Below are 72,089 nucleotides of genomic sequence, written 5' to 3' on the forward strand. Positions count from 1 at the left end.
TTTTCCTTCTTTTGCTCTGATACTCTTTCTTTTGTTTTTACTTACTTTTTGTTGATGACAAAAGGGGGAGAAGTTGTATAGTATTTTTAAGGCTCTGAGCCCCATTAAATTAACTTGATTAAGTTAACTTTTTGATGAGCTTTGCTCTGAACCATTTTTTTTTTGTGCTCTTAAATTTTTTTTAATACTTCTGATAGTTCATTATCTTATGCGTATTTTATTGAAATTTAATTAATGAGTATAGAACTCAGGGGGAGCTTACAAACCTCACCTTAAAGATCTATTAGACTCAGGGGGAGCTTTCAAACCTCTATCCCAGTAGTCAACTCATTAATTAGATCAACAACAATTGAACATTTTAAATACTATTGTTTGTCATCATCAAAAAGGGGGAGATTGTTGGAACAAAATGTGTTTCACAATGAACCTTAATGAGTTTTGATGATAACAAGGTATTAAAAATTGTCAATTGGTTATTGCTAATAATTGTTCAAGTGTACAGGACCAAAGGCTAGTCAAGTAATTTCAATAGGTCTTGGAAGAACAATGGAGAGCAAAGGAATTCTATGCATCTGAAGAAAACTGCATCTGAAGCTATAGTGCTTCTGAAGCTAGAGTGCCTCTGAAGTGATGACGTCATCAGAAGCAGAAGCTCGTCAGAAGCAGAAGGTCATCAGAAGCAAGGTTTTCATCAGAAGCGATATCAACACCAGAAGCTACAATTGATTTGTAAATTCAAACTGAAGATCCAAAGTAGCTGTTTCTCATTTCAACCTCGTCTAAGAAGAACGAAGAATTGAAAGGGAGGTATCAACGGTCATTTGGATAGCACTGAGTATTTGTCCTTCGTTAACAGAGTTGACAAAGTACAAGTGTACAACCACTACGTCCACTACTCTGTTTTTGTCCACGCTACAAGACAAGACAACAGCTATGCCTGCAGAATTTGTGCCTTCAAGATGGGAATGAATTTGAAGCTAATTCTTCAAAGGACTACACCCAAATCAGGCAAAGGATTACTGGTGAATGATCAAAGGAACTCAACGACTCTTTAGACGTGCAAATCATCTCAACGTCTCTTTCACACCTCTATATAAAGGAGTGAAGACTTGAAGATTGTAGATAGAGATACACAAGTTAAAAAGCGCCAAAACTCTGTCAATTTGATTCTATAAAGCACACTGAATTTCTGCACTGATTTGATACATCTTAGAAATTCAAAAGTCTAGAGTCTTTATCGTATTGTATTGTGAACACCACTGATTGTATATCAAGTGTTCAAGTCAAACTTATTTCATTGTATTTTTGTTTGATCAGAAGACTCTTGCCTGCGTGCTTGAGCATTAGAAGACTCTTGCTTAGTGCTTGAGCATTGGAAGACTCTTGCGTGTGTGCTTGAGCATTTTTGAGTAGTCTCATACTTAGAGAGTATTGAACATTTTGTAATCTTCGTGATTATAGTGAAATCTCCTTGGAAGTGCAAGGGGGACTGGACTACTTCCGATTTGTGGAAGGAACCAGGATAACTGCTTGTGTCTTTGTCTTTCTTTTCTCTGCTTTGATCTTTTCCGCTGCATATCTGATTCTGATCATTTCATCAGAAGCATTCTCAAACTGCTTCTGAAGTTTTATCAGAAGAAGTATTTTTAGAGAGAAAAAGAAAACACAATTCAACCCCCCCTTCTTGTGTTTTTCTCACCTTCAATATACAAATTTAATTGAAGTGAGGGTATATAAGAGATAATTTTCTAATGGAAGTGCTTGTCAAAAAAAAAAAAAATTCTAATGGAAGTGGTAGAAAACAGACCATAGCATGGCCTCTTTTCTCTTGGATAATTTAAAAGTAACGGAACGGAACAGAACTGAATGGAACGAAATAAATATTCTATTTCATTGTTTGGATACCTCATGATAAATAGAACTAATTTTCTATTCTATTATTTAAAAAGTGAATGGAATGAAATGAATTATAATATTTTTATTCTATTTGTACCCTTTATTTTAAAAAATCATTGCCAACTCTTTAATTTTCCTTCCCTTCAAAAAAAAAAAAAAACTCTTTAATTTTCCTTGTATGCTCTTTTAATATACTGCTTACCTACTTATGTTGTTTTGAACGGAATGGAAAAGAAATTTTTTTCATACAATAATAATTTTCTGTTGAGAAATAAAGTAAAAAGTACAATATCAAAGATAAATACGAAGAAGAAGATGAAAGAACTTTGTATTATTCTCTTTATAAGTGTGTCTTTACAATACAATATAAGCCCTATTTATAGTACACAAGATGAGTAAGCGAGTGATCAAGGCAATTAAGGTCCACTAACTATTCACTTACTAATGAGAGTTATAGGAAGGTGGAAAATGGAAGTTATAGGAAGGTGAAAGACTTAAGGATACATCCACAAAGTCATTATTTCATAACACTTCTCCTTGGATGTCCATCAGGATATGCCTCACTAAAACCTTACTAGAAAAAAACCCAATAAAAAAAAAATCCTACTCAAGGAAAAAGAATAAAATATCCTTTTGTATCATAATCCGCCTCATTAAAAGCTTTACTAAGCAAATCCAATGGGATAAAACCAAAGAACATGAGCCATACTTCTGCTGTCTCACACCTCCACCTCCGATGTATCCCACATAGTTAAAATACTGCCTGAAGCACCAATAGATGGCCTATAAGAAAAGTCGTAATTTGTAGAACCTCCATGTGGGACCCCACATGGAGGCACAGACAAACATGTCAATATTTTCCAATTTAGTCTCTTGAAGACACAAAATCCAAGGACGTTGAGTCTGAATCAACTTCAAAACATCCTTCCGCTTCTGCCAACCACCCAAACCACGAATATTATAAGAAATGTAATTGTTTCCTTCAACAAAAAAAAAAAAGACATTGCAATTGCATAATATATGCAGGACTGGGTTTGAACTTCGGATATCCAACAAGGGTGAATTTCTAACAATTAGGTTACTTGACAAAAAAAATATTGATTGTTTTTTAAATATTACGTATTACAATTTTTTTTTTGACAAAAGATCACCAATATTTTTTTTGGAGCAAAATATCACGAATAATTACTTTTAATAAAAATCTTGTCAAAAAAAAAATTACTTTTAATAAAAATAAAAGTTAATATAAAAAAAATCTTAGCCTATATATGTTATAATATATTAAAACAAAAAACAAATCGTTTGTCGCAATATTAATTTGAAAAGAAATCAGGATATGAGAAATCATATAAGCAAAAGATATATTGACTGGTCCCCAACTTAGCCTAATTGATAGGGACGTTGCATAATAACTCACTTCTAGGGCTGGAGTCAGAAAATATTCTTGAGGGGATCGGGAAGAAATAACGAGGCAACAAATATATTTTGTCAAGTAGTCTAATGACTAAAGCTCACATAATTTAATTGTGGAGAAGTTGAGTATCCGGGGTTCGAACCCCAACCCTACATATAAAATGCGATATTCCTACCAATTGAGTTAAGCTCACGGGGATAACGAGGCATCAAATATAATAATGCATAATTTGCTCTCTCATACCTTGCTCGTTCCACACTTATGTAGAATAATATGAAAGACCAATGTAATAGTTTCATCAAAGCAAACAAATGTTTTGGGCCCTTAGATATCGAAGTCTTAGTGCATTATTGGTGTTACATTTGGTTTTCCGAAATCTTGGTAAACCATTGTGATTTCGACAACTCAATGTGATATTAAACATGCAATCTGTAGCGATGATGTAAGGCCTGTCATTTTGTTTTGTGAAATATTATGAGAATATGCCTATAATGTTTAGATTTGAGAAGAGGAGTGTTATTTGAACAATCATTTGGTTGATAACTTTTGGGACAACTATAATTTACAAAGAAAAAGTTGGTATTTGCACGAAGACCAAAACAATAGAGAGATAAAGTAAAAAGTAATGTGAGTATGAGAGAGAAAGTTGTCACAAAAGTTATCATAAAATGGATGTTCAAATATCATTTCTCTTTAAGAATTAAGTTAAACTATAATTTTATTTATGTTTTTTTTAATTGACAAAATTATTTTATTTAAGTTGAAAGCTATATTTTAAATTTAAATAAAGTGAAACACCATACAAGTGATATTTTTTCTACACTAAAAGCTAGACTTCTAGCTATCGATATATAGAAGTAAGATGTGCAAGGAAGAATAGAAGAACATCTTTAGTGCTCATGACCAGGTCTATCATTCCTCTCTTTGTAAAATTGTGAGAATAATGTATTCAATTCAATTATATATACTAACGTTACTTTAAAATATGTGATCATCCATTGGATACATCCTTTATATTTTGAGAATTTTCTTTTATTGACATCTAAGACAAATACTTTATGAACACAATAGGTTGGGGTGGCAAACACCCACTACACCATTTATCCTTTTTAACAACAATCGAAAAATGTTGCCAGAACTAAGGAAAACGTCCCCTAAAGGTATAAGGGACGTTTTCCGGGCGTCTCCTATACGAGCGTCGCCTATAGTCTATGGGGACGTTTTTTCATGTTCTTTGGGCACAGTTTTTGAAAACGTCTCCTACACCTTAGGAATAGGGGACGATTGTTTTGGGATTCTGAGGGGACGTTTTTAAATGTCCCCATAGGTTGCTTCAATTAATAATCGTCCCCTAAAATTTGATTCTTTAAGAAATCATAAAAACGTCCCCATAGCTTACAGGCAACATTTTTATAGTGTCCTTGTAAAATTTTAAAATTTTCCAATTATTTTAGAAATGTAACCATAGCTTAAAGGCAATATTAGAATTGTCAATTATAACTCAAACAAATCGAATTTAACAATACAACCACAAAAGAAGTAATATAATAACATAATTCAAACATTAATTCAAGACATAATAGTAATCAAAATGTCAAACATTACTTGATAAGTTTAATGCTTCGCAGTATAAGCCTAGCAAAATAACAAAACTAAAGTTCGGACAAGTTTAGTGGGTTATCTATAATCCAAAATGTGGCTTAACTACAATCCAAAAGAAAACACCATCCAACTCGATCATTCAAGTTTATCTTGTAATTCATCAGCCAAATCGTCCACTTCAAATTCATCACCGATGTCATTCTCTTGAATTTCATCATCTAGGTCATCCTCTTGAAATTCATCATCTATATCATCCTCCTCAAATTCATCATCTATATCATCCTCCTGAAATTCATCACTTAAGTTGTCCTCAAGAAATTCGTCCTCAAGAAATTCATCATCTACGTCTTCCTCCTCATCTATGTCATCCTGTACAGCATCTTCATTGATAACTTGCTGCATAAGAACAAAATACATCAACCATAGAAAACTTGTTTTACTATTTTCCCTTCCTTATTCTATCATTACAAGCTCATTTTTAAGTTTCTGCAACTTATGCCATGTTATGCAACAGAGAAAGAAACACAAAATGCAGAAAAATAAATCACAAGTTTGCACAAACACCACAAATTGCATAAACAAAATTTATGCATAAAATTCTGCAACACAATCAAAATCCGACTTTGGACATGCATTTTAAACAATTCAGCCAAACAACATAATCATAAGTTCGCACAGCTCTAATTTAGACCCAACATACGCAAGTTAACAATTTCAGACACTTGCCTACATTCCAAGTGATGTCATTACTAACAACTTTTTGCATATATTAACAAGGAAAATATAACTAGTTTAATTCAATTACAATAACATAATCAACAATATTTCTATATATGGTTACCTTTTCGGGACATGGAGTATGAATTGAAGTAGAGGAATGCATTTGTGCTCCACTATCCTTTGGGGAGCTGTTAGCATCTCCATGAGATAATCCTAGCAAATGTTCTATTGAGGCCATATTTAATTGAGGATTGCATTGTTGTATGACGGTCTTAAACGCATTTTGCAATCTATCAATCTGATCTTGAAATTCATGCCTCAAAATAGATACCTCTTGACTATGTGCTTGTTTCAAAGCATTAATCTCAACCTTTCGCTTTAAGGAAGTTTTAGTTACTGTTCTCCCATAACAACGTAACCTTCCGGGACGCTCCTTTCCCATAACAGCTTTAAAAGCTTCAGTATCACTTCCTTTCTTTTCAACCATTTCTTGAAGTTGGGGACTAGCATAAAAAAATTCAAGAAAACATTAACTAATATTATAAACAATGTTTGCCAACAATATTAAGTAAACACAATTTAACGTAACTGTAATTTTTTACATACAAATACTTTTCCAGTTTCTTCATCCAATTGTTTTCCTCTACTTCCTTTTCGAGTTTCAAAAAACATTTCTGATTGAGTGGGCTCTCTTTTTTCCTTTTCACGCTGCACGAATCAAAATAAAACATCCCATGAATTAAAATGGCTCTCGTAGAAACCAGACATGAATTAAAAAAATGCTCAAAGAAACCAATCATCCAAGGAATACTTTAGTTGAGCGCGAAATTTACCAGTTTTTCACGAGTCAGAGAGAAGTTTTGGGGACCCATTCGATGCAGCCACTTCAGCTGAGCTCTATTTCTAGCGTTACTTTCAGCCAATGCCTGCATTTAAGTTTTACAGAATTATTATAATAAATCTTACTTGATTATGACATACATAGAAAGGTGCAAAATTATGCACATGCATTAAAAAAAATATTAATCTTACTTGTATAGGCTCCTTACTCCAGAATTCACAAAGCGCCCTAAAATGAGCTATTGGCACCTTTGGAGGACGATGTTTAAGTCTTTCGGTCATGTTGGGATACTTTAGAAAATGATGTTGCTTAATCTTGTACTTGTATCTTCTCCATGCATCTCTAACAGTAGTCTCAACCCAATCTCGTGCTTCAACCGACAAGATAAACTTCCGCTAAAAAAAAGTATAAGAGAACACAAGATCAATAAATTAAAGACTATAATAATTATACATTCAAATTCATAGATACACCCACATACATTAGCATATCTCCATACACGGTTTTTATTTTTTTCCGGCATTCCTGACCAGTTGGTATATTTTAGAGGACAAAATGTTGAGTTCCTAGCCAATGTTCCCAGGAAGAGGCTCAAGTCAGATACTACTTTTTTAGTGGGACCGATAGGCTGATCAACATCATTATAGGTCACTTCTACTCGCTCTTCAAAAGTTCTTGCATGAATCTTTTTGCACAAAGTTCTCCCACGAGTTTTTCTTTGAGATATTCCTACAATTTTATAAAGTAATTAACATGACAAAACAATATCACATGTTGGTTACCAATATATAAAGAATACATGAAATCATTATTATGAAATACAAAACTAATTACCTTGTTCTTCTTCTCTATTTGTGTTTTCCTCTTCTTCATTGACTACCGGTTCTCTCGAATCTTCCACTCTATTTTTGCCAGACAGTGGCTGATTTTTACTAGAGCTAGGGTGAAAGTTGCTTCCCGGTTTTTCTCCATTGTTTGACTTGGTTGCTTCCATCTCTTTTGACTTGTGAAGTTCCACATAATCATGAATCAACATTGATGGGCATGTAGGCACCCTCTTTGCCTTTTTAGAGCATTCAGTTTTTGACATCATTGTGTCCAAAGATATATTAGGTTTATCAGGTTTCGCTATTTTGGAAGGAATAAGTAACTTCCTTGCAACTGTTTTATCCACCTTTTGAATTTTCTCTCTATTGTTGTCTAGTAGATTCTCATGAGTTCTTTTTTTCAGCATTCCTAGTTTCAATGTAATTTCTCATCAAAAGAATGTCATATAAAGAATAAGAAAATTTAAAGTAATGCAAAGATATCAATTACCTTGAGCAAAATTCTTCTTAGCTTGTGGTTGCAAAATCCTAGGCCTCTCTGTTTGCTTTGTAGCAACCTCTAGAACTCTATTTTTTGCATGTAGTTTCTCATTCAGTCCATTGATTGTAGCTTTCCCATTAGTTCTTCTCTTTTGTGTTTCTAAATTTAGTCTAAAGATATTAGAAATAATTTAAGGGAAAAATACATTTAACTCCCTTTAGATTTCACTAAAAGACACTCAGAAAAAATGCAGCATATATACAATAGTCCGCAAAACTCAGCAGAAATGTGGTTCACGACAGTCAGCAACTGCCGACCAAACCATAAAACACATAAAAAAACACAACATATGTTGAGGTATGACAAGCATAAAGAAGAAGTATAGAGGAGTAGACATTTCAGAGGAAAATCACCAGAAGTAATATACATAACTCAAATAACAAAACTTACGTTGTACAACTTCTTTGTCACCATGTTCATAATCTTTCATTGCTTGAGGTTGTGAGAGTTTGACTTTCTTAATTTTCTTTGTGATTGCATCTTTGTCCAAATCGCCACCAACCTTTTGAACTCTTTCTTGCTGAGTTCCTTTGCTTTTTGGTGTTTCTAAATTTAGTCAAAATTCATCAAAAGATATTAGCAATAATTTAAAATAATATACATAACTCAAATGACAAAACTTACGTTGTACAACTTCTTTGTTACGATGTGCACCATCTTTCATTGCTTGAGGTTGCGAGAGTTTGGCTTTCTTCAATTTCTTTGTCATTGCATCTTTCTCCAAATTACCGTCAACCTTTTGAACTTGTTCTTGCTGAGTTCCTTTTTTTGGTGTTTCTAAATTTTGTGAAAATTCATAAAAAAAAATATTAGGAACAAATATATATGAAGGAAATCCAAAACATAGATGTTACATATGTAATTTTATAAAATCATAATCATGAGACAAGAAAAGATTTACCGTCTACAACTTCTATAATCCCTTGAGGCATTTCTCTATTGTTTCCCTGCAGCCTCTCATGCAACTTTTCAATTTTTTCTTGCTTAATTTGATGTTGAAACATCTTTTTCAACTCAACGCTTGATCTAGCTTGAAAAGGTAAATCAAATCCTTCAGCAGGACTTTGAGTAGTAGGCCTACGCGAACCACCAGCTTTCACACTTCTTACATTCTCCATTATGTCCAACAATGATGAACTACAACCATTTAAAAAAAATTGATGAACTACAAAGGGGGAAAATTACATAATTATACAATACAATCAATGTTCAAAGAGGATTTTTTCTTTTGAGTTGTCAAATATATTAGGCAAAACAACCCGCACAAGACGTAACAGTTGCGCTGCTTGAAACAAAACAAAATTACAATGGGTTGGGCTACATATAAGCAGAAGCCACTAGGAAACAAATACAACACAAAAGGAACAATGATATTAGGCCAACTAAACCAAACAACACCAAGACCACACCAACCCAGTTTAAATGTCCTAAAAAAAAGCTCCCAAAAATTAGTCCAGCTACCACTAACCCCACCACTTAAAAGACACTGTAAACACTGCCTAATCAGTACTAGAATCATCAGAATCATCAGTGGTTTCATCGTCACTTTCAAGACTCGTGTCACTGTGATCACTTTCAATTGCTTTTTGCTTGTGGAGTTCTGACAAAGGCATTTCAAAGATATCATCTGGTACATCTTTTCTAACAAAATCCACTTCAAAATCATCCTTTAAAATATCAAGATTTGTTGGAATATCATATTCTTGGCCATCTGAACTCAAACATTCTCCCATGTCAAATGATTCCCTTGGAAGTGCTGTCAAAACATAGTGTTTGTTCTTGTTAAAAGGATCTTCAATATAGAAGCACTGCTGAACTTGAGATGCCAACACAAATGGATCATTTTTGTAGCATTTTTTGTTAAAGTAAACACATGGGGATCCATATTTATCCTTTTCAGCCACAAACCAATCACATTTGAACAACACATATTTTTCATGATCATAATAATCTAACTCTATGATATCTTTTATTGCCCCATAGTAAGTCACACAAATATTTTTGGGATTTTCATCCTTTGCATTTCTAAGAACTTGAGTCACCGCTTCTAATGTCACACCACTATTTTGTGTTTTAAGCCTCGCTTCACGTTGTGTTGTATGAAATCTGTATCCATTAATAACATAACCAGAATACCTTTTAACAACCTCATTTGGCCCCCTAGACAACACCTTTAACCATTCGGTTACTTCCTCATCCATGACACGTGTTTCAAACCATTGAATAAAATCTTCTCTTTGATTGATAGCTTTGCTGGACTTTCTTTTGTTTTTAGGAATATGAACATTAACCTCATGCTCTCTACAAAATAAATAACTAATTTTTCAATACAACAGAAAAATAAAACTTATTGTGACAATGAAATGATGCAGGAAGTAGATGATTGTACCTAATATATTCCTGCACTTCATCACAATTGAATAAAATGTAGCCATGGGCCTGGTTTAGATCCTTATGATCAAAACAAACTAGTTTCTTTCCCCCAATTGGATGACCTATGCTTGGAGTATCATCGCTATTTCGTGTCATTCTATTCATCCCTGTGTCAACAGCACTAGACAAATATCTTGAACAAAATGTTAGACCTTCTTTAGCCACGTATGCTTCAGCGATAGAACCCTCTGGATACCTCCTATTCCGAACAAAAGACTTTAAATCACCCAAATATCTCTCCATGTAATACATCCATCGAAACTGAACTGGCCCACCTAATCTGACCTCATTTGCAAGGTGAATTGGTAAGTGAACCATTATGTCAAAGAAACTTGGAGGGAAAATACGCTCGAATTGACAAAGTGTTTCAGCAATTTCTACTTCCAAGCGTTCCAAAGTTTTCACATCTATAACCTTTTGGCATAAACAACGAAAAAATGAACAAAGCTGAAGCAAAGGAATAACAACTTGATTAGGGCCTATCCCTCTTATTGCTACTTGCAACAAGTAATGCAATATAATATGAGCATCATGACTCTTGTACCCAGAAACTTTTCCTTCATTAACTTGAACACATCGAGAAATATTAGAAGCAAGGCCATCAGGAAGTTTTACTGTCTTTAAAACACCACAAAAAACAGATTTCTCATGCTTTGTTAGGGAGAAACATGCTTTAGGGATTTGAGTTTTCTTACCATCACTCGTTGCTTTCAAGTGGAGCTTTTTTCTAATCCCCATGTGTTGCAAGTCCAAACGAGCTTTTGCATGGTCCTTTTTCTTCCCTTCAATCTCCAAGAGAGTCCCGATTATATTATCACAAATGTTCTTTTCTATATGCATAACATCTAAATTATGGCGCAAAGAATTGTCCTTCCAATATGGTAATTGCCAAAAGATAGACTTTTTCTTCCAAGGACCAAGCCTTTTTTTCTTTTTTTTCTTCCCCAATGGACCAAGCCTTTTTTTCTTTTTTTCCTTTTCCAACATGTCAGGGATCTTTTTTAAGTCTTTTAAAATCTTTTTTGAATCTAACAAAGAAGGTGCAGACCTATATTCTGGCTTTCCATCAAAAGAAGTTGAATTTGATCTCCATACATGATTTGAATCCAAAAAGACTCGATGACCCATATAACACATCTTTCGACTATGTTTTAAGTATCTTGAAGAAGTTTTATGATTACAAGCGGGGCAAGCCAACTTCCCTTTTGTACTCCAACCAGATAGCATAGCATATGCAGGGTAGTCATTCACAGTCCACATAAGAGCTGCATGCATTTGAAATGTTTCATTTTTGGAAATATCATACGTTTCTACACCGACATTCCACAATATCTTCAGCTCCTCAATAAGTGGTTGTAAATACACATCAATTGCATTTCCGGGTGACTTTGGTCCAGGAATAATTAACGACATTAAACAATTTTCAGCCTTTAAGCACAAATTTGGCGGATAATTATATATTGTTAATACAACAGGCCATGTACTATGTGAAAGACTCATAGTCCTAAATGGATTAAACCCATCACTTGCCAACCCAAGCCTGATGTTACGGGTTTCACGAGCAAAATCTGAATGTTTTGCATCAAAGTCTTTCCATGCTTTGGCATCGGCCGGATGCCTTAACTTCCCATCCCTTGAACGCTTATCTGAGTGCCACCTTAATGTGTCGGCTGTCTTTGAACACATAAAGAGTCTTTTCAATCTTGGAATCAAAGGAAAATGTCTTAGAACTTTGGCGGGAACCTTGTGAGCTTTTTTAATTTCGTCAGGCTCATTAGCAACTTCAGGATATTCTATCCACCTTGATGCGCCACAAATATGACATGAGTCATCTTTCTCGTGCTCTTTCCAAAACAACATGCAATTTTTGGGACATGCATCAATCTTTTTATAGTCTAAGCCCAAATCTTTTATCATAGATTTTGTTTTATTGAAAGAGACAGGGATGTTCAAATCTGGCATAGCCTCTTTCAACAATTCTAAGAGAGCAGTGAACGATGCATTGCTCCATCCATGGAGGCATTTCAACAAGTAGATTCGAATAGTGAATGATAACGAGGAAAAACTTTCACAACCAGGGTATAACTCTTGATTTGCATCATCAACTAGTTTATAAAATTTCTTTGCATCTTCATTTAGCCCTTCATGTACTCTACCTCCATCAGCGACATCTTTAAACGTCTCAAAAAGTAACCCATTAATATCATCATGAGATGATGTTTCGTCATGACTATCACCATCAAGATCCATAAGACTTTCATCTTCACCGTGATAAATCCATTCCACGTATCCTTTTACAAATCCTTTGCTACATAAATGGTCGAACACTACATCTCTGGTTTCCCAACTATCATTGCAACATACAGCACAGGGGCACAAAATCTCTTCTTCTTCAACCATTCCTTTGGTGAATGCAATATCCAAAAAGTAATTAACACCATCCTTGTAACTTTGACTATGTGGAGGCAACGCCACCCAATCCTTCTTTATCATGTTTGGTTTACTAAAATGAAATAAAAGTTTACTATAAGCCTATTATTAGTTTATTATTGTAAGCCTATAAGGGAATAACTACAATAAGGCATTATAAACCTAATAAATGCATCATAAAAGTATTTTAACTAAACATAAGATTATATATTATATACATTTTAGAGTTTTGTAAGTCGACAATTAAAAGGATAAATTCAAGCTGCTGAGGAATATTACCCTTTTAACTTTTAACTAAAATACAAGTTGCTGAGGCAAAATCAAATTGAAGCAAACATTTCCATTTTTAGTAAAATAATATCTTAAGCATGTATGAAACATATACAGCAGCAAAGAAGTTAAAAAACTTGAAAATAATACCTGAACACACCAACGCAAGAAGCAGCAATACAGCAACACAGAGAAGCAAGAACGCAACAACCCCGAAAATGCCGTAAACGTAGAACAGTGCTGCAATAAACCAAAGACGCGTCAGCACCAATATTGCCAATACAACAACAATATTTTACTTAAATTAGAACCTATTAAGCACGGATACGGATACCGACACCGGACACAAACACGCTACTAATTTAACAAAATCATATAATTATGTGTAATTATATAGGTCAGTGTCGTGTCGGTTTCGAACACAACGCGTGTCTGACAACGGGTCACACCTAATCCAAACATGGTTCATAAACTGAGTTTCAATATAATGAAGAATGATTTAAATTGACATACTGTTTATGCATAATATGAAACAACACAATCCCACTACAAATCTACAATGAATTATTCAAACATTACACATGTAATCAACTAAAGAACATGTAATCAACTAAACTCATGGCAATTACATTCAATTTCAATTTCAATTAAAGAACAAAGGATGGAATTGGAAACCAGTGGCAATCAACTAAGTTACTAAAGATGGAAAACTCATGGCAATCAATAAAGAACATGTAGAAAATTCATACACGACACAAAAACAGTGAACTCATACACGACACAGAAATAGTAATTTTGTTTGTAAAATCAAATTACACATTACGCGATGAAAAATGATGATCGAAACTGTAGAACGCAGTGCTCGTTCACATGTTAGCATCGAAATCAAGCAGTAACACGTAATTGAAGTAAAAACCATCTCGGAGATTGATTTAGGGTTTAGGGTTTCGAAGTGAGTGATTTTCACTGAGAATCAAAATAAAATAAAAAAACAAAAACAGTGCAGAGCGATTTCGAAAGCATGAAAGAAGAATTGAAAGCGACTAGGACTGAGAGAAAACCTACCAGAGAAAGAGAGAGTTGAGTAGAATAGAGTCGCCAAAGTTGAATGTTTGAAGCTATTTGAATTTGTATTGAATCAGACCCAATTGAAACCGGTGATGGATGGAGGGAGAGTGGTCGCGGTCGCGGTCGCAGCTCGCCGGCGTTGGCTTGGTTCCGGTCGATTGGCTTGTGGTGGGAGAAGAAAGAGAACGTGTGTTCTCAAATGAAAGAGAAAGGGAAAGATGAAACGTTAATATCAATGTTTTTCCCTTTTCAGCTTTGTTACAAAAAAAAAACGTTAATATCAATGTTAATCAAGTAATCCTTTTAATTGTCACAATGTTATATTATTATTATTATATTATTATTATTATTTATTATGTTTTTTTGTCTAAAAAAAAGTTAGTCACTTTGGTCCCTGAATAGGAAAGAAATTATCACTTTAGTCTATGAATGCAGATAAATTGCAAAATAGTTTATGAATGTATACTATGTTAGTCAACTTAGTATCTGAATGCAGACTTCGTTAATCAATTTAGTCCCTGAATTTAGACTCAGTTAGTCACATTAATCCTTGAAATTGACTAACAGAGTCTACGTTCAAGCACTGTTTTGCAATTTCTCTGCATTCAAGGACTTAAGTGACTACTCTTTTCTCATTCAGGAACTAAAGTGACTAATCCCAAAACAAGTATGTTTTTTTTTTATTTTACAAAATAAAGATTTATTATTATTATAATTATTACTATGTGTTAATTACAAAATAAAAAACTATATTTTTTTTTACGTAAAGATATATTATTATTATGTGTTAAATAATTTTTTTTGTTTTTTTTTTACATGATGTGTTAGCAATATTTTTTTTTTATTTTTTGATTTTTTTTTAAGAATGATTGGATGGAAAATTTGTATTTTGGTGAACAAGTTTAGAGGGAAAGATTGCCACCAAAAATTTGATGTTGTTGAAATTTTTATGAAATAATAGAGTAATGCTCCAAAAATGTCCCCAAAAGTATTTAAGGGGACAATTCATGATTGTTATCAAAGAAATAATAGAGTGACGCTCCAAAAACGTCCCCAGAAGTATCTAAGGGGACGATTTCCAAGGGTTGCAAATTTTTATCTAGAGAAGATCATAAAACGTCCCCTTAGGGACTTTTAGGGGACAATTTCTGCACGTCCCCTAAAAAAGTGTTGCCAGAGACAACAAATGGTGTAGTGACCATATGTAAATATAGGATGCCATAGTATTCATATATGATGGGGTGGCGGCTGCCCCATTTATCACATGCTTGGATTCGTCTATGCCCACTTCATCTTGTAAAGATGAATTTTCACTTGACAAACAAATGAATATATTGACTTTTTTTAACATAACGTGTCACAATTTTCTCTTTAACAAAATATCACGAATATTTTTTGGAACAAAGTATCACATTTAAGCTATTTATCTCTCTCCTTCAAAAAAAAAAAAAAAAGAAGCCATTTATCTCTCTGATTCAACTACTATTGTTGACCTCATCCAAAAGGATTTGAATATTCATTACAAATATGAAAATTTAATCATGGCTATTAAACACCTTCTTCGTAGAGATTGGATGGTTAGTTTACGCCATACTTTTCGTAAGCGTAACATTGTAGTAGCTGATTTTCTACTTAAAAAGGATGCTCTTAATAGTAGTAACCTTGTTATTTTGAATGAAACCCCTCCTGACATGGTCTCTATCCTCTTAGCAAATATCATGGGTGTTGAGTTTGTTCAACTCTAGTATGAATCTTTTTTAATTTATAATTTTATTTTTCTTTTTGTTTTTCCCCTTCTTTACCAAAAAAATACTAGAAACACTGCAACGTAACAAATACAACAAACTAGGAGTATATTACTCCGGAGTATATCATACCTATAATAACAACTAGTTTAAATTGATAATTAAAACTAACCTAAGCGAATAACGCTGAAACGTTACCGAACTAGGAGTAGTATATACATATCTATTACGTATTACTTCACCATCACATTTCTCGTCAAACTATCCTTCTCTCACAAACAAACCCTAGCAATGACTTTCTCTCAAACAAAAACAAAAAAAACCCTAGCAATGACTTTGTCTCCAACTTCTACTCACGAAGACACCCTTTTAATGTCTTCTACTGACAAAGAAACCCTAGAAAATCATCCGGCCTTCATTGGCTGCAGCCGTCTCATCATTTTGGTCCCTTTTGTTCTGATTCTTACATACATTATTCTATCAATGGACGTTGTTCCCGATTCTCCATCCTTCGATGTCGAATCCGAGGGTTCACTCAACTCACTAACTGTCAACGGCACCCAACTCACAGCCGAGTTTAACATTTCGGTCTCCGGATATAACTTCAAATCGTATTCCCGTGTGTATTACGATGATGTCTCTGCGGAGATCTTTTACAGAGGTGAAGGTGTCGTTCTAACCAAATCATCTCTTCCATCTTTCACCACCGATGGAAAGAGTGAGAGTGTGATTCATTTGACGCTTTCCGTGAATAAGTCTGATGATTTCGGTGGCGCTGCGACTGGTATTGCTCGGAGCCGCAAAGATGGAACGGTGGAATTTGGGCTAATTGTGAAGTCTTTGTTTAAGTACAAAAACAGGTGGGCTCAGTCCGACTGGAGGCCTATGAAGGTTGTTTGCAACCCACTCAAGTTTGCAGTTTCTCCAAATGACAACAACACAACAAACCCTGGGATTTTATTGGAAGGTTTAAGATGCAGCAGCACTTAGTGAACTATATCAAACTATATTGATATGTTATTTACTTATTATATGACTGGGATTTTTTTTTCTACTTTTGGATCAAAAGTGTGTTTTTATTGATGTATGATTTATTCTATCAGAACTGTGATTTGTTTATGTTTATTTATTCGAAATTGTTTCACCATCAGGGGATCCCTATTTCTTGGTTAATACATCATGCATTCATGGTATTATTAGGTTAGGGTTGTTCAACCTCTTTCCAAACATTCTGATTTTTTTTTTTTAGTAATTTTACTTAACAGTTGGAAGAGAAAGAGAAGAACTCTATCCAGTATCCAACATAACCACACGACAACCAATTGAACAGTACATGCAGCAAAAGGGAAGTAATTAAAATATGGCACCAGCTAATTGCAACAACAATTCACGATTGGAATTGGAGTAACACAGGTGCGGCAAGCAGAACTTATATCAATAAACTGCAATTTGGAATGAATATGGCTACTACTTAATTCAAAACTATAAATAAATAAGGTTATGAAATTGTACGGTAGCTATAAAGGTAAATTTAAAGCCTTAGACGACAATAAAAATTATTAACAAAAAAAATCAGAATGTTTGGAAACAGTTAGGTTAATTGAAATTAAAAACTAGGATACATGATTAATTTTTATTAGATGTGTTAAAAAAAGAATGTTAGTAGGTGTGACCCTAACATTTCTCAACAATTTATACCCACGTTAAAGCATTTATATTCATTTGTTGGTAAGGTTGGAATTTGTGTGCAATTGTTGTATTAAACGAGGCTGAATTTATGTGGAATCCACTATTATGTTGATGTAAATTTAAATTTCAAATTGATCATAAAAACTAACTAAGAGAATAACCCTCAAACATAACAAAAGGAAGATATTAATATTACTCTAAAAGCATCTACAATGGAGACCCTGAAATTGAAGGTTTTAAACGGATCTCACTTGTACACATCACTTTTTTATTATTTTATAATAACAGTACCTAATAGGTACTCAGTCACTCCAACAAATATCTTCTAACGAAAAGTATAAATGGGTCCCATCACCAACTCTTAATCATTTAAATTCCACCACTAACATATTATTTTAATAAAAAAGTGTGTGGGGACCACTTAAAGATAGGGTCTTAAGTTAGACCCCAAGTATTAGAAGACCTCCAAATTTTTCCCCATAATGGGAGTACCTATTAGGTACTAGGTCTTAAATGGTGAAGACCTCACCATTGTAGATGCTCTAACCTCACTTCAAACCGCCTCTCTCTCTCTCTCTCTCCAACTTCTACTCACAAACACACCTTAGCAATGACTTCCTTCCCAACTTCTACTACTCACAAATGCACCACAATGTCTTTAGATTCGCATTCCGGTGACAGTTTCTTCTGCCCCTTTGTTGTGTTCACCATTGTCTTCGGCTATCTCATGATTCTTCTGATTAGATTCATCGATACAACTTACTACCGTAGAATTTTCAGAGTCGAAACGGGTGGTTCACTTAACTCACTAACCATTAACTACAACCAATTCACCATTCAGTTCAACATTTCCGTGTCGGTCTATAATCCCACAGACTTTTCTCGTGTCTATTACGACGCAGTCTCTATGGAGGTCTTTTACAGAGGTGAAGGTCTGGTTCTAAACAAAACATCTCTGCCATCTTTCACCACCAATAGAAAGAGCGCCAGCGTGATTCAGATGACACTACCGGTTAATAGGTTTGAAGATTTTGGCGGTGTGGCCACCGGCATTTCTCGAAGCCACAAAGATGGAAAGGTAAAGTTTGGGCTAGTTTTGAAGGCTTTGTTTAAAATCAAGAACTATGTCTACCATTCCGGTTGGTCGTCTTTGAAGATTGTGTGTCACCCACTAAGTTTTGCAGTTTCTCCAAATGACTACAACACAACAACCCGTGGTATTTTGTTGGAAGGTTTAACCTGCAATCCCGTTTACTGAACGTTGTTTATATGTTTTTTACTTGGTAATTAGTTTTAACTTTTTTAACTTTAGGATAAAAAGTGTGTTTTTCTTGAAATATTTCATGACACCTAATTAATTAGTAATATTCTATCAAAAGTGTGATTTGTTTATGTTTGTTTACAATTTTATATTGTACTTCTCCATTCAAGCGCGTTCCATGTTTCTTTGGTTTTATGATCTGGGATGATAATTGTTAGTGCTCACTTTTGCCTAGTTGTTTTTTCTTCTTCTTTGTAGGAGAGAAATTTTGTGGTGGTGGCCTCATAGGTGATTCTATTAAACACTGAGTTTCCTGACAAAGTTGCGCTTCAGATTTATTACTTTTATTGAACATTGTTTGATCTATGTCAGTGGACTCATCTATGTTAATATTTTGTTCTTGAAATTTAGCTTCAGATTTGTTATTAATTTTTGTCAATTTTGAACCCCTCTTATGTTTACCTTTAGATAGCCTATCAGACTGTTCGTTCCTAGAGATATATGTGACTTCACTTCCCTTTCATCAAACAAACTCCCTATATAACTTTTGTGCTCCTTGAGCTGTCTATAATCATGTGATGCATGTTTCATATCAATTTTTTTCCAATGTGTTTGATTCCTCTTTCACTTTGGATTTTACTTGCATTGCTCCTCCAAATCTCCATTTGGAACTTCCTCTTTGAAACCTCCATGTGGACTCATCTATGTGATCATGTAGTACAAGATTTAATTTTGGAGAAACTTCCACTTTCGGTAGCTTTCTTGAATCTTTCCGGATCCACTTCTGGCTTTAAATATACCTTAGAATATATGTTATCAAAACAAAATGTATAGCAATATCCTTAATCGTCTTACATGAGTTACCTGCTATTCTGGAAGCATGTCTCAGAAGGTCGGTCAAGAAGTAATCTTTGTTGTAACAAAACAGACAGCGATATTTCGAATCGTAGATTTTAAACTCGTTGTAATCATCCTTCAATTTATTTTAATACCTACGTTCATAGTATTCCAAATCAGATTAACGAGTAAGTGCTGATTTTCGGTACATAACAATAGTATGGTTGTTATTACGAACCCTAATAACTGGAATTGGTTCTCCTCTCATGTTCAGATTTTTTCTTTTGTTGTTGTTGTTGTAGTTGATGTTGTTGTTGGCAACGTTATTGAGGTTTGTTGTTAACATCTCCATTTCTGCAGACAAATCTTTGAGGGCCGGAGTAAGAGCCGCGACAACCTCTGCTTTCATCATCGGTTGATCTCCCATGGTGGATCACGTTAGGAAAAGAACAGGAGAAACCTGCTCTGATATCAACTGACGCGGTACGGAAGTAAGGATTAGCAAGCGCTAAATGTAGAAAAAAAAAGAACAAGTTTGCAAGCGACAAACTTGTGAAAATAGGGTTCCGAAATCCATCAAAAATTGAGAAAAAATCTCTAAAATATTATTGAATCAAAAAGTGCCTCTTAGGCTGCATAATGTTCTGTTTAAATAGCAAAAGAAATAGAGTAAATTATGTAACACCCTACTTCTATTAAAGCAATTAAACATGCGAATAATACATTTATTCAAGAAATAGAGGTTACGTCATATTCAAAATTCAAAAACCAATAAACATGTGTATAAACCTCAACAGTCGCAGCGGAATATAAACCAGAGTAAATTCAAATACACATGTTATGAATAAATAAATTACATCAACATAGATGCATCAAAATCCCAACAACGGGTCATCTCCAAACATAACAAAAACCAAAGATAACCTAATCTAGACCGACACAACGAAGCCTAGATCAGAGCCGACTAAACATCTAAACACCGATATCGGAGAAAGCTCCAGATATCCACCAAGCACAAGAACTCACCAAGCAACTAAACCTGCACAACGTCTACTCACCCATACAGGCAAGTAGGCGGTCCAAAACAGATCCACTGGGGGTAAGTATTACATTATCATAATGCAAATAACAGATAACATGAATATTTCAATTTAAACATTACGTACATGATCATTAATAATATTCACACATCAATACTTACATCAAACCCCAATATCTCACATCAATAATCACCAATCACATGTGTCATGAACAAATATCAATTCACAGTTATTCATACACAATCACCAATCATATACTTCATGAACAATCACAAATCATAAGCCATGAACAATCATTATCATATTTCATGAACAATCACCAATCACATGTATCAGGAACAAATATCAATTCACAAATATTCATTCACAATCACCAATCACCAATATCATCAATAATCATTCATCTCATTTCATCACCAATCACATATTTCACATAAGACTCATGTTATGATATGCACTTATTGACACATAAATGCATGTGGTACCAAATCTCAACAAGGTCGTCACCTTCCGATGCCACTTGCACATCGTATGTAAGGGCTCACACCTGCCTTACAATAATCTCGAAGTAAAAGAGTCATCCCTTTTACAGCAACAACGACTATGATGTATGGACATGTGTAAGGACTCGATAATGCGACAACAATTCACAATCTCAACTCAATATATAGGACAACACCCAATTATATTGATCATCTCCACAACATTGCATTATCAAGAAACATGCCCACACAAATAAATCATAGTATTCACCATCACACATCAACATGATTATCAATAATCAACAATGTCCATCAACTATATCATATAGTTTCACCATTCCAGATAATTCTCATATTCCAAGTAAGAGAACATACAACATCTCATGATAAACATCATATCCAAAGTATAATCACTCAACATCAACTGTCACATATAGTTTCACCATTCAAGCATTCCTTACATTCTAAGTAAGATAACATACAACATCTCATGATAAACATCATATTCAACATCTACAATTCATCATAAGTAAGATATCATATACATCTTATTAACATATCAATCATTCATACAATTTCACTTAACCATATGAACATTTCACCGTACCAACTTGAAACGAAACAATCATAGACAAGTTAAAAACCATTAACCAATCTTAATCGACAATGTATACATGAAATTAAGTCGTCTTCGGATCATCAACATTAACCCAAGCACAACTTAAGTTCATAGAAAAATCTCATTTTCACAACCTTTCACTTCCCACCCGAAATATCATTTTATACTTGATTAAGATGTTTGACTACTCTTGCAAGTATTTTCTAAGCCTATATGAACTGTAGGTTCAACTTGCAAGCTTCATTAGTTTGCAAAAGTTATTTTTCGACAAAGTTGAATTCCCAAATCCAAAAATTTTATCTCAAACCATCAACACATTCACATTCCCCAATGCATAAATGTATACTCAATTATTCACTCTAAGTACTTCATTAAACACAATATCAAGTTTGGAAAAGTTCCACGGCTCATAGAGAAAGTTATGATAAGTTTTCACAAAAATCCACATGACCCATGTGTAGTAATTTAATCATATCTCAAGTTCTAAAACTCATTTGGACGTCAAACCAAAGCTATTAGAAAGCTAACAAAATTATCTACAACTTTCATGTTTACACCAAAGTCTAATTCAAAACAGAAATATGTGAAAAAGACACAAGAACGCGAAACAAGAAATGCTGTCAAAAGGCATTTCGCTTAAGCGAACGATTCTTCGCTTAAGCGAACTGCTTACAGTAGCTGTTCGCTTACAGCTCGCTTCCGGTTCGCTTAAGCGAACAGTCATCATTTCTACATAATTTTTCACGGGTTTGAATCATTTTTCACCCCAAAACCCAAATTTTGATCCCTCAATGCCCAAATGTGTTTCCAGAACATGTTTATAGGTCAATATGACTAAAAAGACTTACAAAGACACAATCAAACTTGAAAACACTTGACATTTGAGCTAACTCTTCATTTTCACCAAAACACCAACACAATTCAAATTCTCATCATCAATCCATGAATATGCATACCAAAGCAATTATTAATCAATCATAATATCAAATAACATTCATAACATCATTTGAACAAGAATCACAACTCAAATTAACAACAACTTAGGAGAAATTCACCACTTTAGCACAATCTTCATAACTTATCATTTTTGCATATATGAACATGTAATTTCACCAACAATTATACAACTAACATCAATTCATGCATACAAACATAACATCACAGCAAGAGCACGAATTTAGCATGAAGTGTTCATCAACCCATTTTCATACAACATGAGAAAATGCAAAATTACACATGATTATGATAATCACTAACCCCCTTACCTTTGAAGTTGATTATCTCTAACCCTTGCTTCAATTCAGCTCCTAGTCACCCACTTGATTCCTCAAGCTTCCCTTCAACTCTCTTGTTCTTCTCTTCACCTCTTCTCTCTCTACCTCTCCCTCTCTCTATGAAAATGTTTTGTGAAATGAATAATCATTCTATGACAACCCTAGTGTTATCCCCCTTAATGGGCTCAACTCAAAATCTAATGGGCCTAGCCCATTCTAACACAATTCAAAAGTTTCTATACACTCAACGGTAAAATATAACCAACGGTCACTAACGGTAAAAACTAATCACTACACTAGTAACTTAGTAAAATAAGGGTTCTCACTAATTATTAAAATAATTCTCACCAAAATTACCATTTTACCCTTACCCGCCAAATGACCAAAATACCCTTCTAATACGGTAATCCATGTAAATGCACCCGATGACAATTAAATACACACAAGCTCAAATAATCACAGACAAACACATAATAAAAGTAATTAAAATAAAACTAGCTAAAAATCGGACTGTTACAAATTACACTCATCTCCTCTAAAAGATGCTTGAATTACACTTCCCTCCTCTCCCTTCTTATGTTAAAATATACACTCCTCTCCCTTGCAAAGTAAAATTTATACTCCCCTCCCCTATAAGATATTTGAATTACAACCTCCTCCCTTAACAATTAAATATGCTCTACACTTCAATCTATTTAACATAAATAAATATTTTTATGATATATTTTAATTTTGGACCACCATTTAAGAAAAAATAATTCATTTCTTTATAATTTAAAAGTCAATGATAATTAAATTTAAATATTTCGCTATTGATTTTATAATTTAGGATTGTTTCATATTTTGTAATAGGGTTTAAAACAACATGTTAATGAAATTGTGAATAAAAAATAGTGAAAAATATGTATAAATTTTTTATTATATTAAAAATAGATCCGTGGGCCGAAATAAAACAAAACAAAATAATAATAGAAAGTTTTAGAAAATTACTAAGATTTGGGTAAAATAAAATACTATAAAATTACTAAAGAAACCCTCCTACATCATGCTCTATTTAAACTCTCTTTGTTAAGAACTTGACAAACACAACCCTAGCATTGGAAATAACTTCTCGTCACAAACAAACCAAACCCTAGCAATGGCTGCGATTCCAACTTCTACTCACAAAGACACCCAAGAAAATGTTTCGTCTTCCAATGCTTTCTGCCGTTTCTTCTGTACCTTTATGTCCATTCTCAGTCTCATTATTCTTGCGATTGAATTCTTCAATTATTTAGGCGACGCTTATATATCTCGCGGCATGTACACATGCAACCACACATGCAACCTCCCTAACTTCAAAGTCGGCTCAGAGGGTTCACTCAACTCACTAACCATTAGCAACACCCAACTCACAGCCGAGTTCAACATTACCGTCTCTGTCGATAATCCCACACAGTATTCCCGTGTTTATTACGACGCTGTCTCTGCTGAGATATTTTATGGAGGTGAAAGTCTTGTTCTAACCAAATCATCTCTTCTATCTTTCACCACCCACGAAAAGAGCGTGATTCATATGACGTTGTCGGTGAACAAGCCTTCTGATTTTGGCGGCGCGGCGACCAGCATTGCTCAGAGCCGCAAAGATGGAAGAGTGGAGTTTGGGCTCATTCTGTCATCTTTGATTAAATATAAGAACAGTATGTCGCATTCCGGCTGGGAGTCTCTGAAGGTTGTTTGCAATCCACTCAAATTTGGAGTTTCTCCAAATGACTTCAACACAAACACAACAAACCCTGGGATTTTATTGGAAGGTGTAACCTGCACTAGCACTTAGTGAACTATATTCATATGTTATTTACTTAGTTTTATTTGGAGCTTATCTTTTTTTACTATAGGATCAAAACTGTTGCTTTTCTTGTTTATTCTGGTAGATATATTATATCTTTCAAGAAACTTAATTAATTAGTAATATTCCATCATAACTGTGATTTGTTTATGTTCATGTTTATGATCTCGTTTGATTTATGTGCTCAACCTCGATTAGTAGGATAAGTTACTTATGCATTAGGTTAGGGAAAAGGCTGTTAGTTTGTTTTAATTTAAGTTTAGTTTTAGTGATAATCACAATCAGTGATTAAATCACATTTTGTTTTAGTTTGTTATGAAGTTTGTTACAAGTTTGTTAGAGGTTAGAAAATAAGATATAGAGTTTGTTACATTGTTTGTGCTTCAAGCAACTTAGCTAAACATTGTATATAAGCTACCTCCTTTATATATTTTCATAAGAATCAATAACAATTTCATCATAACTTCTCTCTTCTCTCAATTCTCTCTATAATTCACATAAACCCCAGAATCAAAAACCGCTTCCGAAACCGCTTCTGGTGCTCTGTTGCTTGGTTTCCCAAGCACAATTGCTGCGCTATCAAAGGCAACTATGTCAACAAAGAAAAAAAAGTCATTTATCCATCACTTTTTCCCTCTTATTGTTTTTTCCTCTTATTTTAACCGTGTTCTCAATTAAGTGTAAGTGTTTCGTAAAAACAATTTTAAAGTTATTTTTGAGCTAAAGTTTTAAAATTATTAACAGGAATTTAGAGATTATATATATAGGTTCCTATTTTTTTTTTTTATTTTAACTATGTTTTCTTGCTACAATTTTTTTCACCTATATGTTTTTGTTGATAGTTAAAATTATTCTCAGGGTGTAGATGTCATAAATATAGATCCTTACATTTGTTATAAAGTTCAAAAATTAACTCCCATGAATAAAGCATTCCCATGAAAAAATAACTTCTATTTACCCATGATTTTATTTTTAAGGAAGTGGATGGAAATAAAAGGTTCCCATGTAGTGTAGATAGTATAAAATTGAAGTCATTATCCATATATTCACTCTCATAAATAACAAAAATAATTCACAATAATCTGACAATTATTAACCCAACACATTTTTTTTAAAATACCCATGAATAAGATGCCCATTATTATTCCTACAAGTGAAATTTTCAACCATCAATCAAACACCTCTTAGGATTTCAAATGTACTTGTCTTAATTTAATAATAATTATTTAAATATATATATGATTAAGACTTTCATTCGTGCTCTTATGAAATTATTTAAGCATTGGCGCGTTCCCTGTTTCTTGGGTTGGATTTCTAGTTGATGCATATCTTGCATTAGGTTAAAAAATTCTTATTTTTAGAGGAATTGTAAGTCGTTAAAAGTTAGTTCAATGGATCCACAGTTATTTTTGAATGGTGGTCGTGCAATCCCGAAAACTGTCTCATTAGATAGGGATCAAGGGTAGTTTTCTGCCCTGCAGAGTCCTTCTTTGCAGTCCCGGTTTTAATGGGAGGGAGGATTTTTTAGCATCTGTCATGTGGTAGTGGTACTCTCCTTGGTTGTTTTGACTAGCCCAGAGGCTGTGTTTTTTCAAATTGTGTTAGGGTGGGATTGCATTCCTTTTGGAGGTTTTCAGCTGCTTTAGGAATATATGTTGTGGAATGATAATTGTTAGTGCTCACTTTTGGCTAGGTGTTTTTTTTTTTTTGTCTTTTGTTCTTTTGTTGCTTCTAAGATATTCGAGTGTTTTCGGGGGTGGGTTTCTTGGGGTTTTAGGTTAAAGTGGCCTTGTGATTTACCCCTCTTTTGTTCCTTTTAATTTATTTTTTGTGTAAATTAATTAAGATTGAACACCTTAATATAATTAAGGCAATATTACATTATAGATCTTTTATCTTATGTATTCGTAACACTTTGATCTTTTATCTTTATTTTTTTCCTGTTTATGTCCTTTATCTCTCTTAAAAACACATATACATCTTTTTTCGCAATTTTTTATTAAAAAATACATAATTTTATTTTTAAAAATATATTTTTATTAAAACTGAAGAAAAAAAAAATCCAAAAATATGATGAAGATGTTCATCATCTTCATCTTCTTCTTTTGAATCTTCATCATCTTCTTTAAATTAAAAACAAAACTACTAAAATATATATCCAAATATCGTGAATTAATCTTATATATATTCACCTCAAATCTTCTTTTAAATACAAAAATCAAAACCTTAATTTCACAAATGTTGCAAGGCGGATGGTGGAGGCTTAGTTACTGGCGGAAGGGTTAGGCTTTACGAAAGTTAAGATTGTTCTGGAAACAACAAAATTGATGTGCAAAGCTGCTCTCAATTTTGAGGTTATTTTTATGCCGGGTTTAAATATTAAGTTAGAAAATAATAATAATAATAATAATAATAATAATAATAATAATAATAATAATAATAATAATAATAATATTATACAGCGTGACAATTTATATAACTAAATCTTTTTTTTTTTTTTGTGATGAAACTAAATCTCTTTCTCTATAGGATTTTGATTTTTGTGTTTAAAAGAAGATTTGAGGTGAATATAACATTAATTCATGATATTTGGAGATATATTTGTGTAGAAATTTTTTTGATTCAATGAAGATGTTGAAGATTCAAAGGAAGAAGATGAAGATGATGAACATCTTCATCATATTTCTGGATTTGTTTCATTTTTAATAAAAATATATTTTAAAAATAAAATTATGTATTTTTTAATAAAAAAAATGAGAAAAAAGATGTATATGTGTTTTTATAAGAGATAAAAAGACCTAAGCGGAAAAAAATAAAGATAAAGGGCCAAAGTGTAACAAATAAATATGTTAAAGGACCTCTAATGTAATCATGTCTATAATTAAAAGTATTAAAAGTTACCTTATGATTATAATTGATTCTTTTTTTAGATTTTTATTTACTCATTTATGACATTTAATGTTGTCAATGTATATTACATTTTGATTAATTGATATCATGAGAGGGTAAATACCCTCTAAACAAGAGAGGGTAATCTATGAAAAACCTATATTGTATGACTTTTATGAAGTTGAAAATTGATTGCCAGGATCACTAACCATATCATTAGATAAATGACTAAAATAATCATTGACAAAATATAGTAACTAAATTTTTGTATAGTTGGAATTTGAATTTCCTTAAAAAAAACGATTGGAATTTGAATTAAAAACAACTTTAAATTTAAAGAATTAAAAACAACTTTAAATTTGAGTTGTACCATACATGACTTTCATTTTCAATTTTTTTTTTGTGCAAAATGAATTTCAGCCTTTGAATGCTAGTGAATGGATGAGATGTAAAGGTTATGTGACCCATAATGTGTGAATATTTAATCATTAATGTTGAATTTTTTTAATTGCAATGGAATATGGATTAGCTTTAATAAAGGGTGTTTTTGGCATTGTCTCAATAAATCTAACAAACCCAGCAACCGTTTGGAAGAATTTAAATGGAATTTGATTTCTTGGTTACAATTGCTAATACATTATAATGGAGTTTGATAATTTTCATCAAACCTCTTTAAAATTAAATTTCATTTTATCGTTGTTCATTTACTAGTAAAAGATGCATTGGTCTTGGTCACAAAATATTTCGATAATTATTTAAAAAAATGATTGAATAATTGCTAATATTGTCGAATGTTTACAGATATTAATTGAAAATTTTGAGTATTATTGTTATGTGTCTGTTAAATATTTTTCTCTTATATATATAAAAAAATAGTTAAATCATGCTAGTTGTGGATTTTATTTGTTTATATATGCGAAAACAAATATATATTATGAGAAAATCGATATGATAAAATATTGGAAACTTATAATTATTTCAAAATATAAACATCAATGTGGTATTTCTATTAAATAAATTTTTATTTATATACAAAACACCGTCCAATGTTTGCATCACATCTGTGCAAATTTTGTTTGTTTATATATGCCAAAAAAAATTATGTACATATATGAGAAAGTCGATTTGATAAAATTGTGGAAACTCGTGACTATTTTAAAATTATCAACATTAATGTAGTGTTTATATTAAATAACTTGTTATTTTATATTTAAAACATTCTTAAATATTTGCATTGCACTAGTTGAGGATTTTATATGTTTACATATGCACAAGAAGTTTTTATGTATAGTTGATACGGTAAAATTTTAAAAACTGATCACTATTTTAAAATATCAACATTAATGTAGCGTTCCTCCAAAATATCGTTAAATATTTACACTGCAATCCAATCGTTGCAAATGATATGTGCTCATATCTCCAAAATCAAATTTTAGTTGTACCGATGCGAGAAAGTTGACTTACTTAAATTTTGAAAATTACTAATTATTAAATATCAATATTGATGTATTGTCATTCCTTATAGTAGTCATATTCAACAGTTAGATTTATTATATTTGATACCGTTAGTCGGTTGGGTCTATTTTGGTCGTCAAATGAATGTCATTTCGTGTGACTAGGTCTCTTAAGGGATAGTTTGTCGGGTTGACACCAACTATATAACAAAAAAAATATAATCTAATTTTTTTTTTTTTTATAACGACACCAACAACAATCTTTATTGTATAAAAAATTGTTTAAGGGTATAACTGAAATAATAGAAAAATAAGTATAAACATACTCATATAGTTTGTTACACTTTTTAAATGATAAAGGAAAATTATTCAACAAAGATTCAATGGAAGAGATTATACCTGATGGAGCTTTAAAGAAGGAAAGAGCATAGACAAGCAAAGAAGTCAGAACTGCTTTCAAGAGAACTAAGCGACCACCGAACGATAAAAACCGGCTATTCCAACCTGACAGTCTAGATTTAATTTTATTCACAACAGGGTTCCAAAACGAAAAACGACGCGGATTACCCCCAATAGGAAGACCAAGGTACATGAAAGGAATCTTGCCCACTTTACAATTCAATACTGAAGCCGCCTCAACCAACCAAGACTCAGAAATATTAACACCTACTAACAAACTTTTATTAAAATTCACCTTCAATCCCGACATGGTCTCAAAAATGACAAGAGTAGCACGGAGAGTCCGAACATTGGCCCAGCTTTTCTTACCTAACAACAAAGTATCGTCAGCAAATTGTAAATGAGAGACTTCCACCGGATTAACCGTCCCAACCGAGTACCCTGTAAACAAATGATTGTCAACCATAGCTTTCATCAAAATATTCAAACCCTCAGCAGCCAGAAGGAACAAAAAAGGTGACAGAGGATCTGTAACACCCCATTGCCCAAAAGTAATTAAATAACAATTAATACATCAGAGTTAAGCACCAAACGGGCATGCTACATCGCAAAATTCAAAATTCCTTAAATAGAAAATAAAACTATTTAACTCAACATCGTTCATAACTTCAAAAATCATGCAGCGGAAAGTTTGCATTTGATTAACAACAACGGTTTTAAGTCTCCAACAACATCTTGGCATTAAGCCTAATCAACAATAAGTTAACCATCAAGGGCCACATCAACAAGTTCCAAAATTTGATACATGGAAGGAAAAACAACAATAATATAAATAATAATTCTCATCCCACGTATCAGAGCCCTAGACACGACATTGAGCCACCACCAACTACTCAGGGTCACCTGCAAGTTACCCATAGGAAGGGCAACATTTTCAAGCAGAAGGGGTGAGATTCACAACAATAAATATAGATATTAAAATCTTCAATTGAATCTAACACCCTAATCAACAAACACATCATCTTGCAAACATATATATATATATATATATATATATATGTGTGTGTAGTTCACAAGCAACAACAACATCATCAATATACCTCCATCACAATAAGTATATAAATACGTATTCATCAACAACATCAATCATCAATATACCTCCATCACAATAAGTATATAAATACATATTCATCAACAACATCAATCATCAAGTAACAACCGCAATCAACAACTAAGACTCATGCAAATGACATGACAACACTGCTAAGACAACACCTTAGACTTCTCAATGGATGCAATATACATGTGGTACCAAACAGGACCGAAGCCCTCACCGCTTTTGAATGGTTAAAGCATTCATCAGGACCGAAGCCCTCACCGCTGTTGAGCAACTAGTACTCCAGGACATGAGTCCTCTCCGCTGTTTTATGCATATGCCATAGACCTACTTGTGTATATCTACATACAACTGACCATGCAATGCAAACTCCATGTGACTCCACTTAAACAACATGTATGATTAATAGTTAAAACATACATTTCATTCCTCAACATCAATCAACAATCAACAGAGATTCATCCATCCAGAATTATGCACAATTAAATATAATTATGCTTAAACAACAACACTCAATCATAACCACTCATGCAAGCAAAACAGCACTCAGGAACTGTGCAACTCGCCTCGCGAGCACATCTACTCGCTATGGCGAGTTCACAAAAACACTAGCTCGCCATGGCGAGTTCAAGGCGAACTTGAGGCAAGTGAAAATCAGGTGCTCTCGGGAAAGATGACATTTTCTCACTCAAATCCCAATTCTAAGTTCCCTATTCATCTTTTTAACCTAAAACTTGTTCCAGTCTTCATTAATATCATCTAGGTACCTTAAACCATCCCCAAAACATCTTATAACAACTTTTCAAAAATCAAGTTTTGATCTGGGCTACTCGCCATGACGAGTTGGTCTGCTCGCGAGGCGAGCTATGAAGTTGCTCACTCGCCATGGCGAGCAAGGCTACCCGCGAGGCGAGCGATGAACTTCTGTACGGGCAGAAAACTGGTTTTTCCCAAAAATCCCATTTTTCTTCCAATCACTCCCCAAATCAGTTTACAGATACATAAATAAGTGTTCTATGCAACCAGAAACTAATTCTAACATCAAAATCATGTTTACAACTTCGAATTCCTCATTTTATCATAAAACCCCAAAATCTCCAATTTCTCACCAAAACCTGTTAAACTCAAAATCAGAAATCAATAACTACATTATTGAAGTAAACCTCACCCTTACCTTAATTCAGAATGAAAAATGCACATCAATTGAATTCTCTGGGTTCCACTTGCTCTTCTCTCCCTTTCTCCCAACTTGGCAGTTTTCACGTACAAAGCTTCTGACATCTAATTCCTAACTTCCCTCTTACTTAACTCCCTATTATTTCCATTAGCTCCCCATTAATTTCAATAATTATTAAATAACTCCCCAAACTCCAAAATGACTAATATTTCATACTTATTCTAATTATTATTAAATAAACCATATAATAAAATAATACACCACATAAATCACCCAAAAATCACACATATATATAAATATATATATATATATATATAAACTCCACATAAATCAAATTAATTAAATATAACAACTAGGGCGTTACATGATCCCCCTGCCGGAGACCCCTCTTAAGCGGGAGTTCATCTGTAGGACTACCATTAACTAACACAAAAGCTGTAGCGGTACTAACACATTCTCTAATCCATTTCCTCCACAACACCGGAAAAGACATGCACTGCAAAACCTCATCAAGATAACCCCAATCGACCAAATCATACGCCTTTTCAAAATCCACTTTAAATAACATGAGATCCTTCTTAAACTTGCTTGCTTCATGTAACACCCCGTTTTCCCGACTTAGAAATTTCATTTAATTAATCAGAGTAATCATCAAATAACGGAATGCTACACTTCTAAAAATCATAAAACAGATAATTAACAAATTATCTTTCAACATAATTAATTCAAATACTTCGCAGCGGATTAAGTTCATCATCATAAATAAGTTTTGGCACGCAGGCCTCATCAAACGCATTATAAGTTCAGTAAATCAACATCAAAACATAGCATGTACGTAAAGGAAAGAGAAATAGCCACTAAAGACCCCTCCCGTTACGTATCAGAGCCCTAAGACACTTGAGCCACCACTCCTACTACACTTTAATACCTGCAAGTTACCCATACGAAGGGCAACATTTTCAAGCAGAAGGGGTGAGATTCTCAATCAATAAAAATAATATATAAAACATCAATTGAAAATCTAACACCTTACAATATCAAAGATTATTCAATAAGCATAATTATTTATCATCAACAGCAGTCATTCAACTTCATAATTAACATCTTAATCATAATCATATAACATCATACTTATAATTCGTATACAACATGACAACTTCATAATCAATGACCTAAACAACGTAACAACATCATATTCATAGTTCATATACAACATAACAACATCATTAATTCATGTTAACATTCTCCACCTAGCACCTTATTAACAACTCATGAATAGAGGACAACTTAGCAACTATATGTAACATCATCATTTCATAATAATAATTATTCATCAAACGTTCCATTAGCAATTCATGAATAAAAGACAACCTATCAACTTAACATAACCATCATCAAGTACATTTAACAACTCATAGATAACATCACATAATCATCATCACAACATTCATAATCATCATCATGTAACATCATAACAACCTCATATTCAACACCATGAACAGTCATCATAACATCATAATCAATATCATAATAATATAAACAACAACATATATTCAACAATAATGTTCTTACTTCTTTAACTTTAGTAACACTTGCTAATTCAACCAACAACGACGACAACAACAAGATTCAACGACAACGACAACAAATCTCTCAAGAACAACGGCAACTACAATTATCCAATATATGTATATATTTCATGATCAACAATATCATCAATAATAGATATCCAATTCATCAATTAAATCTAACATCCTGTCATAATAATAATTCATCAATATATAAGTATATTATCATTAACAACATCAACAACAAATGGTAATTAAAACCAACAACAACGACTCATGCAAGACATGACCTTCCCCCTAATACTCCTCAATAAATGCAACTATGCATGTGGTACCATAATTCAGGGCCGTGACCCACACCGCTGTCGAATGGTTAAAGCATTCTCAACAGGACCTAAGTCCTCACCGCTCCACACCGCTTTGAACAACTAGTGTTCCACCGCTTTGAACGACAAGGCATTCCAGAGCCGAAGCTCTCCCACTTTGATGTTTATGCAACTACCCAACCTGTGTATCTCTACATACAACTCCACAACAAATGCATATGTACTTATATGACTCACCACGACAATCCAATTAATAATACTTCAACCTTTGAAAAGAATTCAGCAACATGTATAATTTATTTAAATATAAATATACATCATAGTCAACAATAATCCATCATAATTGATCCAACGAATCTTAATAGCAAGATCCATCAACACATTCACAACAACATATATATTCACCCATCATATCATAATACATCAATTCAATAAGCAATCATGTTCTTGGTAAACAATGCAGTCACATATAATCAATAATAAACGGAAACATCGCAGCACTCAAACATTCTTAAGATATAACGATATCAAATGGTAATCAACATCAACTTAAACATCTTATATAATCCACATAACGAACATATTTCACATTAACCAACATTACCCAACATTAGGTTAAATACTCTTAAACACCTTAATTGAATTCATAATGCTTCTAGTTTTCGAGGTTTGAAATTATTCCCTAAGTTTTGGATTAACTTAGAAACGGTTATGCTGAATTTTCATAAGATTCCACTAAGACCTACTTGGAGTATTTCCATCATAACTTCTAAACCAAAAATCATTTTAAAGTCAAACCAAAGCCATTGGAAAGCTAACAAAATTATCTACAACTTTCATGTTTACACCAAAGGCCAATTCAAAACAGAAACGTGTGAAAAAGACACAAGAACGCAAAATAAGAAATGCTGTAAAAAGGCATTTCGCTTAAGCGAACGGTTCTTCGCTTAAGCGAACTACTTACAGTAGCTGTTCGCTTACAGCTCGCTTCCGGCTCGCTTAAGCGAATAGTCATCGTTCCTGCATAATTTTTCACGGGTTTAAACCATTTTTCACCCCAAAACCCCCAATTTTGATCTCCCAATGCCCAAACATGTTTCCAAATATTGTTTATAGGTTCATTATACAATTAGACATCTAAAGGAACATAAAACATGCATCAACAACAACAAATACAGATCATTCCACCATCATACAAATCTTCATCAATTCATCCAATCAATCATAATTTCAATCAATTTATGATCACAACAACAGTATAGATTAAGTTTTCATTCTAAACATTACGTTACAATAGAATTAACATGATCAATACCCATTCCCCTCAAAATCATCATCAAACCCTAACCCTCAATTTATCTTCCAAAAACTATGCAATTAGGTCAATTTTCAGAAATTATAGATTATGATTATTGAGAGATAGTCTCACCCTTACCTTAATTCAGAAGAAAATGCACAACGATCAGATTCCCTTGGCTCTACTTGCTCTTCTCTCCCTTGTCCTTGGTTTTTCTCTCCCAAAACTTGTTTCACGTAAAACTGCTTCTAACCTTTTCTTTTCCTAACTCCCAAAATATAACTCCTCCTTTATTTCATTAAACTCCCCTTAATTCTATTAATTCCTAATTAACTCCCCAACCTCCAAAATAATATTAATTCTCACATTATTCTAATTTATATTAAAATAAACTATATAATGAAATAATACGCACCACATAATCAACCAATATTATTTAAAATCACATAAATTATATAAATATATCCTAACTCAATAAAAATAATTAAATAATCAAATAATTCAAGGAGGGCGTTACACTTCATCAACAACCTCATTAGCAATCAGAATACCGTCCATAATTTGACGCTTCTTTACAAAGGCCGACTGAGTATCGGACACAACACTGCCAATAACTAATCTCAATCTATTAGCTAATAATTTCAAAATGTTAGGTAAATGGTGTTGGAGGATGTTGGTCGATAAAGTAGGTTTGTGGTATAGTGTTCTTGTCGCCCGTTATGGCGAGGTTGGTGGGAGGTTGGAGGTGGGGGGCCGGAGTTGTTCTTCTTGGTGGAGGGAGGTAGGGAGGATTCGAGATGGGGAGGGTGGTGTAGGGGGTAGTTGGTTTGGTGATAGTGTGCGTAGGAAGGTGGGCGATGGGAATGATACGTTGTTTTGGCAGCACTGGTAGTGTGGCGGAGCGCCTCTTAGAGAGTTGTTTTCGAGGTTGTTTGATTTAGTTGTGAACAAAGATATTTCTGTAGCTAACATGTTTTCCTTGAGGTTGTTGCGAGGTGGGGAGGGGTGGAGTTGGAGGCGGAGGTTGTGGGCGTGGGAGGAGGTTTTACTAGAGGAGTGTAGGGCATTACTGCTTGATATTTCTTTGTTTCCTAATATTTCAGATTCTTGGGTTTGGCTTCCTGACCACATTGGAGGTTTCACAGTTCGAGGTGCTTATGAGGTCCTTACAGCGACTGTCAATCCCAACAGGGATAGTGCTTTGGATTTGGTTTGGCATCATCAGGTTCCTTTGAAGATTTCAATCTTGGCTTGGCGTCTCATTAGGGATCGGTTACCGACGAGAGCAAATTTGGCAGCACGTGGTATCTTACAGTTAGACACTGCTTTGTGTGTGGCAGGGTGTGGTATGATTGAGACAGCAGATCACTTATTTCTTTCTTGTCCGCCTTTTGTGGTTTTATGGGAGCAGGTGCGGCACTGGATAGGTTGTGTTGGGGTTGACTCCAACACTATTTCTCATCACTTTGTGCAGTTCACTAGCTTGTCAGGTTTCGGCAAAGCTAGGAGGTCTTTTCTTCAGTTACTATGGCTTCTGACATCTTGGGTGATTTGGAATGAGCGAAATATTCGTTTGTTTAAAAATGTGATTACCGAGGTTCCTAGGTTACTTGATAAAATTAAGTTGTTATCTTTAGCGTGGCTGAAGGCTAAAAATGCCACTTTTGTTTTTGGAACTCAGATGTGGTGGTCAAGTCCTATGGTTTGTTTGGGCTTTGGCTAATCACCGGAGGTTGTTTCCTCTTGACTTTGTTACTGTGTGTTCTCTTTGTTTTCTTGTTAGTGGTCTTTTGGCACACCTTGTGCTAAGAGATTGTTATCGCTTATGGTAATATAATTTCATTTTGGCTTGTTAAAAAAAAATGATAAAGGAAAAAAAATCAGATATATATATATTCTTATCGTGTTTGTTACATTTGTTTTGCTATTTAAATTTATTCTTATCTATTTACTACATGTGTTATTTGCATTGAAAATTGATGGTATTTTTGAAAAGAAAAATTCAACCCAATTGAAAATTGAGGGTATTTTTGAAAAGAAAAATTCAACCCAAAAATGCTGAAAGGAGTAGTTTTCTTTATATATAGAATAGATTAGCAATTGTAACCAAGAAATCAAATTCCATTTAAATTCTTCCAAACGGTTGCTGGGTTTGTTAGATTTATTGAGACAATGCCAAAAACACTTTATTAAAGCTAATCCATATTCCATTGCAATTTAAAAATGGCTTAATTGCACTTTCCCCCCCCTATAGTTTGCCAATTGTGCGATTTTGCACCCCATAGTTTTAAACGAGCGATTTTGCCCCCTATAGTTTTCCCCCTTTCTGATTTTATGGTCCCCATGACATTTAGTGCTGATATGTCTGTTTTTGTATCAATTAATGTGTGCCACGTGTGTAATTCCATTTTTTTAAAAATAAAAAAATAGTATTTTTCAGATTTTGACAGAAGGAGACACGTGATATTTCTTCTTAAAATCTGAAAAATCACGTGCCCCCTTCTCTCAAAATCTGAAAAATACCATTTTTTTATTTTTTTAAAAATGAAATTACACACGTGTCACACATTAATTGATAAAAAAACCAGCACTAAATGTCATGGGAACCATAAAATCAGAAAGGGGGAAAACTATAGGGGGCAAAATAACTCGTTTAAAACTATGGGGTGCAAAATCGCACAATTGACAAACTATAGGGGGGAAAAGTGCAATTAAGCCTTTTAAAAATTCAGCATTAATGATTAAATATTCACACATTGCGGCCCACATAACCTTTACATCTCATCCATTCACTAGCATCCAAAGGCTGAAATTCATTTTGCAAAAAAAAAAAAAAAAATTGAAAATGGAAGTCATGTATGGTACATGACCCATGAAGCTCATGTACCGGAGATGGAGCCTTGTTACAACTATATCTACTAGTGAAAAGACGGACAATCATACATCTGTCTTTCCGCTCTTTTTACTGTACTAAAACATGATTAACTATTTCAACAACACCAACAATAATTTTATTATAGAAAAAGTTGTTTAAGGGTATAATTGAGATAATAAAAAATTGAGTATAAATATACTCATTTAGTTTGTTAAACTTTTTAAATGATAAAAGAAGAACAAATATATATATGGTTTAGGGTTGCTAACTTACTCATGGGGGCTGCTAACTTACTCTCACCCAAAATCATGAAGGAGTAAGGCCCCGTTTGGATAAATAGCTTATACAGGTGCTTATAGCATTAGAGCTTATAGCACTAGAGCTTACATCATAAGTTCTTATACGCAATAAATTCTTTATGTTTGGATATGTACTCTACACTAAAAAGTACTTACATAAATTAAAGTGTTTGAATTTATCATTATATAAGTAATTATGAAATATTAAAATATTTTTAATTTAAAAATATATAATCAAAGAATCAAACCACAGAAAGTTGAAAGAAAAAAAAAATATAAATAATATATATATATATATATATATATATATATATATATATATAATTTGCATAAAGATAAAATAAATATGTTAACGAGAATTTAAAAAAAAAATGTGTATGAGAAAAGGGCCAATTACGTTTGTTACTCTTTAAAAAAAAAAAAGTTACGTGTGTTATTATATTATAAATAAATAAAGATATGTATATAATATCGGTTTTGGAAAAAGTGGAAAGCGAGAGAGTCGAATTGAGTAACATGAATTGCATAAGCTCCGTATAAGCAATATGGTAAGCTCAAAAATAATTATTAAAATATTACATAAGCAGTTTATGAAATTGATATAAGCTATTTTTATTACTTTGTCCAAACGCCGTTAAAAAGACTTATGTTAATAGATAAGCTTAAAATAAGCAAATCCAAACGGGCTCTTAGTTAGCAAGCCTACTCCCACTTAGTTTTTACTAAAAACTCATTATCTACTTTTTTGAAATAATATTAACTAAAGGTTAATTATGTAAATTTTCTTTTAAAACATCTCTAACTGTTTTGTTTTCTAAGTTTTGTGAAACTTCATAGCCAGTTTGTAGCTTTGTTCCATAGTTAACCATGATGTGCTAATAAATCACAAGAACCGAAGCATTTTATAACGAGGCACAGTGTCACCATGCATCCTCCTTCATATATCCTATCAATTTTGTCCTTGTTTTAATTTTTTTGGTGGAATGAATTTTTCCTTGTTGAATCTCTAAAAAACAAGAATAAAAATGAGTGATATAAAACCTTAAGAACAAAAAAAAAAAACCATCTTGTTGGTTTTTTTTCCAAAAAAATGGTTTTTTTTTTTTTTGGAACAAAAAGATAGTTTTTTTTTAGTAAAAACTAAGTGGGAGTAGACTTGCTAACTTACTCCTTCATGTTTTTGTGTGGGAGTAAGTTAACAGCCCCCTAAAAACAAAATAGAAACCTATATTTATAATCTCAACATTTCTTTTTTTGTTTTGTTTTTGAAGGAATAATCTCTCATATTCCTGTTAATAATTTTAAAACTATAGCTCAAAAAAAAAAAAACTTGTAAAATTGTTTTTACCAAACACTTGCACCGTTATTGAGAACACGATTAAAATAAGAGGAAAAACAATAAAAGGGAAAAAATGATGGCTTAAAGGACCTTATTTTTCTTTGATGACATAGTTGCCTTTTCCCTAAGGAACCAAATGCATAATAAACATATCCAAATCACATGAATCAATCGACGTCGTAGACATAAACATAAACAAATCACATATTTTGTGGAATATTACTATTTAATTAAGTTTTTTGAAGTATATAATATTTCTACCGGAATAAACAAGAAAATCAAAAGATAAGCACGTCATATACTCGTCTATAACTAAGTAAATAACAAACATCCTTCGGTCACTATTATAAGGAAAACTTTGTATTTTAGATTATGAATATAAAATAAAGACTATGTATATCATTAAATGAATGTATCTGAAATGCAAAGTTTATAAGTTTTGCTTATAATAGTGACCGGAGGGGTGTATGAAATTATGAATATAGTTGACTAAGTTCTGGTGCAGGTTACACCTTCCAATAAAATCCCTGGGTTTGTTGGAGAAACTCCAAATTTGAGTGGATTGCAAACAACCTTCAGAGACTCCCAGCCGGAACTCCACATATTATTCTTGTATTTAATCTTCGATGACAGAATGAGCCCAAACTCCACCGTTCCATCTTTGCGGCTCTGAGCAATGCTGGCTGCGGCGCCACCAAAATCAATAGGCTTGTTCACCGACAACGTCATATGAATCACACTCCTTTTATGGGTGGTGAAAGATGACAGAGATGATTTGGTTAGAACAAGACCTTCACCTCGGTAAAAGATCTCAGCAGAGACTGCGTCGTAGTAAACACGGGAATACTCTGTGGGGTTATCGGCAGAGACCGTAATGTTGAACTCGGCTGTGAGTTGGGTGTTGCTAATGGTTAGTGAGTTGGGTGTTTATCGGCAGATGACGTGACAATCACTGCCATACATGAAATTCCAAATTTACCCCTGGGTTTCCAATTCTTTCTTCACTATTTTGTCCTCTTCTTAAGGGCAAAATTGGTATTTCATGTGTGGTAGTGATTGCCACGTCATCAAATTAGTGACATGGCAGTGATTAAGTTGGTCAAAAGACAAAATTTTAAATGATTAATGATTGCAAGGCTAGTTTGCAAAGATTAGCGAATACATGGACTAATTTTTAAACTACCCCTAATTGCAAGGATGAAATACATATTTAAGCTTAGAATTTGTACTATATATATAGAAAACTACCCCTTTCAGCATTTTTAGGCTGACTTTTTCTTTTCAAAAATGAACTCAATTTTCGAAAATGGCCTCAATCTTATATAGAATAACATTTCATAAGAAAAAACATCATTCTACTCTTTATAAGAATCATAGTAATTTTGTTTTACATATTATCGTAAAAAATAATGAATGTTCTCAATTATGAATGATAAAAATTCAAAAAAATATAATTTTATTTCGTTGACACTTTTTTTTTTGGTTACATTTCGTTGACACTTTTAATGAATAAGATTTAGTTATTACAATTATAAATGATAAAAAAATAATATTTCTCTTCAAAACTATTCATTTAACTATTAATTTAAAAAATAGATGTACTGCTACACTCAAATATATTGGATGTACTATATAATTTATCTTGTTTTTAACCTATGTTTTCTCCGCCACTCAAAACTATTCATGGTCAATCCATTAGCGTAACAGTGTCCTATTGGTGCTCCCAAGTTTTGTCTCCCTCTCAGTATTTCCGACTTGCTACTTTGCTCATGTGGTGGTCGAGGTTTGAACCCCCGGCCTTGCATATATTATGCATTGTACAAGTATAGATTTCTACAAATATTATACTTATATATATTTGTACATTTATATTGTAACAAACTATGCATATCTTTTTCTTATTAAAAAAAACTAAACATATTTTTTTCAATGACACCAACAATGTAACAAATATAATATCATATAATAGAAATTTTTATCTTTTTAAATGACACAAAAAATATGGTATTGTTATAATGAAATTTGTTATAGAGTATAATTGGAAAAGAAAAAACCAACTATTTTAATGTTAATAATTATGTTATTATTTGAAATAGTCATTGTATAGATAAATAGTCATAAATAGTCTTAAATCGAAATAAGAGAGGTCTCCTAAATAAAATTAGGTGGTAAATGACCTTTCCAATACCTCTTTGCGGTGAATGTTCGAATAATATCAACATCATCAAGTGACTTTTGTTGTACGCGTGTAAAAAATATTTGAGTTTGCCCTATTTTATTTTATTTTAAGTGGGTTAATAAGTTATTGGGTTGGACCTAGTATAAAGAAAGTATCGATTGAGCCCGGACGAGTGCTTGGGCTAGCTGGGTGGTTTGTTCATGATCGTTTGTGTGCCTCCATTGAATTCTATTACTGGCTTTGTTTTTTTTGCGCATCAACATTTGTACTGCATTTTTTTTCCATGGGCAATGTTGTGAAACTTCAATAAACCAATAATTATACTTAGCTGGAACTATCGGGGCCTGGGAAACTGAGTGTTATTCTGTCTTTACAGAATCTAGTTCGGGTTCATAAAATCGAAGAGAGTCTGAGAATATTGTAAGAATGTTAGCACCACAATCTACTCTTCCATGGTGTATTGTTGGCGACTTACGGATATTTTATCAATTGAAGATAAGAGAGGAAGGGTGTCACATCCACAATGGCTCCTCAATGGCTTTTGTGCTGCCGTTAGTGATTGTGACCTTATTGATGTTTAGATGCAAGGGCACACGTACAAATAGTCCATAAGAATAGGTTCGGATCAAGTTGTTCTCTATTGTTTGAGAACTCTTTGATAGGGCTTTAGTTTCTCACTCTTGGATGAGCATGTTTCCCCATTGTTCTCTAGGGTTTTATTTGTGAGTTTTGAGGAGAAGGAAAGGTTAAGGAGGGGAGGGAAGGAAAGAGGAGGAAAATTTTTTCTTGTTGTTTGGAAATTAAAAAACCAACAAAGAAAAGAGATGGATGATTTATGTTATAATTTTACTATTTAAACATTTTTTCTTTTAAAATCAATACATTATGTTATATTTTGTAATTTATCTTCTAATTTATTCAAAACAGCTTATCTCATGAAAAACAAATTATTACAATCTATTTTAAAAAAAACAGCTTATTCAAAATAACTTATTTATAAAAAAAAACTTATTACAATCACTTTTTAAAAAACAACTTATTTATACAAAACAACTTATTACAGTCTCTTTTTAAAAAACAACTTCTTCAAAACAGCTTATCTCATGAAAAACAAATTATTACGATCTCTTTTTGAAAAATAACTTATTCAAAACAACTTATTTATATATATAAAAAAAAGCTTATTGCGATCTCTTTTTAAAAAGAGGTCGTAATAAGTTGTTTTGCATAAATAAGCTGTTTTTAGAAGGAAAAAAAGAGGTCGTAATAAGCTATTTTGCATAAATAAGTTGTTTTTGAAAATGAGGTCGTAATAAGCTGTTTTAAATAAGCGGTTTTTTGAGAAGAGGTCGTAATAAGTTGTTTTGCATAAATAAGCTGTGTTTTGAAAAAGAGGTCTTAATAAGCTGTTTTGCATAAATAAGCTGTTTTTTTTTTAAAAAAAAGAGGTTTTAATAAGCTGTTTTGCATAAATGAACAGTTTTGAATAAGTTGTTTTTGAAAAGGAGATCGTAATTAGTTGTTTTGGATATATAAGTTGTTTTGAATAAGTTGTTTTTGAAAAAGAGATCGTATTAAGCTGTTTTGCATAAATAAGTTGTTTTGAATAAGCTATTTTTGAAAAAGAGATCGAAATAAGTTGTTTTCTGAAAAGAGGTCGTAATAGGTTGTTTTGCATAAATAAGTTGTTTTTGAAAAAGGAGGTCGTAATAAGCTGTTTTGCATAAATAAGCTGTTTTGAATAAGTTGTTTTTGAAAATGAGGTCGTATTAAGCTGTTTTGTATAAATAAGCTGTTTTGAATAAGTTTTTTTTGAAAATGAGGTCATAATAAGTTGTTTAATATAAATAAGTTGTTTTGAATAAGCGGTTTTCGAAAATGAGGTCGTAATAAGCTGTTTTGTATAAATAAGTTGTTTTGAATAAGTTGTTTTTGAAAAAGATTGTAATAATTCAGTAATGTCTAAAATTGGAATTTTGAATTATTATGAAGGCAAAATTGTCAATTTATATGTTTAACCCTCTAAAACCTCCCAATTTAGGGGAATTTTAAAATTGGACAAATGAATCCCTTCAAAACCCCCCAAAATCTTTCCCTTATTTTTTTTAAAACTCACAAACAAGGGTTTACCACTCCATAAACCTCTCATTCCCCTCCAACTCGCAAACAAAGTTTAAGGGAACTTGTCATGGGAGCATCATATTCATATCACTCTCCACTCTTCCTTAGCACAGTCTTTCGAACATATGAGTACAAGAAATGCCAACTTTGTTTTGAAAATAGTTGGTTAGTAGTACCAAAGGAGGAGATGGTGATCCGGGATGGTTAGATACAAGGTATTCATGAGCCTTTGCTTGATCGTTTTTGCACTACACAAAAGAGTTAGATCATTGGGCCCACTCATTTCTCATTGTGAGCTTTCCTCTACTTATAAACTAAGTTTAGAAACTAAACATATAAGTTCTTTTTGAAAATTGTGCATTCAATGTATTAAAAGTTTAAAATTTTGTCTTTTCAATACAAAAGTTATTTTTTAATTCCATTTTTAATTTTTTAACTTCTGCCTTTAGGTCACAAGTTAACATGACCATTATTATTATTATTATTTAAGTAAATTGTCTCTATAAATATTCATAATTTCATTTTTAATCCCTACCAAAAATATGCACTTTTTAGTTCTTGTAAGATATTTTAGTCCATCTTAAAGTTTCTGCCAATATTTTTGGCCTTTGTAAAAAATTTCATCATAATTTATTTTCTCTAAAAAGTGTTAAAGGAAAATATTAAAGAGACTAAGGTAAGATTTTATTTATATAGATTAAAGATAAAATTTAGAATATTTATAAGGTCTACAAACTTAATTAACCCTTATTTTTATGATAAATTCTTAAATACATTGAAGTTAGGTTAGATATTGATATTGTTAAGAGTCTCACATCAGTTAGGAGTTGGAAAGGAAATGAGGTAGTGACACAAAAATCAAAGCAATAGAGAGAGAAAGTAAAAAGATAATGTGAGTATGAAAGAGAAAGTTGTCACAAAAGTTGTAAAAAATGGTTGTTCAAATATCATTTTTCTAGGAGTTGGCCTGTCAATTTGTTTATTAGTGGGGGCAATCCTCACCTCACAAGCCGGTTTTGTGGGGTTGTATTTGACCCAACCACGATTTCTAATATGGTATCAGAACCTCTTCACGATTATTTGGGCCACCTGTTATGAGATTTCCGTTATCAAGCCACCCGTCATTTATGTTCACGCTTCAGATGTGAAATCCTGAGCGTGAGGGGGTGTGTTAAGAGTCCCACATCGGTTAGGAGTTGGACTGACAATTTATTTATAAGTGGGGCAATAATCACCTCACAAGCCGATTTTGTGGGGTTGTGTTAGACACAACCACGATTTCTAATAGATACCCTTCAGACAAAATTTATTTTAAAGTAAATTATTATAAAAAAAATATGATAGGATATTAACTGATTTGACAATGGCTACCTACCAAGAAAATTATATACTCCCTCCGATCACATGTATATATAAGAAAAAAAAACAACTTTTTAAATACATTCAATAATTAATGTATCTAACCCATAAATGTGATCAAATATATTAATTATTTAATGTACCTAAAAAGTCATTTTTTATTTATATAAGTGACTGGAGGGAGGGAGTAGGTAACATTGTATTCAATTTTTTTTTTTAATCGACATTGTGTTCAACTTTTTCTTACTAGTATCTACAAGTGCACCAACAGCCAAGTCATCCTATTCCTAGTAGTCTTACAAAGTTCCAGCCACATGTTCTACAACCGTGTATCCAATTAATTAGGAGACCTAGTAAAATGCATCGTGCATTTGACCGGATAATAAGTTGGCAACAAAAGAATCGTGTATAAAATACAACAAGTTCTACTCACAAACCCACCCTAGCAATGTCTTCTCTTAAAGTATTACATAAAAATACAACTATTTCCACTCACAAACCCACCCTAGCAGTGTCTTCTACTTCTTCTCACAAAGACACCCCACCTATGACTCCTCTGGGTTGCATCTGCAGCTGCTTCTGCATAATTGTGTTCTTCATTGTCATTGGCTTACTCAGGGGCGTCCCTGAGGGGGTGCAAACAGCTCAAACGAGCTGGGCCTCCCTCAAGGATGGGCCTCAAGAGTGGGGGTTCCTCATGATTGATTTTGGTGTTAGGTGGGGGTTCCTCATGTATATGGTAGTCATTTTCACCTCTGGGTGTACCGCATATATACGGCACCTTGTATTTATCTTTTAAAAAATATAAATAGAACACCGCTCTTTAAAAAAAAAACACGTTTTGATTTTATCACTGGTCTCTTTTCATTCCCAGAGCCGAGCCTCCGAATTCTCAGGGACGGCTCTGGGCTTACTCATCACTCTCTTCTTTCGAAAAGGCGACGTTGGCACTACCGGCCTTTTCAACCAACCATTATTAGCAGTAAACTCTGTGGGTTCACTCAACTCACTAAAAGTTAACGGCCCCCAATTCACAGCGGAATTCAATATTTCGATCTCTGTCTATAACCCCGCCAGCCATTCTCGTGTCTATTACGACGCGGTCTCTGCTGCGGTCTTTTACCGAGGTGAAAGTCTAGTACTAAGCAAAATATCTCTGCCATCTTTCACCACACATAGTCACAGCATTAGTGTGGTGAAGATGACATTGTTGGTTAACATGTCTGATGATTTCGGAGGTGTGGCCACTAAAATTGCTCTGAGCCGCAAAAATGGAATGGTGGAGTTTGGGCTGATTGTGTCGGCTTTGTTTAAGTACAAGAACAGGTGGGCTCAGTCCCAATGGACATCTTTAAAGGCTGTTTGCAACCCACTCAAGTTTGCAGTTTCTCCAAATGACTATAACACAACAACCCCTGGGATTTTGTTGGAAAGTTTATTGTGTTTCTGATTACTGAACTTTATGGATATCTATCTTACTTAGTTGCTTAGTTTATTTTTGGCTTAATATATCATTTGGTCCCTTAACTTATTTTTGGTTTTCAATTTGGTCCCTTAACTATAAAGTGTCTCAATTTGGTCTATAAATTTTCTGTCGTTTACCATTTTGGTCATGTCCGTTTGTTTTTTAATGTCTAATAATTTTGATATTGTTTTGACCATTCGATTGCAGGTCCATTGTATACCACACTGAACCACCAACATCTAATTTTTTCCCTTTCTTCATCTTCTTCCTTCCATCACAATCTCATATTCATATGAAATTCATCAACACTCATACAATATTCCAGAAAATAAAACCCATATTCAACATAAGTTCATTCCTTCAGCGCATGAATTCATGTTTGGTACGTTCATTGTTGTTGTTGCCTGATGTTCTTTTTTTTTTTTTTTTTTAATCTGCATATATTAATAAGGGCAAGCACCAGAAGTGCAAAAAAAGCCAAGCTGTTACAAAGAAACATAACAGATCCTGCCTACTAACATAACAGCAAGGAACCAAGCAGAAAAAATAAGTTCAGCAACAGGGGTGGGGCACACAAATCCAAACACCAAAAAACTCTACAATGGCCCTCCCTTAAAACCAAACTAACAATACAAAACCTGCTTTAACACCTAAAGGAGTCGAAACCAACACCAACTCTCATGACAGATTCAACGAAACCAAAACCTGATGTTCTTCTTATTCTTCTTCTTCTTGTTACAGTTCCATTTTTAATAATTGAATTAAAACACACTTAAATTAATAGGAATTTGATTCTATTGCTTCTTCAATTGTGGAGTTTATACAATTTGTTGGGTACTTTTTATTAAAACTATAATTCATCTTGGTGATGGTAGTGAAGGGGTAGTGATGAGATGGTGAAAAAATCAATAAACCTTTTGTGATTAGAATAGGAGTTGTTGTTGATGGTGGAAAATCTATAAACCTGAAAAATTAGATCTGGAAAAATGGGTTTGTTCATATGGGTGTCATGCGAAGATGATGAAGGTTAAATGAAGAAGATGAAGATTGATAAGTATTTTTTGTTTTGAGAATTTTATATTTTTGATTTTCTGATTTTTTTTTTTAAAGATGATGAATAAAGATGAATGAGAGTTTTATTTGGGGATGAAGAAGAATGATGGGGAAGAAGATGGAGGAAAAAAAATTATGTGTCTGGTTCATCATAAGCTACAATTGATCCCTCCATGATCCAACGGTCTCCATTTAAAAAAAAGATCAAACAGTTAAAAATATGTGATTTAATAAGGTCTATGGTGGACCACATATAAAGTTGGTTCACCATAGAAATTTAAGGTTAAAAACAAACGGAGAGGACCAAAATGGTAAACGGCAGAAGACTTATGTGACCAAATGGAGACACTTTATAGTTAGGGGACCAAATTGAAAACCAAAAATAAGTTAAGGGACCAAATGATGTATTAAGCCTTTATTTTTCTTGTTTCACTTTTAGGGTCACAAGTGGTCTTGTCTTAATTTAGTAATAACTATTCTAGTATATAGATTTGGGTCATGCTCCTATGATAAGCTTTCCACATTAGTGATCGGAGAGTGTATGTGATTTGTTTGTTTATTTATAATAATTTCTCCACTAGCATTTACAAGACAATTTCACCATACACGTGTCCTCTGTTTGTGACTCTGTTTCTGGTTGATGCATCTTTAGCATTAGATTAGGGAAAAGGCAACTATGTCAAGGAAAAAAATCCTTCATAAAGTTTTGTTTTTACTAAGGGTCTGTTTGGTTAACCCTAAAAAAGAGCTTTTAGCTTTTACCTTATAGTTTATAAACTCGTTTGACAAAAAAAGCTCTGTTTGGTAACACCTTTTCACCATGAGCTTATAGCTTATTTCACGAGCTTATAAGCTATTTTTCAGAAGCTATTCCAAGCAGCGTTTGAGCTTATAGCTTATAGCTTCTCACTTTTTCTTCCAATTTTACCCTTATTATTTCATTTAAATTGTATTTTTATCCATTATAATTTTTATAATAAGCTACATAATAAAGACTACTATCCCTTTATTCCAATTTTTGTATATATATCAGCTAGCCTTTTTATTTTTATTTTTTTTTGAAAAAATATATACCTTTTTTTTTTTACGAAACAAAATACTATTACTCTATTAGTGTTACTTTTTTTTTTTGAGGTAAATGTTATTTTCTTTATTCTCTGTTATTAGTATTACTCTATTATAAAGTGGAAACACTTAAATGATAATAAATATAAGATAAAATATTAGTGAATAAAATTTAATTTAATTTATAATACATAGGATATATTAAATTAATAAATTTAAAGTATTTTTTTTAAAGAAAAATTAGTTTACAAAATTACAAATACTTAAATTAATGATATAATTTTTATTATGAATTAAGAATACCCTTTATGTCATTTTACATTTATCAGCTAGTTGAACCGCTATTTTTACCAAATACTTCAGTTAGCTTATCAGTTAAAAGCTATCAGCTAGCTTATCAGCTATAAGCTATCAGCTAGCTTATAAGCTAAAAGCTATCAGATAGCTTATCAGCTATCCGCTATTTTTACCAAACAGAGCCTAAATTTATTTTCCCTTGTAACATTATTGATTAATGAGTCGGAGTAACACTTGATTGTAAGTTTTGTTTTTGAGAGGAATTGTAAGTTCAATGGATTTGAAAATAAAATTTGATAATGTATTTGACAACGTATAAAAATACATTATTTATAATGTTGATGTAATTTAGAGACAAATACAGGGAGAGAAAGGTAACTAAACAAAGAGTAATGATATTTGTATAACTATTTTGTGATAGAGATATCAAATAAAATTTTTGAAGGGATGTATATCAAATAAATTATTAAATACTAGCGGTTGACGACCACTCCATTCCCATCTATATGCTCTTTTTCTTGCGCTAATGCGTGTAAATTGTATATAATTTTGTATGAAATTTAGATTTAGATTAAAAAAAAAAAAATTGAAATATATTTAGTGATATATTTGAGTCATATGATTTGCTAGGGTGCTAATAGGGATTGTAAGTTGGTTCTTTCAAGGAAATTGGTTGGGCTTAATCAAGGTTCCAAAGTGAAGTGAATAATCTCATTCCACCTCCAAAGGTCTTGGGGGTTCTTTCTGATTATTCTTGTGTTCAGGGGGATCCAGATGTCGGACGTAGCATCGAAGAACTTGATTGAAGAGTTCGAAGGGTTGCACGGGTAATTGAGGATTCGAAGACATCAAGGAGCACCAAATTCAAAGGGTATTTGAAGTTTGGGGGAGTGGTTACATAGCGTTGAAGAACTAGGATAGTTTCAAGGAACTCTCGTAATCACATTTGTATTCAACATTGTTACTATTGATGGAAGTCCTTGATGGAGGCGTTTTTCACCAAGAAGAGTAGGCGTAGCCCGAAGCGAGAACGAAAGGGTGAACTACTATAAAAATCTTTGTGCCATTCTCTTTTCCCTTATCCTCCTTAATTTTGATAATTGTATATGTTTAATTGTTTAATTGATAGAATATAAATTGATTTTGATCTAAGTTGTTTTTTTTTATTAAAATTGGCCTAATTCTTTGAATTAGGTTTTCACTATTTTACTTGGATCAATTAGTTTCTATTCCTAACCAGTTCATCAATTAATATAATTGACACTTATTTTTATGTTGCACGAATAGTGTTGGTTATTGGAAAATACTAAAGCTTTGGCCTCTTTTGCAAATGTTGATGGATAATGCGAAGGGGCTCAATGATGTATTTACGAGAAACTGGCAACATATTAGTCAAAAGCAACTAGTTATATTTGCCATGACCTCTTGGAGCTTATGGAAGAAGTATAATATGAAATTATGACAGGACAAACATGAATCAATTGATAATGTGTTGCAACGTGCTTTCGGAATGCTTCATATTTGGCAATAAGCACGTCGAATTGATACGAATACAAATGCTATTAGTCAGACATATCGAAATATCATATGGCGACCATCAGGGCCGGCCTAAGTGCCAAGCAACCCAATCAATGACTTTAGGCCTCAAAATTTTGGAGTAAAAAAAGGCCTAAAGAAAACTAATTTGGCTATAAATATATAGTATAGCAAATAAATTATAGACATTTTCATAGTTTAATTGGTTATTGACGAGGTCTCAAATACTCTTGGTCATGAACTTAAATTTTGATATCTACAAAATTTATTTTTACTTATGTTTTTTATAGGTATTTTACTTAAAAAAATTATTTTAAAAGGCTTAATTTTTTTCTTTTTGGTTTAGGCCTCTTAATCTGTTGGGTCGGCCCTGGCGACCACCACCATTAGGATATGTCAAATGCAACATAGATGCAGCAATTTTGTGTATGGTTAACAAGTAGGTATGGTTCGTGCCTTCGGAATGCAATGAGACATTTTCTGGGAGCTATATCAGATGCTTGTAAATTAGGCATAATGTTTGGGACTGAAAAAGACACTTGAATGGATTGGTACATTGGAACACTACAACGTCATATTGGAAACGGATTGCAAACTGGTCGTTGATGATATCAATAACAACAAGTTGAACCTTTCTAAGTATGATGTGATCTTGCAAGATTGCAAAACTCTTCTGTCACATCACAACAATACAAAGTTGTGTTTACTAGACGTTAGGAAAATGGTAGCACCCATCCTCTTGCATGGGCAGCTTTATCTTATTTTTATCACAATGTTTTTTATTTAATTTCACATTGTATTGCTAATATTATCATTTATGAACTGCCTTAAATTTGTTTGTGTAAAAAAACTATCTTATCTTATAAATTATAATAATGTATTTCGTCATCAGTATTTTTTATTGTTATTATTATTATTATTGACGTTAATACGGACACTAAATTGTTCCATTTTTACACTTTTATTGCACTTAATTGAATGTTTATTTCATTCTATTTGGTTTTAAATTTTGTACGATCGAATAAATGTTTGACTTGTATTTTTTCTATTGTGGTGAAAATGTTCTTATTTTAAGGAGATTTAACATTCTTTTGTCATTAATATTTAAATAATATTATACACAAAAGATAAATTTTTAATCAAAATAGTTTAAATGAAGAGTATTATTGAAAGATAAAACATCAGCTCAAAATCTTTTTTTTTTTTTCTTCTCAAAAGAACAGTACAAACTCTAACTCATATATCACACTTATATATATATATGAGTAAATTTCATTTTTTTTTTGAAGCCATATAGGTATAGATTATTATTATTATTAGATGAGAACTACGTTACCCATTGTTCTAAAAACTACTACATTGTGCATCAACAACTAATGATGTTTTTCATTCTATTCTAGACCAAGCAAATGCTCACAGCTCTATTTACATTGTCCCAATACAAACTGACCCAATCCATCACTTGGGCAATTTTACTTGCAACACACCCTTTCCTCATGTGGGGGGTGTTCGGAGCAAACAAAGACTTGTCCAATCGAAAAATAACATCTCCTTCCATGATTCCAACGATTCTCGCTTGGCTGTTGCGATTCTTACGGATCTGTAACCGCCTAGTCCTATGTGTGCCAGACAATGGTTCCAGCAAGTATTCACACTATATAAAGGGGACTCTCAATAGTCCCCAAGGTTAGACTTTTCTTAACTCTCTCAACCCCAATTCTCACTCAATACTGATTTTTAGTCTCTAAAAAGAATGCAATTTTTATTATCATTATAGTTAATTAAGTAAAGGATCAATATTTTTGGTCCTTGTAAAAGTTTTTATCATCATATTTTGTCTTTAAAAAATGTTAAAGGAAAATGTTACAGAGACTAAAAAATATACTTTTATTGACATAATTAACTCTTATTTTTATGTTAAATTCTAAAATAAATTGAAGTTTGGTTGTATATCGAACATCAATACCCTCTAAATAAAATTTATCTAACATTTAAATTTATTTTAAAGTAAATTATTATAAAAAAATATGATATGATATGAATTGATTGGACAATGGCTACATACCAACTAAACTAGAGGTAACATTGTGTTCAAGTTTTTGTTCCTAGTATATCTGCAGATGCACCAGCACCAACAGCCAAGTCATCCTAGTCTTTTTGTTCCAGAACGGTATCTCCGAAAGAATCGTGCATTTGGAGACCTAGTAAAATGCATCGTTGCGTTTGACTAGGTAAGTGGTGTGCAACAAAAGAATCGTCTATAATTTCTCAAAAAAAGAATGGTGTATAAAATAATTAATGATAATAACACTATTAAGTTCAAATAAATTGAATTACTATTACAGAGTATCACATAAAACAACAAGAAGCTCTACTCACAAACCCACCCTAGCAATGTCTTCTCTTAAAGTATTACATAATAATACAACTATTTCCACTCACAAACCCACCCTAGCAGTGTCTTCGACTTCTTCTCACAAAGACACCCCACCTATGACTCCTCTAGGTTGCATCTGCCTAATTGTGTTCTTCATTGGCGTTGGCTTATTCATCACTAAAATGTTTCGATTGGTCGACCTTGAATTATTCGAACCAGAATTCCAAGTCGACTCCGTGGGTTCACTCAACTCACTAACTGTTAACGGCCCCCAATTCTCAGCCGAGCTCAACATTTCGGTCTCGGCCTATAACCCCACAGACTATTCTTGTGCCTATTACGAGGCTGTCTCTGCGGAGGTCTTTTACGGAGGTGAAGGTCTGGTTCTAAGCAAAACATCTCTGCCATCTTTCACCACGCATAGCCAGAGCACTAGCGTGATGAAGATGACACTATTGGTTAACAAGTCTGATGATTTCGGAGGTGTGGCCACCGCCATTGCTCAGAGCCGCAAAAATGGAATGGTGGAGTTTGGGCTGATTGTGTCAGCTTTGTTTAAGTACAAGAACAGGTGGGATCAGTCCAAATGGACATCTTTAAAGGCTGTTTGCAAACCACTCAAGTTTGCAGTTTCTCCAAATGACTACAACACAACAATCCCTGGTATTTTGTTGAAAGGTTCACGATGTTAGAACCACCGTTACTGAATCAGCACGGGTTAACATTTCCTATGTGTTATTTACTTAGTTTCTTATGTTTTACTTTTTTATTATTTTTTTATTTTAGGATTACAAGTGGTCTTGTCTTAATTTAGTAATAACTATTATGGTAGATAGTTTTTATATTTCAAGACACTGAATTAATTAGTAACTAGATCGTGTGACCCGTGCTATCGCACTACAATATCACATTAATCAAGGGATATTATTTATTACTATAATTGTCAAATGATTTAAGTGGTAAGTATGGCTAGCTTACAAAGACAATTTTGACAAACGCCTTGATATGATTATGGCCTACCTTAATACACCCTCCGGTCACAAATATAAGCAAAAATTCACTTTTTAGATACATTCAATTAATGATGTATGTGACATATAATAAAGACCACATACATCATTAATTGAATGTATCTAAAAAGTGAATTTTTGCTTATATTAGTGATCGGAGGATGTAGGTGAGTTCAAAATAAATATGGTTTATGCGATTTGTATTGCAGAAAACTTTAATTTGGTCTATACATAATATTTTTTGAGCAGCGCAATTGAGTGGCTCAAGAAACCGTGTGTCTTGCAAGAAACCTTGGTATGATTACGACCTACCTTAATAGCCAACCTATGTAGCGAAATAGTTCCAATAAAAATTTGTTTCTTTTGTAAATCCCTCTTATATAATTGGTTAACTATCAATTAACACATCATCATAATCATAACAATAACCTAGTTTGTTTTATGGGTCTTGTTAACCAGTGCTCTAAGGACAATGGTTAAGAAAACCAATAGTAGTAAGTTTGTCTTTAATTCAACACTTTTTTAACTTTTAAAAGTCAAATTAATCACTTTTCATCGTAGATTACAAAGGCATTTTTCATCCTACTATATAAAGTAGGCAAGGTAGCTTACAAAGGCATTTCTTGGAAGAAACCTTGATAATGATTAGGGCCTACTTTAGTAGCTACTAATACTCAAGTGCTTCTATATTGCATGGATTTGTATAGTTAAGGAGTTAAAAAAGAAAATAACAAATAAATTTTGTATTGGAAATATAAATTGTTAACTTTTACAACATTAAATATACAAGTTTTAAGAAATTATTTCAATGTTTAGCTTTTTAACTTGAGCCTTGAGAGCACAAGTTAACATTTCCCTTAAAATATTTGTAAGAAACCTTGATATGATTATGTTGTACCTTAATAGGTGGGTAAAAAAGCAAGAGCTATAGGCTTAACTTATGATAATTCATTCAACTTAAAATTGGTGACAAAAAGGGCATGTATAGTTCATGCATACCCAACCAAAAAATTACCAAAACAAAGAAAAATGCTAAAAAAAAACCAACAATTCTCCATATTAGGCACTTACATATTCAAATAACTAAAAGAAATTCATAAGAAACTTTCAAATTCATAAAAGCACAACAAAACATGTTATTTCAAATCCTGCAAGATATTTCATGGTAGATGTTTAAATGAATTTCTCAAGTTTCAATGAATCTTTCATATGTTTCAAGATAATAATGGTAGATATTTCAAGATAACAATGGTAAATGTTCCAAGATATGTTTCAATGAATCTTTCAAATCCTGCAAGATACCAATTATGTAGTTTCTTCAATCTTCAACATATGAAAATTTTGCTTCTTTCTTAATAGATGTATCACATTCATCAAGATCAACCACACCTAATGAGTCCATCAGATGTTATAAGTGGAAAAACGAAAACTGCAGCCGCTATCGGTGAAAACAAATTAAGGAAAAGGAAAATAAAAGACAGAAACATATATCTCGTTGAAGCAAATCATACATGAAATCAAAGACAGAAACATAATTTGGTGAAATCAATTTCAATCCCAAATCCAATTATATCTGATGCGACCCTAATCATGTCAGAGACCATAACTACAAACCTTGGTGGAAGAAAAAAACTATGCTTATTAGTGAAACTAAAGTTCGTATGTTATAATCCTAGTCTATAATGAAAAAAAAATCATCTGAAACTTTAAATTAATCCTCATGGACATCAGTGTTTGGAACTACATAAATAACAGAACCAAAAGAGAAACAAAAAAGAGATTAATAAAATTAAAAAACATGTGTAGACAATTTTAAGCACATCTTAAGAAGGGTTTTGGAATCAAAAACAATATAAAAAGAAGTAATATTCCGAAACATGCATCATATAGAAGTAATATTTTATGTGTAATACACGCAAAGAGAAACAAACTTTTCTTGAAGATATGCATGATACATTAAATATAAATAATAAACAATCCAATAAGTAAACCATCGGTACTGACTTGTTATCGTGGCGGTGGAGTTTAACTCGTTTGAAGATTCAAAAGATTCAGATTGGATCGATAATTTATGTATGTACGTACCTGTTGTGTGAAAGGACCATTTGGAGTACGAAGGACGACCTTTGACAGAAACGCTCATAGAAATTATGCAAACAGATCGACGATGAGATGCCTTAGATAGTTCATATATAGAGTTCATCAAATCCTGCAAAAGAATTAATTCCAAAACCATATATTTAATTAATTCCTCATAAGAAGCAACAATGTCTGATCATGCCAATGCAGAAACTTATAAATATGTGAATACTTCAGTGTGGTATTGCATGTAATTATTTTCTTCAAAGGTGATGTAACTACACTGCAAAAACAACAACAAAAAATACTAAAAACAATTAGAGAACAAATGTTCATTTGAGCTTATTAGAGCTTTTGTCAGCAAATGTTCTGATACTCTTTGGAAAAAACAGATATGAAAAATTCTTATAGTGTGTTTGAATGAGGTAATTTGGAAATTTTAAAGAATTTAAAATTCTAGGCAATTTACCTCAAAATATTTGAATTCCCTCGTAATATTACATTTCCTCAAGATTACATTACATTCCCCCATCCAAACAATGAAATTCACCTCAAAGTATTTGAATTCCCTCATAACATTACATTCCCTCAAAACATTCCTCCATCCAAACACACTATAGAGAATAGAGATACATTTGAATTTGAAAATTGAAAGCGTGAATTATGTCACAGAAATGTTACAATATATGAAGAGCTTTTCTCAATGCAAAATGTTCTGATCCATTACTCAGATATTATCAAGGAAGATAAATAAAAGGTACGTCATACACCAACAACTTTTGTGCACAATTTTAACCTCAATTTGTGTATATGATTACAAAACATGTAAAAGAAACAGAATTTGCAATTATCATGAATCCAAGGACATGAAAGCTAGAGAAAACTCTTTCCCAGTGGTTGTAAACGACATTTCAAACATGCATTAACCTTATGTATAATTAGGGTGTGCAAAAATGTGGTTAACTGAATTGTATCCATAAGCTGAACCAAACTGGACCACAAAAAAACTGAACCATATTAAATGGTTTATGAACTGAACCACAAATTTAAACCAATTCAATTAACCAAACTTAATTTAAAAATCAGTTTTAACTTGTTTTGAACTCTTTATTATTTTCTTTTACAAATTTTTAACCAAAATTTAATTTTAAGAATAATTACAAATTTATAAAAACAAAAAAAAAAACAGATTTTTTTTTACAAGATAAACAAAACTGATTTATATATATATAAAAAAAAGTTCATATAAATCATATTGGTGTAGTGGTAAATTGATTTAGCATAATGTTAAAGGTCATGAGTTCAACACTTTGTGAGATAATTTTTTATTTAAAAGATATATTAAATTAATTGATTAGTGACAGCCACCACGCGCTCGCCGGAGCGCAGCCGTCAGATTGCCGGAGAACCACCGATGTCCGTCGTCCGCTGTGCACCACTCCCCCACCTCCTGCCACCCTCTCCTTTATAAATTTTAAAATCTAAAGAAAAAAGTGCACCAAGAAAAAAATCTCTCAATAAAAAAACTAAATAACTAGGTTTAATAAAATACGGTTCAAATATATTAAACCGGTTTTAAACCTGAACTAAATTATTTTTAAAAATAAACCAGTTTTTTTTTAAAGTGGTTTTAAAAACTGAATTGTATCCATTAATGTGGTTCAATTCCAAACATGTAGACATTTTCCATAAAAAAGTATCCAAGGACAAAATTCCTATCAATATATATACCAGGAAAAGTAATAACCAATCAATAACTTACAAACTATGTCAATAAGATTGGCATAAACATAGTGATGGCTCTATAGCAGCACCACTCACTAAGCTCAACATGTGATAGTGATGCTGCAGATTTGAAGATTAGATAATGTACCTGTGTTGCTTCCATATTTATGTAGAAACAGGACAATCCATAAATAGATACAGAACATAAGCTAACAAAAGACTTTTTCAATTTGTTGGTCAATTACGATAGATATAAAATAAATGCAGACTTTCAAAACTTAGTTTTAGGGGATAAACAACAAAGCGACAGAATATCTACGGCGCCAAAAAACAAACTGAATAATGTACAGTGCAGCTAAAACACTAAGTGACTGTTTGGATAAACGGCTTAATTAAGTGCTTATGTATAAGTTATTTTTAATATATAAGTATAAGTTGTTTTCATAAGCTATCATGCATGTAATTAAACTGAGTTGAAATCCAAATAGAGGGTAAATGAATCGATTTAGAGAAACTGAAAGAATATGTAATCAACTAAACATGAATGAATATGAGAACTGAAAAAGATGGTTATGTTACCAATGGAGTGTTAAGCGGCGCACATTAGCTGAGATGAAGCATTTCTGAAATCCAACCATGGTGGCGAAGGAACCATCGATTTCCCTCTTCTGTCAATTTCAAGATCCTCTCATGCACTAGTTCTCTAATCATGTATCACCTTCATCGTGTTTTTTCCTTTCTTCTCTCCCAAATCCGAGCTAGTCAAGACGGATGAAAGGAAGGCGGCATTCAGAATGGTCGTCGCCGACAGTTTGCGGCGAGAGGGATTTTTGTGGGTTGCGGGAGGAAGAGATTGTTGGAACAAAATGTGTTTAACATTACCCTTTGAAAGTTTTGATGATAACAAGGTATTAAAAATTGTCAATTGGATAGGCTAATATTTGTTCAAGTATACAGGACCATAGACAAAAATTTGATAACATTATTAGATTCTGAAATGGCAAATTAAGAGCTAAGGAATCAACAAAAAGAAAGCTTGAAGCATCTAAAGAGAAGTTCTCCTGAACACAAAGTGCTCCTGAAGTGATGACGTCATCAGAAGTAAGTTCATCAGAAGCATCTCATCAGAAGCAAGATCGCAAGAAGCAGAAGTTCATCAGGAGATGCAAGACTTAAAGCTTCAAGGGCTGTTCAATGGATTCAATCTCGTCCAAGCATTGCAAAAGACCAAAAGGAGTGAAGCAACGACTTTTTTGAATGGATTTGAAAGCATTGGATGTTTGTTCTTTGAAGAGCGTTGACATAGTACAATTGTACGAAGTGTACAACCACTATCTCCACTACTTAGTTTGTGTCTCTGCTACAAGACAAGAATAACAGCTCTGCCTGCAACAATGTTCTTACATACTGGAATGGATTTGATATTGATTCTTCGTATGACAATAACCATATCAGGCAAAAGATCATTGGCGATTGATCAAAGCTTCAAACGACTCTTATTTTTATGTGCTGGCAATTCACGTCTCTTTCACACCTCTATATAAAGGAGTGAAGACTTAGAAAATGGCAAGACTCTACAACAATTTGAAAGCGCCAAAACTCTGCTGAAATTGTTCTGCATCAAAAGTTCACTTAGAATTTCTTATCAAAGTTCATATCTTAGAAATTCTAGAGTCTTAAAGAGTTTGTATCTGATTTGTATTGTGAACACCACTGATTGTATATAAATGTTCAACCTCAAACAATTTTCTGTGTAATTCTGTTTGAATTTAGAAGTCTCTTGCAGTTGTGCTTGAGCATTAGAAGTCTCTTGATTGTGTTCAGGAGCATAGGAAGTCTCTTGCAGTTGTGCTTGAGCATTTGAAGTCTCTTGCTAGTTTTAGCAGTGAGCAGTTGTAATCAGATATTACATTTTAGTGAACTCTCCTTGGAAGTGCAAGGAGGACATGACTACTTCCGATTTGTGGAAGGAACACTACAAAAAAACGCGTTAATTCTGGCGGTTTTTTACCGGCGGTCCTTGTTAACCGCCACTATATCCTGTGTATTGCGGCAGTTTTTATGTCCGCCGCTTTTTACGGTACATTACGGCGGTTTTAACCGCCAGTATTAACAAAATATAATAGCACAATTTACATGGTATATTATGGCATTTTAGACCGCCGTTATTAACCTTTTTAATTTTTCCAGCTCCAAATCACTTGGCGCACTATCTTCCCTCTTTTTTTTTTTCCCAATTTTTTAGAAAATCCCTCCATCTTTTTCTTTTGTCTTTTTTTTCTTCTTAACATAAAATAAAATATTTTTAGAACAAAACATCAAAACCCTCACCGATTCATAGTCTTCAAACCTTATCTCCAAGCTTCCAAAGTTCCAAACCTTTTCCATCACTACCAAAACACCTTTCTTTTCACCGATTCATAGTCTTCAAACCATTCAATTCCTTCCTTATGCATCTTCGATTCATGTTTTTCAATTGATACCAAAACCCTCAAACACCCAAACCCATTTGATTCCCTCAAACCTCTAAATTCCTAATCTTTAACCGATTTCAAAACCCTCAAACACCCAAAGCCTCATCTGTGGTCCTTGTCGAATTCTTCTCTCAACATTGTGAGTATGAAGTTTGCTTAATCTGAAATACCCAAACCCTCATCTTTGTATTATTCTTGATTTTAGTTCAGATTTTATTATAAAGTTCAGTTTTAATTATATGATTGAATTATTTATTGTTGTTGTGAATTTGTGTAGAAAAATTGAGGTTTGTGAAAAGAAACAAGCAGATCTACTGTTATTTGAGGAGGTTTGCTGCCAAATCAAGAGGATCTAGAGCTGCGACCCATCACTGTTATTTGGTGAGGATATGAGTTATTTAAATTTCTTGTTTTGTTTGAGTTTTGTTTCTTAAAAACCAAATCAGGAATAATGAAATTTTTTTAATACAAGTTTTAATAATACGATGGATTTATCTTAAACTACTGTTATGTGAGGAGGTTTGTTGCTAAATTGCTTGTACACGACATAGATAGCAATTAGTTTAATAAATTAATTATTTGAAGTTTCAAAGCTCTTAGTATTATTAAACAAAGATGACATGATTCTAGAACCAGTAGTTGTGTTTCATGGATTTGGATATCATTGTATAGATATTACCTAGCAAGCAAAACACACTTTGTGAATTGTTTTGCCTTTCTTTTATGCATTATATTGGTTTAGCAATTGTTGGGCTTAATGGATATGATATGCCTGTTCTGGTTATGTATTTTAGGTTACAAGGTTGGCATTTACTGATGTTTTTTACCTCAATCTTTTTCTGCATTGTACTAGGCTGTTTGTGCCTGTTTTTGGTGTCTAAGTGGTGTTGTTTGGCTGCTGGTCCAGCAGAAGTGGCATGCCTCTGTTGTTTTTTTGCTATGGTGAGTCTTTGCTGCGTCTTGGATTGCATTTTGGGTCCTTGTATGTGTTTTTTTTGTGTGTTTTAGGCATGATAGTAAGTTGTGTAACAGCTGATGTTACTTGTTTGAGTGAAAAAAGGGAATACAAGGATTGAATAAATTAGATGAGCACCACCATTGTGTTGTGGCAGCTGCCATAGGCCACAACACCTATTATATCTGACATAGACCACAACACCTAGTTTTATGGTGGATTGTTGGCTTGCTGCCATAATCTGTCATTTGTAGATAGATAACACTGGATGTTATTATTTATTTATTTTTGGCTTTTTTGGATAACATAAAAAATCAAATACACGATTTTTTGCTTGCCAAATCATTGATTTTAGTTTCCTTGTGATTCAAATATACTTCAATTCATTATGTACTATACTTTTAACACTTCATTTTCTGTTTGTCCCATAGAACTGCTATAATTGTCAGCACATCAATCGCCGTTGCACCAAAATTGTCGTCTGAAATCTCAAAATTGTGCAGGAGGTATGAGATGCGTTCCTTGTACCTTTATACACTGTCTATATAATTCTATATCTTAATTCATCATCAGTGATTATTAAAATTTGGTAGTTACAAATCTTAAGATGCAATGCTTTAACATTTTTTTTTTGTAGTCATGTCAATTGATAAATCATGGATTTGCAAACCACTAGGCACACCTGAATATGAAAATGGGATAATTCACTTTTTGAATTTTGCATTTGAACATCAATCTGCTGATTTACTTACAATTAAGTGTCCGTGTTCAAAATGTGGTTTCAAGAAGGGGGGAACATGGGATGAAGTTTACATACACCTAAAAAATAGAACTTTTCCAAAAAATTACAAAATTTGGATTTGGCATGGTGAAAGACCAAATGTAATCGCATCTGAGGCAGTTCAAAGAACCTGTGTTCCAGAAGATACTTTTCAACCACAAAATCCAATGGAAAACATGGTCAATGATGCATTTGGAATTGGTCGAAACAACCTGGACGATGCTGGTCCATCCTCTGTGCATAACAATGAAGGGCGTAACTCGACACATGATGCAGACGATGTCGAGATTTATGAGTTGTTAAAGGAGGCAAATGAAGAATTATATGAAGGGTGTACAAAGTATTCAAAATTGTCATTTATAGTTAAATTGTATCATATAAAGTGCTTGTGTAGAATGAGTGACAAAGCCATGACTATGATTCTTGAATTGTTAAAAGATGTGTTCGGAGATGCAAAGATTCCTAATTCATTCTATGAGGCTAAGAAAATCATCAACAAACTTGGTCTTGGTTATATTAAGATACCTGCTTGCCCAAATGATTGTATGTTATATTGGGGTGAAGAAAATCAAGAATTGGAAGAATGCAAAATATGCAAGACATTTAAGTGGAAGGATAACAAGAAGAAACAACCTGCAAAGATATTGCGCTACTTTCCACTAAAGCCAAGATTGCAAAGGCTATTTATGGGTTCCAAAACCGCAGAGTCTATGAGTTGGCATGCATTGGATGGTAACCAAGATGGGCTGATGCGACATCCTAAAGATTCCGAGGCATGGAAAACGTTTGACTTACTTCATCCTGAATTTGCAGCAGATCCTCGAAATGTACGACTTGGCCTATCCACCGATGGCTTTAACCCTTTTGGAGTTATGAGTTCAAACTACAGCATTTGGCCGGTGGTTCTTATCCCATACAATCGCCCTCCATGGGAGTGCATGAAGCAAACATCAATGATCCTTTCCATGATCATTCCTGGGAAACTAGCCCCGGGAAATAACATTGATGTGTACTTACAACCTCTCATCAAAGAGTTGAACGAAATGTGGTATGATGGAGTGCGTACATTAGATTCATCAAAAAATGAAATGTTTACGTTGAAGGCAACTGTGATGTGGACAATTAGTGACTTTCCAGGGCTTGGTACTTTATCTGGGTGGAACACATACACTGGTTTAGCCTGCCCCACTTGTAAGTTTGAAACAGATAGTTGTAGACTAAAGAATGGTAGGAAATGGTGTTTTATGGGTCACCGGCGATTTTTAAAAAAAGATCATAAATTTCGATTGAATCGGTCTCGTTTTAATGGAAAATTTGAGGAAAGGGAACCCCCTTCAACTTTGTCTGGGTTGGACATATTAAATCAGCTTAAGAACATTGATGTTACTTTTGGGAAGGAGCCAGAATCTAATGATAAAGGTAAAAAATCTCGAGGAAAGAAACCAGTTGAAAAAGGAAAGAAATCAGTTGAAAAGGGAAAGAAACCAGTTGAAGAAGGAAAGAAGTCGGTTGAAGAAGGAGACAAACCAATTAGAAAAAGAAAAAGACCAGCTGGAAAAAAAAAAGAGACCAATCGAAGAAGAAGAAAAGCCAACAATTGAAGATATTAAGAAACAATGGAGGAAGAAAAGCATATTTTTTGATCTTCCTTATTGGGAGTCCAACTTATTGCGTCATAATTTAGATCCAATGCACATTGAGAAAAATGTATGTGATAATGTTGTATACACTTTGCTCAATGATTCTGGGAAATCAAAAGACAATCTTAATGCTCGGAAGGATCTTAAAAAAATGCGTATAAGGAAGGATCTTTGGCCTGATGATAATGACAAATTTCGCCCATCTATATTTACGATGTCAAATTAAAAGAAAGATGTCTTCTTACAAACTTTGAAGAATACTACAGTGCCAGATGGGTACTCAAGCAATATCTCAAGGTGTGTTGACTTAAAAAATCGTAAGCTTTTTGGAATGAAAATCCATGACTGTCATGTTCTTATGGAGCAATTGCTACCTTTAGCAATACGAAATGTCCTACCAGACAATGTGACTGCAGTGTTAATAGAGTTGTGTTCATTCTTTCGTCAATTATGTGCCAAGAGTTTGAGTCTCTCGGATCTTGATAGGCTCCAGGATCGAATTATTCTCACTCTTTGTCACTTAGAAATATTATTCCCTCCTTCGTTCTTTACAATCATGGTTCATTTGACCATTCATCTTGTGGATGAAGCAAAACTTGGAGGTCCAGTACACTATCGCTGGATGTATCCTATTGAAAGGTAAACAATATGCTTCTTTTTTAGACTATTATTTTAACCCCCTTTGGCTGATTCGAATATACTAATTTTCATTTTCAATTCCCTCTCTAGGTATTTGGGACACTTAAAAGGCTATGTTAGGAATAAGGCACAACCCGAAGGTTCTATTGCTGAAGGATATGTTGCTGAAGAGGCTCTCACCTTTTGCTCTCTATATGTAGAAGGGATTGAGATTCGAATCAATAGACCTGCACGTGTTGATGATTATCCTGATGATAGCGCTTCATCACGTACATCTACAATTTTTCCACCAATGGGTAAAGCAGTAGGAGCATTCCAAAGTTTTGAGCTATCAGATATGGTGAAAACTCAAGCACATCGTTATGTGTTATTTAATTGTCCACAAGTCAAGCCTTATATAGAGTGAGTACCTCGACGATTCATAAATGATATCAGATTTGTAAAGACATATATATATGATATTAAGAATCGTAAATTGATATTGATTGTTTATGTAGTGAATTTAAGGACTACTTGTGGAGGCGATCTAAGGGACGTAGACCGACAACAACAGAGATAGAGAAAATAGTAAATAAAGATTTCATGGACTGGTTCCCTCGAAGGGTAAGGATAAATATATAATAAAGTTGTTGCTGGTCATTTCATGGATGTTTATAAATTTATGAAAGTTCTAAGACATTCTTTCATTGTCATTTTAGATTATGAACCCCGACATATCAAGTACAATACCAGATGATCTCAAGTATCTTGCAAAAGGCCCATCAACACAAGCTAGAAGATGTTCTGCATATAATATTAATGGATTCAAATTCCGAACAGTTGCACGAGAGCATGGATTTAAAACCCAAAACAGCGGAGTTTATTTAACATCTGCAACATCCTGTGTTGCTAGCAGTGCAGATGGAAATGTTAGAGAAGCCGATTTGTTATATTATGGAAAATTACAAGATATCATTGAGCTTAACTACTCTGGTTTTAAAGTTACTTTATTCAAATGTACATGGGCTGACACAACTACAGATAGGGGGTTTAAAAAAGATGCATGGGGTTTCAGTTCCATTAATTTTTCCCGAGTGATTCACACAGGTGATCGTGAAGATCATGATCCGTACATTGAGGCTTCACAAGCGCAAATGGTCTATTATGTTAATGATGAGCTGAGTAAAGACTGGAGTGTTGTTGTCCATTTGAAGCCAAGAGACTTGTATGATATGGGAGAGCAAATAGATACTGAAATTTGTCCCGATCAAGACTTTAGTCAATTTTTTCAAGACTCTGATGATCTATCTTTGATAAGGGAGGACGCAGATGATGAGGAATGAATTAATGAGAGAGGGGAATGTTAATATTCTTATATGATTTTGACGTGTCAATGTTAAGACATACTTTCCTTCTATGATTTTTAACCATTAATATCATTGTTATATGCAACTAGTTCTATGATTAGCATGTTTATAAAGTTATGTTTGAATATAGTTCTTTAAATTTAGCATTATAATTATTCAAATCATTTGTTACTGATTTCTTTAATTTACATATACAGCAATGCCAAAGTCCAGGAGGATAAAGAATTTCCTTAAAGTATCAAATGAGAGCTCTTCACATGGTGCATCTTTCCCCAATCTAACTTCCTCACAACATCCACAAGAAGAGGTTGCAAGTTCACATCGTGGAGCAAAGGTATCAGTTCAGCCACACAATCAAACATCCTTGCAATCTACACAACAAAGGGTTGCACGCTCTATAGAGGTTGCACGCACTACACAGGTTGTATCTGCCTCCAATGATCAAAATCAAGCTCCACATGCATCACAAAATGAATCCCCTACACTGGTTGCTGCAAGTATATCGTCTCAAATACCAAATCAAACACGCTTGCAACGTGAAGCTAATGCACCTATTCAGCAAACCAATCTAACTTCCTCACAACATGAAGCTAATGTACCAGTTCAGCCACCCAATCTAACGGCGCAATCTGCGCAACCAATTGCCGCACGTCCTCGACGTAGAGGTGGACGAGAATCTACCCATTATTGGTCTGTAGATGCACTAGGTATGCTTATATATCGATATAAATAGATTTAGTCTTGTGTTGTCTCTTGTTTACATATTTTTTAATAACATAACATTCATATCTCAATAGATGAACAGAATGATGCAATTCGAAAACTTCATTTGCTGGTTAAGGACATCAATAACTTGCCTGATGGATTGCGAGTCATTGTGGATTTTGATGAACAACATACACCTATTGGAGATGATGCTGGTTTTCTTTCTAGAGTATGTGGATTAGTAGCAACACATAGTCCCTTTTTCCCTATAAGTTTGGATAAGTGGTCAGATATGCCAGCTAATTATTTTGATACACAATGGAAATAACTCTTTGAGGTAAAATAATTTTTATTCTAGTTATGTTTTTTATAGTTTGTCTTTGTAAAATTGTAATTAACTAACATTCTTGTTATTTGAAGCGTCGATTATGTTTCAATGAAGTTGAAGATTTAGTTAAAAGATATATTGAGGGTTCAATTGGCAAAAAGTGGAGAGAGTATAGACTTAAACTATTTGATGATAACTTCGATCCTACTTTGAGCAAGAATGAAATTGTCAACAATAGACCTGAGAATGTTCCCTTGGACCATTGGGTGAAATTTGTTGAATATCGCTTGAAACCCGAGACTATGGTATACTTCATTTTTCATTATATATTGATTTTTTTTTTAAATAATCAGTTGTTATATCATAGAAAGTAATATACTCTCACTTGTATAGGAAATGTGCAAGCGAAACAAAGAAGCGAGAAAGAAACAGATTTTTAATCATACGTGCGGCACCATGACTTTCGCGAGGAAAAGACATATCCTAGTATGTTTGTTTATTACTATATGTAGCTAATTCATTGTTTAAGTTGACTATTAAGTTATTTGATTCATAATTATACTTTTTGTTCTAGACTCTTGAGGCTGGTAAGCCTGTCGGCCGGGGTCCAATGTGGGATATGACCCACAAAAGGGCAGATGGGAAGTATGTGAATGAAGAAGCTCAGAAGATAGGGGTAAATTGATAATCTACGTCACAATTTATTTTAAAATTATGTTCATTGTTTTAGAATTGAAGGAAATGAATGTTATTCACTGGTTATTTATTATTTGGTTTGTAGGAGAAAATTTGCAATCATATAGCTGAAAACCCTGATGGTTATTCTGAAATTTCTCCAAATGATATTGTTGGCAAGATATTTGGAAAAGAGCATTCTGGCCGTGTTCGAGGAATGGGCATGGGAGTGGTTCCTAGTATTGCTTTTAAGCATACTACCACACGACTTAGCGGTATGGAGTTTGGCTCTTTTCGTGGTAGTACTTCAAGCGGCAGTTCTGCATTGGTGAACCAAAAACTTGCAAGTATGGAGGCTCAAATTACAGCACTTGTTGGCTACGTTAAAGCGAAGGAAGGTGCTTCACTGCCTCCAGAGTTAGCTGCTGCCTTATTTCCCAATGATACACAACAGGTACAACAACTACTCAATGCATTTATGATTTTGTGCATCTGTCTTTCTGGAATAGTACCAGCACTACATTAAGCTTTGGAAGCATTGATATTATTTGATGATATTTTACAAAATGGATCTGAATGCTATTGGGCTAATGAAATCAATACTGCTAATTTTTTTTTATCAATTAAATGCATTTCTCTAAGTTTTTCATCATCAATCTTTATATTCATCAATTATGAAAAATTGATTTTGGATAATACTGTCTTATGAGCTTTTACTTTGATAATAACTTTTACTTTGCTTAGGTTGTTGAATTGACAATAATATCTTGCTTAATATGAGTTAACAATTATAATATTTTTTGCAGGCATCAAATGTAGGAAGTGGATCTCCAACACCGAATGACATAACTAGATCATCAGATGAAAGCAATGCATGTTGAGCATGAGAGTCCTAATTTTAGTGACATCAGTTGTGGTCATTTTTATGTTTTGAAACTTGTTATTTTGAGAATAGCTAAAGATGGTGGAAATGGTTTTTGTAACTTTATGTTTGGAAACTTGTTTATATTTGAGACTTGTTTATTTTGAGAATGAATATTTGTATCAAACTCCACTTGAGTTGAATTATAAATATATCAATGACAATGTTCAAAATTTGTTTGTCCTTTAATTTTTTCCAAAAAATAGAAATGTACAATTATATATTCCTATGAAATAATAATATTATAAATAAAGTAATTTCAATTTTATATGTCAATTGTGGCATTTTATATGTCAATTGTGGCAGCTCAATGATTAAATATTAGAAGTAAATTCTGGCAGTTGGACATGCCACTATATGAATAGGTCACATGAGTACTTTCTGGCGGTTAAAACTGCCACTATATTAGAAGTACTTTCTGGCGGTTAAAACTGCCGGTACTTTCTGTATGTTACGGCAGTCAACAATGCCAAAAACACTTATTGACTTTGTCACAATTATGTAAATAACGGCGTTTGAAACTGCCGCTATATACAATTAAATAACCGCCACTTTAAACCAAGTATATAACGGCGGACAACATGGCGGCTACGTAAAAACTGCCGCTTTAAACATTGTGCCAGGCGAAATTTCGGCAGTTTTTGAAACGCCAGAATTGTGCATAGTGGCGGCTAAACTGCCGGAATATACATTTTTTAGCCACCGGAAAACACGCGTTTTTTTTGTAGTGGAACCTGTATAATTGCTTTGTGTCTTTCTTCTCTCTCTCTCTCTCTCTCTCTGTTTTATCCGCTGCATTTAGTCCTGAACATCACTTCAGAAGCATAACTATATTTGCTTCTGATCAGTGTCTTCAGCTTAGGAGGAAACGAAGAAAAAACCAACACAATTCAACCCCCCCTGTGTTTTTCTCACCTTCAGAGATTTGGGAACTGAGTGAGAGTGAGAGTGAGAGAGAGAGAGAGAGAGAGAGAGAGAGAGAGAGAGAGAGCTTTAAGAGAACTGAAGAAGCAGTTGTTGAGCCTGGCAGACAATTAGAGCATATGGTTGAGTGTTGCAGACACCAAACTGCCCTATAGCTTGTAAAAAGTGGCAGCACTTGAGTACTCTGCACCGTCCATCATTATCTGCAGGTGTTTGAGCAGTTTGCACCGTCCACCTATATTTATTTTACGTGTTCACCTTTATCAGCCGAAGGGCAATGCTGTCATTTTAGCATTTTCAAATGATAGGGTTTTCCCGCCTAAGGGATTTGCAGGTTAAAATGTTAGGGTTTAGATAGGGATTTGCTAGGGCAAGAGTGCATAATTTTGTTCCATTTATATTATTAAGAAAAGATAAGATATGCTATCAGATATGTGTATTTATATATTTATTTATAATTTAAGTTTTGTTTTTGAGAGGAATTGTAAGTTTAATGGATTTTTATTGATATTTTTATTTTTTATTGAGTAATGATATTTGAATATAAAATTTGACAATAACATATAAAAATACATTATTTATAGCTTTGATGGAATTTAGAGAAAGAAAGAGAGAGGGAGAGAAAGGTATCCAAACAAAAAGTAATGATGTTTGTTCTATTTTGTGGAGAAATTGGTTGGTCAAAAGACCAATACATTGCCATTTGATCACAAGCAATCAACATGTGACACCTCATACACATCTAAAGAGAGAAGAGAGAGAAATTGAGATATGAGAAATAAGAAGGAAAAAAGAAAAGAAAAGAAGAGAGAGAGAGAGAGAGAGAGAGAGAGAGAGAGAGAGAGAGAGAGAGATGACATCCACCGTGTTTTCTTCACCTTCCCCTCTTTCTCTTACTCCAACCTCAGTTTAACTCACCACCACCGTGAATTAGATAAAATAGTCACAAGGAATGAGGGTTTGAATTGTGACCCTTTAAAATGTAAACTTGTCACTTAAAAGTTATTCTCAAGTTGAAAACTTAGAATGATTAAGTTAACAGACAGTCTTCAGAACGTTTTGAAGTGTTAGTATAAAAACAGTTTAAATAATTAAATGTGTTTGTGTGTGTTGTGTTTATTGTAAGTAAATAGTAAATAGAAGAGAAGAAGAAAGAAATTTATAGTGGTTCCCCCAATGTGGGTTAGTCCACTCCTCACAATCTTGTGAGATTTTCCACTATGATGCTTGAGATAACTTCTCAAATCCTACACTTTACAACCTTGTTCACCTGAACAATTACAACAACTATATTCTCTTAGTCTCAGCAGGCTTACACCTTTCTTGCTAAGTTACCCACTTAGACTTTACACCTTTCTGCTCAAACTAACACTTTAGTACCCCTAAAGCTAGATGAGACTTTGTTTACAATTAATATGGAGTTTGAATGATATAGATCAGAGAAGAGAGGGATGGAGGGAGAGATTTATCTTTAAAAAGATAAGAGAAATATTGATTCACACTTTTGAAGACTTCTTGGAATCTTTGTGATGATCAATGTTTTTGCTAAAGCTTCAAACACTCTTATGTTGTTTTTTTGTATGCTTTTGAAAGGTGTGTGTTATGCTGAGGTCTTGATCTCTATTTAAAGAGTTCTTGAGCCTTTGTAGCCGTTGGAGAGTGGCTACTAGTGTTATGCCACGTGTCCTGGGACCCACAAACTTTCACTTGAAATTCTGGGCAAACTGAAATACATCAGAATGTTGTTGTGTTCTTGAGAATACTTCAGAATGTTGTTGTGTTCATCATGATCTTCATCTGGGTTCATGTGGATGAACGGTCAGATATGCATCTGGGCTTTTGCAGATGAATGTCACATGAATTTCTGGGTTATACTTGAAGATTTGCTTTGTACGACTTCGGAATGTTGTTAGATCAGATCTTCTTTGAAATCTATCTAGGAGCACGTGCAGGATCTCATAAAGTGGTGTTGTCACTTCACTTCCATGCTTTAGGGGATTTGGTTTGCTTTGTACAGTACCAACTCCCTTATGTGTCGAATTCCTGTTGAATCAGACTTGATCTTGCTTGTTGCTTTTGCTTTTGCTTTTTGCTTTCCACCAACTGTACTGTTCATGACAGAAAAAGCATGGAGCATGATTGAACTTTCTGAACTCAGGGGACTTCATAATGTTTCTTTTGTTTCACTTAGGATGATTTGTAAGACTCTTATTTGATGTAATCAAATCCTAATAGTGAAACATTTATGAAGTGCAACATGAAAAACATCTAGGATGATATTCTTAATGGAATATTCCTAATGTTTTGTACTTCAAATGTTCATAGTCTTAAATGAACATTGAAGATGCCCTTTTTGACTTAAATCAAATAAATGTCTTTATTCCTTGATTGATCTTAGTCAATATACTTTTCTGGGCTTTTATTTAAGTCACGTGAACCTTGCATGTTCTTCATTTGGTTCATGAATTTCTGGGTTTGGTTCTTGATGTTCATCATGAACAACCTTCTGAACTCTGTCCAACCTTCTGAACTCTTTTTAACTTTCTGAACTCTAACTGAGTTCTTAAGTCTTTATGTCCTTTGATTCTTTGTTATCTTGGTATGAATTGAAACTTGTTCCTGTTTTAGTTAACCACTCAAGAGCACAGGTTAAATACCAACAAATTAATCAAAGTCCATTAATTTCTTAATCAACAAGGTTTGTTATCTTTAAAATTAATTAGGGATTTTCCCTCAACACACCGTCCGTCGAACCCGCTTCAACACCGTCAGAGATGGAAATGGGTACCCAATGGGTAGGGTACTATAGTACCCTTCCCCATACCCACGTTTGTAAAGAATGCATGTATCCGAGCTCGTACCCACGTGGGCAACAAC

The 72,089-nt window shown here is 33.3% G+C and overlaps 5 protein-coding genes across 11 annotated transcripts; 2 read left to right on the plus strand and 3 right to left on the minus strand.

The window, feature by feature from the left end:
• Positions 1 to 5,184: 5,184 nt before the first annotated feature.
• On the minus strand, positions 5,185 to 7,313 carry LOC120580721 (uncharacterized). 2 transcript variants are annotated; one of them, XM_039834845.1, is made up of 6 exons: positions 6,973 to 7,313; positions 6,665 to 6,868; positions 6,466 to 6,558; positions 6,239 to 6,340; positions 5,754 to 6,135; positions 5,185 to 5,308 (listed from the first exon to the last, which is right to left on the minus strand). In XM_039834845.1, exons 1-5 carry the CDS (start codon positions 6,994 to 6,996, stop codon positions 6,112 to 6,114), a joined length of 447 nt encoding a protein of 148 aa, XP_039690779.1. In that variant the 5' UTR covers positions 6,997 to 7,313; the 3' UTR covers positions 5,185 to 5,308; positions 5,754 to 6,111. The 2 variants fall into 2 exon arrangements, with proteins under 2 accessions (XP_039690779.1, XP_039690778.1); XM_039834844.1 differs by having other exon boundaries at positions 6,955 to 7,313.
• Positions 7,300 to 8,974, minus strand: LOC112422067 (uncharacterized). The gene is made up of 5 exons (XM_024784799.2): positions 8,743 to 8,974; positions 8,466 to 8,618; positions 8,232 to 8,387; positions 7,791 to 7,940; positions 7,300 to 7,709 (listed from the first exon to the last, which is right to left on the minus strand). Exons 1-5 carry the CDS (start codon positions 8,957 to 8,959, stop codon positions 7,300 to 7,302), a joined length of 1,086 nt encoding a protein of 361 aa, XP_024640567.2. The 5' UTR covers positions 8,960 to 8,974.
• A 366-nt stretch (positions 8,975 to 9,340) lies between these two features.
• LOC112421868 (uncharacterized) lies at positions 9,341 to 14,281 on the minus strand. Its single transcript, XM_039834667.1, has 4 exons — positions 14,040 to 14,281; positions 13,125 to 13,214; positions 10,231 to 12,777; positions 9,341 to 10,142 (listed from the first exon to the last, which is right to left on the minus strand). The coding sequence occupies exons 3-4, from the start codon at positions 12,765 to 12,767 to the stop codon at positions 9,341 to 9,343; spliced, it is 3,339 nt and encodes a 1,112-aa protein (XP_039690601.1). The 5' UTR covers positions 12,768 to 12,777; positions 13,125 to 13,214; positions 14,040 to 14,281.
• A 1,836-nt stretch (positions 14,282 to 16,117) lies between these two features.
• On the plus strand, positions 16,118 to 16,777 carry LOC11427780 (NDR1/HIN1-like protein 26). The gene has a single exon (XM_003614017.2). The coding sequence runs from the start codon at positions 16,118 to 16,120 to the stop codon at positions 16,775 to 16,777; it is 660 nt and encodes a 219-aa protein (XP_003614065.2).
• Positions 16,778 to 60,146: 43,369 nt separating this feature from the next.
• LOC112421799 (uncharacterized) lies at positions 60,147 to 68,434 on the plus strand. 6 transcript variants are annotated; one of them, XM_024783541.2, is made up of 10 exons: positions 60,147 to 60,436; positions 60,575 to 60,678; positions 61,684 to 61,758; positions 61,890 to 64,312; positions 64,403 to 64,714; positions 64,810 to 64,915; positions 65,011 to 65,686; positions 65,856 to 66,365; positions 66,456 to 66,700; positions 66,784 to 66,996. In XM_024783541.2, the coding sequence occupies exons 4-7, from the start codon at positions 64,005 to 64,007 to the stop codon at positions 65,632 to 65,634; spliced, it is 1,350 nt and encodes a 449-aa protein (XP_024639309.1). In that variant the 5' UTR covers positions 60,147 to 60,436; positions 60,575 to 60,678; positions 61,684 to 61,758; positions 61,890 to 64,004; the 3' UTR covers positions 65,635 to 65,686; positions 65,856 to 66,365; positions 66,456 to 66,700; positions 66,784 to 66,996. The 6 variants fall into 6 exon arrangements, with proteins under 6 accessions (XP_024639309.1, XP_024639308.1, XP_024639305.1 ...); XM_024783542.2 differs by lacking the exons at positions 61,890 to 64,312; positions 64,403 to 64,714; positions 64,810 to 64,915; positions 65,011 to 65,686 and adding exons at positions 67,085 to 67,177; positions 67,266 to 67,367; positions 67,473 to 67,820; positions 68,173 to 68,434 and having other exon boundaries at positions 60,168 to 60,436; XM_024783540.2 differs by having other exon boundaries at positions 65,011 to 66,365.
• Positions 68,435 to 72,089: the final 3,655 nt, after the last annotated feature.

The sequence above is a fragment of the Medicago truncatula genome, chromosome 5 (genome assembly GCF_003473485.1).
Source record: "Medicago truncatula cultivar Jemalong A17 chromosome 5, MtrunA17r5.0-ANR, whole genome shotgun sequence".
In the NCBI taxonomy this organism is placed as follows: Eukaryota; Viridiplantae; Streptophyta; class Magnoliopsida; order Fabales; family Fabaceae; genus Medicago; species Medicago truncatula.

What these genes read in the sequence shown, in the direction of transcription:
- LOC11427780 (XM_003614017.2), top strand. Translation starts at nt 16,118, where the DNA reads ATGACTTTGTCTCCAACTTCTACTCACGAAGACACCCTTTTAATGTCT.
- LOC120580721 (XM_039834844.1), bottom strand. Translation starts at nt 6,996, where the DNA reads ATGCCGGAAAAAAATAAAAACCGTGTATGGAGATATGCTAAT. An exon ending in GTGTATGGAGATATGCTAAT is followed by an intron (nt 6,869 to 6,954) that starts GTATGTGGGTGT and finishes ACTTTTTTTTAG; the next exon opens with CGGAAGTTTATCTTGTCGGT. An exon ending in AAGAAACTGGAAAAGTATTT is followed by an intron (nt 6,136 to 6,238) that starts GTATGTAAAAAA and finishes TTTTTATGCTAG; the next exon opens with TCCCCAACTTCAAGAAATGG.
- LOC112422067 (XM_024784799.2), bottom strand. Translation starts at nt 8,959, where the DNA reads ATGGAGAATGTAAGAAGTGTGAAAGCTGGTGGTTCGCGTAGGCCTACT. An exon ending in TAACAAAGAAGTTGTACAAC is followed by an intron (nt 8,388 to 8,465) that starts GTAAGTTTTGTC and finishes GACTAAATTTAG; the next exon opens with AAACACCAAAAAGCAAAGGA. An exon ending in TAAGAAGAATTTTGCTCAAG is followed by an intron (nt 7,710 to 7,790) that starts GTAATTGATATC and finishes CATTGAAACTAG; the next exon opens with GAATGCTGAAAAAAAGAACT.
- LOC112421799 (XM_024783537.2), top strand. Translation starts at nt 61,892, where the DNA reads ATGTCAATTGATAAATCATGGATTTGCAAACCACTAGGCACACCTGAA.
- LOC112421868 (XM_039834667.1), bottom strand. Translation starts at nt 12,767, where the DNA reads ATGATAAAGAAGGATTGGGTGGCGTTGCCTCCACATAGTCAAAGTTAC. An exon ending in GAAGTGCAGGAATATATTAG is followed by an intron (nt 10,143 to 10,230) that starts GTACAATCATCT and finishes TTTATTTTGTAG; the next exon opens with AGAGCATGAGGTTAATGTTC.